Here is a 72,089-nt window from a genome sequence, read left to right as displayed (position 1 = left end):
AATGTTCAAAGTTACTAGTACTTGTTCTTGGTACTAGGGCTTGGCCTGTAAAATCAGGTAATTTTGAGCTATGAGTTCTGTATCTGTGTCTACTACCATCTATCTGCATGTTTAGCTCCACCCATCCATCTATATAACAACCAATTTTAACTTTAACCTTTAAAGCGCTGGAATCAGCAGCTCTGGATGAATGTCGATGTAATTTACAGGCTGTTTACTCATCTTCTCTGTCATTATCCTGCTTTCTCTTCTTTGGGCCTCATCTGAATTATTATTATGCACGTTCTTCAAAAACACACACTTAATTGGAAGCTAAAGGTCATCCACTTCCACATTTTGACAGCAGGGACCTTAGCGAAGTCAATGTTTATGCTCTTTGAGTTCATGGGAAGACCTGACTCACGATATAAAATTTCTGTCATGTTTGTGATTATGACCATGGTAGAAATGACATTTTTAATTCGAATATTTCAATGTTCACAGAGCTTCAGTCAATCAGTGACCCACTCAGGTAAGAACCTATAGCATAAACATAATTAAAAATAATAGAAACTGATTTTTTTTTTTTTTTGTATTATAGAGTCTGTTCCTGATGGTCTTGATTTCTTGAGTCCTGTCAGGGATGTTACAAAACAAAAGACACGATCCTGTCCCCAAAGACCCACGACACGCGTCGTGCCTGGCGATTCACTGCAGAAGGACGGGAGAGAGCAAAATAGGTTAATTAATATTCAATTGAATCGAGAGGAAGAAAAAGTATAATAAAAAAGTCTGGAAGCAATCGTTTTGCAGAGTAAATTTTTTATCATCCAAGATAAAAAATAGTCTTATTCATTTTATTTCAATGCTGTCTTTATAATTCATGATAATGCCATATGCCAGAAGATATGTGTTTCTACAACCACTGTGTGGCCAGTGCTAGACAGGATGTGATTTTTAAGGTTTAAAATAAATTTAAATTTAAAATGAATTATTTAACTTTCTGTTATCTCAGCCACTTCTCCTAAACTTCCTGATACTTTAGAAAATGAATGAAGTTCTAAAAAAATATAGTTGCTCAAAATACACTCTGTGTGTGGTCTGTGTGTATGTGTGTGTGTGTGTGTGTGTGTGTGTGTGTGTGTGGTTGTTGTTGTTTCCAGGTTCAGAGCTAGACTATATTAAACTGCATATATAGAGCATTGTATTCCCCCCAACTCAGGAATATTTACATGGCTTCTAACTCGAAAATATTATTTTATAATTAGCACTTCTTTAATATTTAGGCATTCCACTTGGACTTGTCTCTAGTTCTTTTTTCTTTTTAATTGATTAAATAATTAATTGATTAATGTACGGTGACATTTGTTAACGAAATCCAGTAAGTTTCAGCTGTACACTTGAACAGTAAGGCACATATATTTTTACACTGTGTATTCACCTCCCATAGTTAGGTTTCTTTCTGTCCCCACATATTTGACCCCCTTTACCCCGTCTACCTCCCCCTTCCCCCCACCACTAGTCTATAATCTATATTAATGAGTTTCTGTTTGTTTGTCCTGTTCATTTGTTGCCTTTAGGTTTATATCCCACATATAAGTGATATCATGTGATTTTCAGCTTTTTCTGTCTGGCTTACTTCGCTGAGCATGATTATTTCGAGGTCCATCCATGTTGTCGCAAATGGCAGTATTTCATCTCTTCTTATGGTTGAATAATATTCCGCTGTATATATGTTTGTCTCTATTTCTTAATTACAAACTTATAGCTGTTTATCAAATAAGCTCTTCAAACACAAGAGGAACCTTTTTAGTAAACAAACTCGCTCTGGTGCTGTACCCACGCTATGACACGGTTTCGAACGGAAGCGAGAGAGACACACAGGTGAGTGTGTTCACCTGTGTGTGAACCGTTTCTGTCTGTGCTGGTGTCTGATGCCCTCAGGGCCAGCAGGCCGTCATGCATTTTGGTTTTCGAGCCCCCTTGCAGAACGACAACTGATAGATGGCACTAAACTCATAATAGTCGAGCAGAGCCGGCATGAAGTGATAGAAATGAGCAGTCATTGGAGTCAGACAGACATACACACACGACTGATGAGGGTCAGGAAGAGCTTGATGGAGGAAGTGGCATTTTTACCTAATTTTGAATGTTTTGAAAGATAAAACAATAAGCCTTGGAACTACTGGATGGAAGGATTAAAGAAAAAAAAACTTTTAATGACTCCGGCTGAAACAAAGTCATCAGAGGCCCACAAGCCAGGAGAACTGGCTCGAAGCCATGAAGAAGGGCAATAATAGAAAGCGACCAGATTCTTCTCACCAAGAAGTGGTCAAAATTAACGCGGTAGCAAAGGTTTTCTATTTTTGCTTCAACATATGTTCCTTGAGCATCCACTAACATGCCAGCCACTGGAAACGGACTGGAGAAAGGGAGCATCCTGTTCTGCCCCGAGCCGTCGGGCGCTACGGGAGACAGCGGAGGGCAGGGCTGCGGCTGGATGTATTGGAGGTGTATTTTGGAGACAATTGGCAGTTCTTAGTACTGTACATGAGTGGGGAGGGGCGGTTCCAGGTGGAGGACCTGAGCAGCTGACGATGCCATTTGCTGAGGAAGAAAAGCCTGGAAAAGGAGCATTTGGGGGCAGGAGGAGAGAGAAATAACGATACTGGAAATAGCCAGCATATCGGTTAGGACCTGCCCGTCAGGACGGTTCTAAGCGCTCCACGAGCATTATCTTTCTACGACCTCACTGCCACCTCCACGCTACGGAAGAAAACACTGAGACATATTGACTACAGCCTGGAACCTCGCCGCCAGGGAGCGGAGGAGCCAGGCCGCCCGGGTGTGAGAGGCGATAATGCTGGGACCCGTGTGGGACATAGAACTGGAGAGGTCGACTCGATCGGTCGCTTAGATGGGATCAAATTCCACGTACAGTCTCCGCGGAGGCGTGCGGGTAAGTGTGCGCACGCACACGTGCACAGACACACACCCCTGTGCACGGGATCTCAGGAAATCCGCTCGCAGACTCCCTGGGGGCCCCTGTTCACACGAAGACATGTCAGGGTCACAATAGTAGGTGGCGTCATCGGAATAGCGTTTTGACGATTCCTATTCAGAACCAGAAGCTGGCTGCGTGGGCGTAGCACATTTGCAAATATACTTAGGACGAGAATATGTTTAAAGAAGCTCCATTTAAAAGCCCAGAATTACTCACCTTCCGAATTGCTGATGAAACACAAAAACTTGGCCAGCGTTGGAATTTAATGTATTTTAATGAAACGAGAGTTCAGCTATCAATTCAAATGCAACATATGATCAAATAACAAAATCCATGAGCTATCATGACCCACAAAGAAGTCTATTGCTTTCTATAAAGGTGGGCCTGGTTCGGTCATTCTGTCATGGAATGCTTGTCACAAATTCTTCAAGCACAAAATCTTTTCTAACTGCAGATTCAATGTCTATGATTCTTTTTCATTTCTTATCCTGTTCAAGCAAGGCGATAGAAATTAAATCGGTCGACATTCATTTGTTCTTTTGGCAACGTGGAAATAGCAGCCCAACTCCCTCTGGTCAGAGCCCAAAACTAAACAAAACACAAAGCGAAATAATCAGTCAAAACCAGGCAACTGCGGAACCAGAGCCAGCCTGGACTGGCCTGGGCCTGCACCCCACCATCAGAGCCTGGCCTCACTTCTGTACCCCTTAGCTCCGGGTCCTCAGCCCCCACATGTACACCCCTAGGAGCTCCAAGTTGATGACTCTGTGTCATTCTGTCTGCTTGCGATCTCAACGTGAGACTGGAGTCCGTTCCACAGAAATCGAGAAGGAATCTCGTTTCCTCCCATCGGGCTGTCGAGCTTCTCTCTTTCAGCAAAGGTAGCCGGGAGAAAGTGCTGCTCCACTGGCCGCCCGGAGTCCCATGTCTGCCCCGAGTCCCATGTCCCCCCTTCCTCCAGTCCCCATCCAGGTGTGGGAATAAATCTGGCCCCGCTCACACTGCATGGAAAGAGCTTGAAGATGCGTGGACAGCACCGACGGGCAGCTTCCCGCGGCCCTAGAGCTCGCCTGAGCTGCACTTCCCAGTGCGGATGCCTCGGGTGGACTTCCGCCAGCCCGGCCCTCTGTCCTGCGCAGGTGTCCAGTCTGCGACAGGCAACGGGAGGGAGCGAACCATCACAGGCGATGAGCGCTTGGGGGTGTGTCCACGAGCCCCTCTGGGGGGAGGGGCCGTCTGAGGGGACAGGGACAGAAGATGCCCCGCCCCTCGCTGCTCCGCTGCCCCGCTCTCCGCAGTTTTGACGACTAGGCTCTCTTTTCCGCCTCATGTGAGGGGACCCTGCGGGCTATTAAAGTTTTCAGTGTGTCGGGCATCTATTTACATATACTACACAAACATGTAGCATTTTATATTATCAAACAGGAGTGTTCAGATAAATTCAAACCGAAATTTCATTTTAAGGTGCGTTTAAGATACTCTGACAATTGTTTTTATTTTTTCTTTCTTTCATTTTTGAAGGGACAGTTTGGACCTAAAGGGCATTTCTGATAAGTGAAATAAGTCTGACAATTGTTTTTAAAAGCTACAAGGATTCACGACTGGTAAGACGCAAACACTAAGTTAGGTCTGTAGTCTGCCTCGATGATAAGTTTTCTTATAGTGAGGATTAATTGCTACATAGAGTGATATGCTCTCTCTCTCACACACACACACACACACTCACTCACACGTGCCTCTGAGTCAGTATTTTGGAGAATATATTCTAGGTGGCCTTAAGAGAAGAGAGTAGATGACGCCAGAAAGATTGGGCAAAGGCGGGTGTTTGCTGCCTCCTTGAAGTGAAGTCTCGGTGTTAGTGGCATGAAACTTGCTCTGCTATAAAGGTTTGACCCTATTTCTAATAAGCAGCCATTTGCATATGGCGATACTTTCATTCAGCAGAAGTACGGTGCCATTGTGTGAGCAATTTCTATTAGACTTGCACTGTCCTGTCTTTACCCCCACAGAAGAAGGAGAAAAAAAAATCAACTCTCAATAAACGTAATTATGGCAGAGTGGAGATCAGGGATGCTATTGGAAATACTGGGAATAAAATATCTAGTGTAACTTAGAGCTTGCAGACTTAGGTGAGCCAGATATGGAGTTTCCAGGGGGAATAATGGCGTCCCCGTGTGATAGGCTGGGGACGGAACCCCCACCGGCAGGGATCCGCAGCTGGCTCTCCGACCTCACGCTGCAGCGTCCGGCGAGATTGCGTTTCGGTCGCCACCATTTTCTCCTCCTGGAAGCGCAGTTCCAGTAGCCGGGCTGGAGCCCTGTGCGCTGGGCTTCTGGACAACAGAATCTGCATAGAAACCAGCCGAGGGGTGGCCCAGCGCCACCCACTCCCAGCACCCCTCTTCTCTGTCACTATTTCCGTGGCCGGAAGTCAAGACACCCATGATGACAAAGGAGCAGGGGAAGCCGGAGGGCGCCGCCTGACCGTCGCCGAAACAGCCGGGGCCAAACCGAGCGATGCGATGGACATTCCCGAGCCTGCCGCTGCTGGCTCGCCTACCCCGCCGTGCGCCGTGCAGCGTGCTTTGATCCTGCAGGTTCTGTCACACGTGACTGTGATGCTGCTCTGTGGAATCTAACGCAGTGAGGTCTTACGCTGTCATACGTCACTGTGGTCGTGGCCCATCGTCCCTAGCGAGCTGTCATATCACAACATGATATTACGGCTTATACCACACGCGAAGCGTCCATTATATCACGGTCTTATAATGAGATGTTACAGTAGGTGTTATAGTGCATCTTCGATACCTCTGCTTTATTTCTCTGGCATTTGATCCTAAAAATACTTGGAGACGTTCTTTTAAGTAACTTTTACCACCAAAACTATTCAAAGAAAGAAACCTAAAATACTGCTGGCAGGCTCATCAGCACCGTTTGTTCAATCACTCATTCATTCATTCATTCACTCACTCATTCATTCATTCATTCAACAAACAAGCCAAGTAAGCTAACGGGCCCAACTGCTGCCCCGAAGCAACGCATCTAACTGTGGGAGTGACAGCCACATACAGTTATCGTGATCGTGACGTTAAATGGCAGTGCACGTGATTTGGGGGCATGCAGAGAAGTAGCGATGTGGGTGCGGGGTGGGAGCAGGGAGAGCCAGCGAGGGCTTCTCGGAGGACACACTTCCTGAGCCGACAGTTGTACAGGACGAGCGAAGTTCACGGGGTGAATGCGGGGGTGTCGAGAAGAGGGATGCGAGTAGCCACATCGAGCAGACACAGTGTGAAGCGTGCAGGGAACCATCACATGTTCGGTGTCCTTGGACTGTGAAGTCCCCTCCAGGAAGAAGTGGCGTGGCGGGCGAGGTAACTCAGAGCCAGATCAGCGGGAGGGTGGGGCGGGTTAGGAGCTTAACTATTTTCACCTTATAAGGAAAATCAAGGTGCCGGAGGATTCACAGCAACAGTAAGACACTGCAGTTTTGACAGACGGCTCTGCCAGTGCTGAAGGCCAAGGCGAAGGGGACAAGCCAGGAGGCGAGGGCGCCTGCGTGAGGCTGACCGCCTAGGGCTGGGGCCCGGAGAGCGGGCTCATTTGAAAATCCGACAGAAAGGCAAAATCTGCAGGAAACGCAGCTCAAGGATGCGGAAAAGGCTGGGAGCCTCTCAGGGTTCTTGATACAAACTCCCTGTTTTCTGGTTCTAGAAGGAATACATACTTATCACGAAGGAGCTGGATAATAATAAAGGTATAAAGAAGAAAATGAACACACTCGACGGGAACCAGGGATGCTCTGGGTATCGCCACTAAGCACATTTGGTGGCGTTAGCTTCACATACACTTCAGCCCCAGGGACATTCCTTGGGGTGGTTTGCAATCCACATTGTAATCCTAAACCAGCACTCGCTGATCACAGCGCTGCAGCACACTGTCCACGAGCCTTAACCTCCCAGTGGTTGGCGGGTAAGAACGGACCTGGCCCTTCTAGGAAGACCTGCTCTTTGGCAAATGGTCTTTAATGATAAGCCGGGTCGAGAGCTATGCGACCATGTGCTCTGCTTTCTTGAGCGACCAGATTCAGAGTCCCCGGCTGTGTGACGTTACCAGCCTGAGAATGATGCTGACTGTTCGTTACTCCCTGTATTATATTTAAGCTACGAGAAATTGTGGAAGTGACTTATTGCTCATAATTAGAAGCGATGATTAAAACTGCTCTAACGTTACCTGGGGGCTCTCTGTTCAGCATGAAATGATTTCCATAAGAGCGTCCGTGAGTGGTTATGTCGGCCTCCTCCCTGGAAAGTACTTCCCGGTTTACGGAACTTCTCTGGTTTAATGTGAAGATTCCCTCAAGACCCAGCTCTGTTAATTAAATGAGATGAAACCGTCTCACGTGACGGCTGTTGGGCATTCGCTCACGGAACATTCAAAGGAGACAAGGAGAAGAATCAGTCAGTTCCTGATTTTAATTTTGGGACCCCAAATTAAAAGGATTTTTTTTTTTTTATATTTTGTAATTTCCTTAGTATAAATCTCAGGGATTTTTCTAAATTTTTATTTACATACAAAAATGAGCTTATGAGCTTAGAAATAATGGCGTCCTGTATGTTCCAAAAAAACTTGTATTTTTATTTTAAAAATAAACACAGACCCATGCTATAACCCTTTTGGTGCTTCAATTTTTTCCCGAGGATATAAGAAAAATGGCATCTCCCAAAGTAATGTTGGCTAATGGGTCACATGAAATAATAAAAAGAAATGAAGAGACCACCAGCTAAGAGAAAATTCCGGCTATTTAGAACTTATCGTTTAGTCCTATAATGGATATTTTCATTTGTCAGGATTGGAAAGTCAATAAGCCATCAAAAGAGGGCATCGTGGGCCCTTCCCCCCTGCACAAGTCTAGGTCATTGTTCTTTGCTACTCGCCACTATCAGTCACAATGAAAGACAGTGCGCACGGCGACAGAATTAACCGATTGCCTCTCCCAGTGGGATGAAGCATCAGCCTCATGGGAATGCTGGAGGGGGTGAGGTGCAGACGGATGGGACTGTCCTCAGAAGGAGAATGACCGAAACTGAGATCGTGATGGTTTTGCTCTTAAAGACCTTATTAGCCTTCTATTCAGATTCTTAGTCACTGAGAAACCACCTCTCCCCACAGCTGGTCAGTGGATCATTCAGTAATTAAAGGAAGGACTTGTGTCTCATCCAATATTCACATCCAGGGAAAAATAATTGTCCAAGAAGGAACAAGAAAAAAACAATTCGCCAAGATCGTTTTTAACCTGAAGAATCCACCACCAGGAGAAAAGGCCCCAGGCTAGCGACCTGCCACGGAGGCAGGAAACCTGTGACAGAAACCACACAACCCCCTCTGTCCCCTCTGCTGCTCAGCTCCAGCCAAGTGGACGGAATGAGCTTTATGCGCACGTCCCTTTAAGCTAAGAAAGCCACCAGAGTCACTGGTCTAACAGAAGAAGTGGACCCTTCAGAGTTAAAGACATCAATTTGAATATTGGTATCCATGGTGACCAATTCTGATAAAAAGCTTTAAGAGATTAAATACTGTAATTCTATAAGAGATAAATTAAAGCTCTGATGTCCAGATCTCCAAAGTGGGCTTTTATAAACCTTGTCTTACGAAGTAATTATGTGCAGAACTGGGTTTTTTGTGGTTATTAGACACAGAAAAGAATTGTGTTCTTCTAATATATATATATATATTTTTCCGAATTCAGCTTTTAAAATAAAGTCTCCAGAATGGCTTTACTGCTTAGAATTTGATTTCAACAAACCTGCCCCGGCCTGTCCAGACTTCCTCCCACCAAACTGAGGGGGTTAATTTTTCCAACACTGAGAACAGACTCTCAGCGTGGGTTAGAACTATGCTACAGTGGATGACCTAGTAAACGTAGTATTTTCCATAAGAATTACAATGATAATAAAGGCAGGACTATGAGGCCAGGTTGATATTCCACTTGTAGAAGTGCAAGCCGTTAGATTAAAAAAAAAAACGAATCTGCCATGTTATTGAGCACAGACTTGTTGATTCTATGAGAGGAACGGGGCTTTGCCAAGAGACCTCTGCCCGGCTCCTATTTTCATATCATGAGCAGCAAAGATGAAAGAATCTGGGTAGAACCAAGAACAAGGATAAGCCATCCTAACCCGCCTTCCAGGAAGGTTAGTTCTCAGCACGGTAGAAGGCTTTGTGAAACATATTGAAGTAACAAGCCTAGTTTCTCCCCGTATTTGGGGTAATAAAGCGGAGGAAATCGCACAGTTTATGGCAGAAGATGTAATGTGAACAGGTGACTAGAGAAGAGGTAGAACTATTTAGCAGTGGTTCAACTTTTCCTCCTCATCCATTGAGGAGCCCAACGAAAGAGAGGGAGTGAGGGTCAGAGCCTCGAAACCCGGGCACAGGAGAAAACAGGGTGAAGCACCTCATTTCTCTGCCATAGTGCGACATGCAGATAGGGACTCAAACGCTGCAATGCTTCAGAAATCGCAGGACATGTGAAGCGCTCCAGGGTATCAGAGATGAATAAATGTGGTCCCATTTTTTTAATGGAGAGAAAAACACAGATTCTTCCCAACTAGTAACCAGAAATTTAAAATTCCCCACAATAGATCCTAGAAGGTTTTACTAAGTCTATTCTATGTGGTTATCAGTGTGGCAGTTAATTGCTCACGACAGAGAAATTTCATGTTTTCCTTAAGGAGGTATTCTACTGACATGTGAAAGAAATATCATAGACATGACTTATCTGGATTTTTAAAAGCCTCGCACAATGTGGACAAAATCGAGAAATAAAGACAGGTTCAACACTCATGGGAGACTAGCTGAAATCAGTAAGAAAAAACTGTTGATTAACACGTGTGAATATAAAGACATGCATTTGGGCTCTATGCTTCTATGCTTTCCTCCCACGCTCCCAGTCCTGTGAGAAAAACAAAATTAAGCACAAAACTCACATGGAAACTCCCCGCATCTGCCTGTCTAAGACTGCACCATCACCACTAGCCACGTAAGGCGACTAGGCACTTGACGTGTCCAGACTGAGATGTCCCCTATGTGAAAGTCACACCAGCTTTCAAAGGCTTAGCATGAATAAAAGAACGTACACTGTCAATAACTTTTTATTTTCATTACATGTTGAAATGCTTTAGACATATCAGGTTAAGTAAAATACATCGTTAATATTAATTTTGCCTGCTTCTTTTTAATTTCTTAAAGTGGTGGGTGGTTGGGTTGAAGAGGTCTCAGACTTCAGGGGAAGAGAGATTGGCTGCCGCCCACAGCACAGTGGCCTCTTCCTTGTGTTCACAGCGTCAGATGGGTTACTGTTACTTTGTATTTTAATCTGATGATATGTTTTCATATCATACATATACATGACATACCTACAATACTATAATTTTAATTTTTAAGAAATAGATTTCCAGTACTTGGTAGGGTTTCCCTTACATCTTTCAATTCTATACCCACAAAAGTAACCACTATTGTGACTTCCACAAACATCAAGTTCTCCTGATGTTTCATTTGTTTTACATTGGTTTTGTTTGGTTTGTTTTTATTTCATATGAATGGAATCACCGTATGCATCTGGTCTTTTTCAATCAACCAATATATTTAAGAACTTTCCGTATTTTTGCATCTACTAACAGTTTATTTTTTATTGTTGCATAATATGCCACTGTGCATTAATTTGTATCTACTCACCTGTTCGTGAGAACCTGAGGTTTTTCTTCTTTTTGACTGTTATAAACTGCTGTGAACATTCCAGCAAGTGACTTTTACCTATTTACGTTAACTTATATATATTTAAGAGTAAGATTCCTGGGTCAATTAATTTTTAATATTATTTTTAACAGAAACTGCCACACAGGGTCTTCTGAACAGCTCATGCATTTCTTACTTCCAACAGCTCGAAGGAGAGCATGTGAGCTGCATTTTCTTGCCAACACTTGTCTTTGCAGTCACGGTCTTCTGGTGGTCGGGAGCTGTGACCCTGCATTTCTCTAGTGAGTATCGGTGCTAAATACCTTTTCATTGTTATGTAATGATTTATTCCATTGTTTATTTAGGTCTCCTTTAGTTCTTCCAGTAATATTCTTTAGTTTTCAGTAAAGATCTCTGGCATATTATTGTTAAATTAGTTCCTAAGATTTTGAATTTTTGATACTATCGAAAATGTTATTTGAAATTTTCAATTTTTATTAGTTTTTCAATTGCTTATTGCTGAACCTCAAAATACACGTTTTTGTATATCGACCTTGTATCTTACGGCCGTGCTAAATTTACTTATTAGTTCTAGTTTTGTTTTAGATTATTGTGCATTTTATGTGCACGGTCACATTATCTGAAAATAAAAGGAGTTTGACTTCTTTCTTTCTAATGTTTATACATTTTATTCATTTTTTAAATATTTCATTGTACTGGCTAAGCTCTCCCACATAATGTTGAAGAAACAACGATGGACAATTTGCTCTTTTCCACACCTGAAGGAGAAATTATCGAATATTTTATAACTAACTGTGAGGTTAGCTCTAGATTTGAGTGACTTCCTTCCTTATTCTCATTTTTTTTCCCCTGAGACGTTTTATTATGATGGGATATTCAATTCTGTTAACTTCATTTTCTGTGTATATTGAGATAAATATACGTCTCCTTTATCTGTCCGTGGGGTGAATTACACTGATTGACTTTCAAATTAGAAATCAGCATTCTTTTCATGGAACAAACCCTGTTGGACCTTGAAGTATTATCCTTTTAATTTCTCTCTGAATTTGATTTGCTGATATTTTATTAAGGATTATTGCACTTGTTCACAGGATATTAATCTGTTATCTTCTTTATGTGCAGTGTTCTTGTTATCATAATAGATTCTACAGACGTTAAAATGATAGAATAAGCACGTTTTGCTTATGAGTTTATCGGCTTAGATAAAATATACAAGGTATTTTCTTGGATGATAAACTGCAGTTTACTTAAGATGAAATAATCTGAATAGGCCCTAATCTTTTGAAGAAATTGAAGTTGTCTTTGATAACCTTCCCCAAAAGAAAATTCCATCCCAGATAGATAGCTTCACTGGCAAAGCCTAATCTTTTGAAGAAATTGAAGTTGTCTTTGATAACCTTCCCCAAAAGAAAATTCCATCCCAGATAGCTTCACTGGCGAAGTCTACCCAACATTTAGAAAATGTGAAAAATATTGTAGAATCTACAGATAAAAGTTACTAGAAATTTTTATATGAATTCAGCCAGGTAGCAGGATGGAAAAATGAATACACAAAAATCAATAATATTTTTATATACTAACTACCAAAATATAAATTAAAATAAGCTGTAACATGCCATTTACAGTAGTTTTTAGAAAATGTCTAGGGATATATTTGACTAAAATCACATAAGACTTGTGCAATGGAAACTACAAAATGTTGTTGAGAGGAGTTACAGAAATCCTAAATCAAAGAAGAGCTATGCCATACACACTGGCGAGCAACTGTGGGTGTCCGAGGGATGTGGGAGCTGATGAAGGAAAAAGATATGACCATGAGAGGGCAGTAATGAGCAATAAGCTTTACTGTGTGGTGCGGGTGGGGTCCGTAGGAGGGAAAGTAAGTCCCTCTCAGCATGGGACCGTCCCTGGGCTCTAGGCTCAAGATTACTGAGACCACCTCCAGGCACAGGGAGGGCAAGAAACTCCTAGGAGGGAGGGATCAGCAGGGTGGCCAACTTGTCTGGGGATGTCACCCAGCAGCATGAGATGTTTCTGTGTGCTTGGGGTCTTATAAACACAGGGCTTCAACAGATATGAGGTGAAGTTCCGTCAGATATGCAAAACAGGCAGGCTCTGAATGGCTCGTTTGCTATCTTGGGCTATTTTCAAATAATGGGCTCTGTAGAATTTGAGTTTGGTGCTAGAGGGTTTTTGAGCTAAGCAGTCTCAGCCTCAGTAGAGAAGAAATAAACAACATTAGGGGCCAATGCCCTAAGGTCATTTTTGGCTGTTTGTGTAATAAAGACTCAGTATGATGAAGATGTCTATTCTCACAGATTAATCTATAGATTTGGCAAAATCCCAATCGAAACTCCAACAGGCTCAACGTAGGTATGAAATTCTATGGAAATGCAAAGGACCTAGACAGTCATAATAAATGTGAAAAAGAACGAAGCGAGAGGACTTAAACCACCGACTTTAAGTCTTGTGATAAAACTAAGATAATCAGAACAATATGGTATTTGTGCAAATATTGAGAAATAGATCAATGGAACAGAATGCAATCTAGAAATACACCCATGCATATGCACGATTTATATGGAAAATATGTACAAAAGTATATTTTATGCATATTACATATATATACTTGATCTTTGAAAAATGTCCAAGCGTAATAGAAAAGAAAAAAAAAACTTTTTAACAAATGGGGGTGGGATAACTGGATATTTGTATGCAAAACAATTGATTTCAGTCCATTCCTCACCACACACACAAAAATGAACTCAAAATGGATTATAGACCTTCCCGAAATGTAAACACTTAAACTCTAAAAATTCTAGAAGAAAACATTGGAGAAAATCTCTGTGACCTTGTGTTTGGCAGAGATTTCTTATACTCAACACCAAAAGTATGATTATTCAAATAAAATAATGAGTGAACAATTTCTCTCTTTGAAAGACATTCTTAAGAGAAATAAAACTTAAGAATCAGAGAGGAAGAAAATATTTGCAGATCGCATATCTGAAAAAGGTTTATATCCACAATAGATAAAGAAGTCTCAAAATTCAATAGTAAAATAAATAATACAAATGGGCCAAAGTATGGAATAAACGCTTCGCCAAAGAAAACATACAGATGGAAAATAAGTATATGAAGAGATGCTCAACATCATTAGTCATTAATGAAATGCCAATTAGAATCACAACATACGTGTGTAAACCTATTAGTTGGAATGGCTAACGACTGACCACTCTAGCTAAAGAAACAGAGAAACTGGAACTCCCCTTAGGTTGCTTTTGTCATGTGAGATGGTCCAACCACTTTAGAAAAGACTGTCAGTTCTTTAAAAATGTTAAACACATACCCATCGCACGATGTAGAAATTCCACCCCTAGGTGTGTGTTCAAGGAAATCGAAGTACACGCCCACGAAAGACTTGTGCAAAAATGCTTGCAGCAGCTCTGTTTGTGACAGCCCCAAATCGCAAACCATCGGAATGTCCACCAACATGTGACTATATAAACAAACCGCGCTTCACCGTGTCATGGAATAACACTCATCAAATTGTGAACATGGACTGTGGATACTGTAATATATGAATGAATCGCACATTAATTATGCTGGAAAAAAGAAGTCAACAAAAAGTTACATAGTGTGTCATTTAACTCGTATAAAATTCTAGAGAATGCAGACCAATTGCTGTGGTCTGAATGTTTGCACCCAACATCCCTGCCTGCAAAAATAATTAATATGTTGAAAACCTAATGCCATGTGATAGTATTGGGAGGTGGGCTTTTGGGAGGTGATTAGGTCATGCGGGTGGAGCCCTCGTGAATGAAATTAGTTCTCTTATAAAAGAAGCCACAAAGCGCTCCTTCGCCCCTCCTGTCACGTGAGAAGTATGCAGCCCAGAAGAGGTCCCTTATCCAGCCGGCCGTGCTGGTTCCCTGATCTCAGACCTGCAGCCTCCAGCACTGGGAGGAATACATTTCTGTTTTACAAGCTATGCAGTCTGTGGCATTTTGTTATAGCAGCCCCCATGGACCGAGACACCAGGGTGTACTGCAGAAAATAGACTAGTCGTTGCCGGTGGACAGAGGCTGGAGAGGAAGGACATGGGAGAGGAATTACAAAAAGGTGTGACAAAGCCTGGGGCAAAGGATACGTTCATTATATTGACCGCAGTGATGATTTCATAGGTGTCAAGATTTATCAGAAGTACTCTTTAAAAGTGTATAGTTATTGTATGTCAATTATATCTGTCATGTATGTCAATTATGTATCTCAGTTACGTCAATAAAGTTGTTTTTAAAAATCCTATATCTTCATAGGTTTTTGTTTAGTTCTTTTACACACACACAAACACACGTACACACATATATAAATACATCTGTAAGTAATATGTTAAAATCTTTAACTATGACTGTTTACTTTACTATCCTTGTATTCTAAGACCAGTCACTTATATACTTTGGAGCTATGCATAAACTACATGCATGTATAGGGTTATTCTATCTTCCGGTTGATTATACTGCATTCTCATCATGACTTGCTTGAAACAGGGTTGACATGAACCTTCAATTTGTACAAAACACAATATCTGTGAAGTGCAATAAACAAAGTGCAATAAAATGAGGTATGCCCATGTCGTTATTAGTGTACCTTTAATAAATCTTTTCTTTATTAAAGACGTGTTTACCTTTCCAGTGTTCTTCATTCCTGCCTGAGATGCTGTGCTTCTGCCTCACGTGCCCCTTTCAGACTGTAGGCTCTCTTACTATTTCTTAGAGTGTTGACTGGCTGGTGACAGTCTCTCAGCTTTTTTGTCTTTTTTTTTTACATGCATATATTCATTAGTACACTTTCTAAAATTAATCATGATTATTTGCTATTGTCTGGCTTGCTTCTCCTCCTCAAAATACTGATTTTTTGGAGTTCAGCATAACTCCAAAGAAATAACTTTGGAATGGTTAAAGATAACAAAGACATATGTTTCCTTAAAGAAAACAGATGTCCTAACAAGCTGATTTATCGGGGAAGAAGGAAGTATTTTAATAGATGAGATTCATCCTATCGTGCAGCTCTTCTGTTCCTCCCATTAATCCTTCCCCTCTTTCTTTTCCTTCTTTTAACCTCTCTACATTCCTTCCCTAATCTTTTGTCTTCCCATGGACCCCAACTTCACACTTCATTTTATTTATGTATCTATTTTTCTGCCCCATACAGCTCAAGATTGGCCTTGCTCAGGGTATGGGTCGCCCCTTGGTCATGGGAAGACACAGGAACTAGCTGACTACCTAAGATTAGATAAGCATCTTAGGAAGATGGTAGCCAAAGGAAAACAAAGGTGCTGTGGACAGAGAGGTGATAGACATATCTGTTAGTTTTGATTTACCCGATAATGTCTTTATTGTGCCTTTGCATCTAAGGATATGTTATCACGGTGCAGAAGTGCAGAACCTTTTTCTTACTCCTTAAAGATGATTCTGGACTCCCCCACTTCTGTCAGAAATGCACCCATCGTTCAGATTTTTGTTTCCCTGGGAGTAATGTGGCTCTTACCCTGGCTTCTTTCAAGGTTCCTTCCAGTTTCATCTGTTTGTTTATGATGTGCCTCGGTGAGGTCTTCTTTGCATTCATCTTCATTAGGTGTTCTGGAGTCTTTGAATCCGTGGATTAATGTCTTTCAGCTGTTTTGCATAATTTCAGCTGTTTTGCATAATTCCAATCTTTATCTCTTCAAATCCTGCTTCTGTTCCATTCTTCCATTCTCTTTTTGTGAAATCCCAATATACACATAATTCATTAAAAAACATATAATTTTAAAGCTATTATACAAATGTCTTTAAGACATATTTATATGATTTTGTAAGACATGTTTTCTTGTACTCATGGTGGGGAAAATGATCAGCCACCGTTATTTGGTTATTCTACTCCATAACCAAAAAATGAAAATCCTTTTTATATAACTTAAATAGTATCTTATCTTCTTTAATGCCCTAAATGAGCAGACAAGATTGGATAATCCCTTTAAAATGCCAACTTTAGGGTCGCTTAATGGTACTTTGAGAAAATTCCTAATACCAAGTGCCTCGCCGTCGATTCTGGAATGTTCTAAAAGAAACAAGCAGTTAACTTCTTTAAATATATTTTTAACTTTAGCACTGTTCAGATCATTTTAAAATAGACTTCAAATTTCTAAGAAGGGAATGAAATATTGTTAATTATAAGTTTCGTGGCTACTAGGGTTGGCATGTTCGTAATATGCTATAATATACAGAGTTATTAAACAATAGCATATGTTTTTGATGCAAATTGAATACTATAAAATGAGAACAGCTTGCAAATATTTCAGATAAGTTCTGGTTATACTGTTTTGCGAGATGTCATTGCATCGCTATTTTCTTTGTAGCAAATAGTCCATTATGTCATTGTTATTGAACTTCTTAGATAAAATCTTGTTTGTGAACAGAACATTCAAGCAACTCTATCAAGGCAGAATATAACATATATTGTAAAGTCTCATCTTTAGGAGATAATACTGCTAAAACTTGTCCATTTCTCTTTGTATTTTAATGTGTGCGTGTTTTTTTCCCCCCTGTAATTATCCATTGCTTTTACAGGCAGAGAACAATAGCAGGGTTTTTTTTCCTAGTCAATTTAGTAACTGCTTTCCCCCACTAATCACATACGAAAATTAGAGTCCCATGATATAAAAGCTAAGAGTTTAAAAGTTCTCTTTACTTTAAGCTATTACTTTCAACTTATTGGTGTCATTAGGCTGATGTACATCTTTGCCACAATGAACGACTCATTAGGTGTGTTCAGAAAGGTGTTATTTGCAGGAATATAATGGTGATTTTAGTCATACGATTTTAGAAGTAAGTAGATATTGAGTACGAAATATAAGAACTTCTCCAAATGTGATAATTTTAAAGAATGGCATTTATGGTTTGTTTTTTTCCTTCTTATTGCCAAAAAATTCACTCTAATGCAAGAAAGTTAGAAAGCACAAAGAGACACAAAGGAAGTACAAATGACAGAAATCATATGTAATGCCACCATCCAAAGGTAATCTCTCTTAATATTATAATATATATCTTTACAGGGAAAACAATTATAGATACATATATATTTTTGGTTTCATTCTCTATATATCAACTTATAGCAGCTTTTTCTTCTCTTTGCAATTTATTGGAAGTATCTTCACATCTCAACAGGCCTTTTTCTTATAATATTTATAATGACTATTTTGAAATTCATCATATGTATATGTGCACATAGCACATTTTATTATGGAATTTTACATTTTTTGGTATTAAGGAATCAAACGTTTCTCCATTTAAGCAACAAAACTAAAATCGTTGATTAGAGAAAGTTAATAGTATATTTTTAACGATGAAACATAAAATAGCCTCCTTCGTCAAAATTTTCAATAAAAATCATAACAAAGACCCAAACAAAACAATAAAAAGTTAATTTTAAAATCTACACCAGTGATTCTCAATCAAGGACAATTCTGATTTTCAGGGGACATTCGGCAGTAACGAGACATTTTATATTGTCACAACTCGAGGGCCATCACAGCATCTAGGGGATGGAGGACAAGAATTCTGCTTAAACATTGACGACACGTAGGGCAGAACCCACAGCCTGGAAAGGCCTTCTGCATAATGTCCATAGCTGTGAAATTAAAATTTGTTCAATCCAGAGAGAGTTGTTCATGTCTGTGCAACGCCATGGAACTTATGACAGATGCTGGTCTCGAGCAGACAACACCGCTGGACAGTCTCCCACCTGTTCAGTCAACCCTGATCCATACCACTTGGGTGGAAGGTAGTTAACAGTAGCGGCGAAACAAGGTGGATTTTTAAAAAGAAGGTTAAGCCCCTAGAGGCAACTTATGGGATTGCAGCAGAGAGAGAATCACATCTTGAAGGACTCTTCCTCGAGTAGGTGCTGGGGGGCCATGTCCCCCACCTAGCACCACACTCAAAAGGAAAATGAGACGGGGAACTAAAGTCAATACTTTCCTCGAAGCTCTGATTTAGGCTCGACAAGACTTTACTACTGTGGCTTTTGAACATAGAGTATAATTTTTTCCATCTCTGTTATACATCACTGCATTTGCTTAAAGCAGTTTGGTTTCCTGAAGTAAAAGTATTCTAATACACACTTTTAAAGATTTAATTTTATGCAAATGTTACTACTTTCCCCCGCTGGCTCTCTTTCAAGCCCACAGTTCTCATTTTATTCTCAATGTCCAAACCTTTCCTCCATCTGCATGGAGTTTGCACCTGTAACCACACACTCCCAGCTCATACTATTCTCCCCTTGTCTTTAGAGCAGTGGTAACTTACTATTATTGCTTCCCTTTCAATTTAGTTCCCCCGCGCAAAACCAGAATAATCATTTTCAAATGCAAATAGGATGTTATCTTTCTGCTTAAAACTGGCGCACCGCTCATTGCGCCTGAGGAATATCAGTGGAAACCTCCACGTGGCCAGCAGGTCCTGGCGCTCTGCTCTCCCCAAGCCTCTGCCTCATCATATCCTATGACTTCCCCTCTGCACTTCCGCCTCACAGGTCCTCATTCAGCTTCTCAAAAATGGTGTGACTCCTTCCTGCCACCAGACGTTCACGCGCGTTATTGGTCCCGAGTCGCCTGGCTTGCCACTCACTTAACTCCTATGTTCCATTCTTCAGATAGCCATCTCTGACACGCTATCCTACCAGGCTATGATTCTGTTATATGCACTTATATAACAGACTTCATTTCTGTGGGGTAGAAATCGATATTTGTAATATACACTTATCAGAGTGACGAAAGCGTTTGTATAGCTTATAAAGCTAACGCCTCTGGCTGGTTACACCTGACCATAAAATTTCTAGATTAAATGGTCTCTCCATGCTGCAAAATCCTGAGTGTCTACCAAGAATTTTTCTGCATTCTCAGTATGCTAGAGTGGTTAATTTTGAACTGGCCTTTAGGAGCCCGTTTTACATACTTTTAACAAAAGTCTAACTAAGCAAATAGAAGTGAGTATCTAGGAGAACTGTGAAACACAACGCCTCGAACCCATAACAAGACTCTTAGGCTTTATTCCTGTATTGGTTTAGAGAATCAGAAAGTAACATACAATTTCATTAAAATACTACCTTAGTAAAAACACTTAACGAATTATATTTTACTACTATCTCTGTGACTTTTTGAGTTTGACATTAAAGGGCTTTTGAGTTAACTGTCCCAGTCTGCTATGAATAACTAAACCACATGGGGCCAATATAAGAGGTCATCTTTAGCTCATTTACTTAAAAAGTCTATACATATGTCTTTTCTCTTTTTTCTTTCCTTTTCTTCTCTAAAAGAAAATTATGTAATAATAATTATTATAATGTTCTATCAGGTTTATAATATCTACAGATGTCATATGTGTGTACGTATATATATATACATATACACACACACAAATATATATATAATAATAGCACACACAAAAAAGGAAGAAGATATATGTGTATGAATATATATCTTTCTGGAATTAACTTAGTACAAATCTCAAGTAGATTCTGATAAGCCCTAGATCAATCACCAAGAAAATAAATCCAAAAAAAAAATAGTAAAAAATACTTAATTGAATTAAATTATTGCCCTAAAACATTCACTTAATTCAAAAGAAAACAGCGAAAGAGAAACACAGGAACAAAAAAGACTTGACATATTGAACAAAAAAAGTAAATTGGCAAACATAAATCTGACAATGTCAATAAGAAAATTAAGTGTGAATGGCCGAAACAATCAAATCAAAAGGCAGGAATTATAATATTAGGCTAGATGCAAAAAATAAGGTCTACATGCCGTCTATAGGAGACACACTTTAATTCAAAGACACAAATAAGCTGAAAGTAAAAGGGGTGGAAAAAGATATACCGTGGAAACAAAAACCACATAACGAACCTGGAATATCAGACAAAATAAACATTAAAACAACAAAAAATGTTACTGGAGGTAAAGGACGTTTATAATGATAGAAGAATCAAATCCATCAGGAAGACATAACCAGGGTTAACATATCTGCACATAACAGCAAAGCTGTCAAAATACATGAAACAAAAACTGAAAAAATTTAAGTAAGAAATAGACAATTCAGAAATAATAGTTGGAAATGTCAATACGTCACCGATGGATAGGAAAAAATAGACAGAAGAGCAACAAGGAAATAGAAGAACAACACTATAAGCCAAATGCATCTAATAGTGTGTATGGAACATTCCACCCAAATACAGAAAAGTAAACAGTTTTCAAGGTATATTTAGACCGTAACTAGACCATTTTTAAGGCACAAAACAACCTAAATAAATTTCTAACAGTGAATTCATGCAAAGTATATTCTCTAGATGCAACTAAATGATATTAGAAATCAATAACAAAGATATTTGGAAAATTCATAATTCTGTGGAAATTTAAACAACACACAGTTAACCAATAGATCAAAGAAGAAATCATGAGATAAATTGGAAAAGACTTTAATATGAATAAAAATGAAGACACAACATACAAAAATGTATGCAGTGCTCCTAAAGCATTTCTTAGAAAGAAATTTATAGCTGGAAACATCTATATTTTAAAAAAGAAGGATCTCAGATCAATAACGTATATTCTACCTTAGGACACAAGAAAAATAGCAAGAAACTATGCCTAAAACAAACAATAGACAAGAAATATTAAAGATTAGAGTAGAAATTAGTGAAAAAGAGAACACAAAAAACAAAATTAATAAAAGAGAAAGTCAATTCTTTGGAAAAATATCAACAAATTGATAGGCATTTAGTAAGACTGACCAGGAGGAAAAAAACACGGAAGACTCAAATACTAAAATCAGGGATGAAAGAGAGGAAATCATTACCGACCTTACAGAAATAAAAGAATCTGGAAGGAAAAACTATGATCCACTGAATGCTAACGAATTAGATTAACTGAGGGAATGGGCAAACTACCGCAACTGACTTAAGCGAGATTTTTAAGTGTGACTAGACTGACAGAGATTGAATTAGCAGCTCCCTAGGGCGGCATTTCCCCAAGCTCAGGCACTTTATATCATGCCTCTTACTCACTTCTCTGTCCTGTTTTTTAAATCGACTCTTTTGCTTTAAAAGAGGTGCGTTTCGATGAAATTTGACGTCACCACCCGAAACAGAAAGCCAATATCATTCGCCATAGAAATACAGGAAAGGTAAGAGTAACTAAAACGGAAGTGAGGGAGTATGTTAAATGCTCTCAGACGCCCCTGACCGCTGAGACACGGTCGCGTTCTGCTTTCTGTCGCGGCAGATGACGTTGCTGGAGCTGGGCTGGCTGTGTCCCTACTGTCCATTCTGGCCAATTGCTGGGACCTGCGCATCAGGGTCTGTAAAGATAACGGGGCTTCTCCCTTTTCAACCACACGGCTTGAAGAGAGCATCTTGGACCAGAAGGGGCTCTACGCTGAGCAGTGAGGCCCGACGAGCTGGTAAATCTGATGATGCCCAGGGGAAAAGCTGATACTGTGCAGATAAAACGCTGGCCGATAGCTCTTCCTCCGGCAGCCGCTAGGTTCCCCCGTGAGGCCCTGGCTCCCACGAATGCTGAACCCAGACAGTGGGGGCGGGGGTGTCACCGTTTGGGCAGATTTAGAGACGGAGGCCGCCGTTGCTGGGCAGCCGAGAACAGAGCTGGTGGGTCAGTCGTGGCCGAGTCAAGGGCCAAAGGTCTTGTCTGTCTCCTAGTGATGAATTAGATAAGAATGACCAAGGGAGGAAGAACATCCCTGGGGGAAAAGAGGGTGTGCATGTGCCTTCTCCTCACGGACTCACACTTCGTGATAACGCAGAGGAGGGAGAGAGGGAGGACACGCCTCACAAGAATATCAGACCGATCCGATGAGACCTAGGACACGAAACGGGGAGGCCGACGGAGACAGATCTTCGGACGAAGCTTTACTTTCCACTCAGCTCATAGATTCTAGGTCACCTGTTGGTACCTGTTCAAGGTGAAAGTCTTTCAGATACATCCCCGACAGTTCTGCCTGGGAAAAAAAGCAGAGTTTCCTTCGTTGGCACTCAGTCAGCTGTTGAACTGTATCCCCGTAAAAAACATTTGAAGTGCTGATCTCTGCTACCTATGAAGAAGATCTCATTTGTAAATAGAATCTTTACAATCAAGTTAAGATGAGGCTGTCGGGGTGAATCCCAAACCAATAAGACTGGTCCTTATAAGAAGAGGGAAATTTAAACGCATAAACACAGAATTCTACGTGAAGACAAAGACACACGTGAAGATGGCCGCAGAGACTGCAGTGACACTGCCACCAGTCGAGGAACGGCTGGGCCACCAGAGCTGGAACCATCAAGGAAGAACCCCCACCTGGAGCCTTCGGAGGGAACCCGCCACTAGCAACACCTTGATATTGGATTTCTTGCCGCCAGAACTTAGAGAGAATAATTTTTTTTTAGTATCATTTTTTGTTATTGTTCTAAGCCACCCAGTTTGTGGCACTTTGCTATGGCAACAGGAAAACACTAATAGATTCAGGTGCCAGATTTCTCATTGTCTTATATTTGCTTGGGAGCCTGATGACTTCCAGGAGAGAGCTTTTTTTGAAAAAGTTGGAATGGGCTTAAAGATGAGGTTTTTGGCATTCAGGCTAGGTCATCAATAAGCTTCCTTCTGGATCCAATCAGCTAGATTTACACATATGTTATCTTCCTGTGTACCGGTTGCTACCTGCTGCTTTAGCAAATCTTTTCAAGGAGAAGAAAGGAAAAAGTCAGTGAAGAATGAACTGATTTGAAAGAAGATGAAAGTTCTGGAATCTAGAAATGTAGACTGTTAAAGGATCAGCTGTTTCTCGAGCCTAAATAATGTAAGTCTGAAAAGGGTTTCAAAAGACAGAGAGGCAAACAATAAGTTGTTTAACCTTATTCATACCACGTAATGTCAAAGGAGCAGGCATTGAGTTGCAGAGAGGTAGGAATTAAAGACATAATGTAGATTTTTTAAAATAATATGTTTTGGAAGGGGTTATGCATTTATTGCATGTGGCATAAACTAGAAATAAATAGATAAGAATTTTATCAAATTATTTAGAGATTATGATGCCAAAGAAACCACTAGCTTGGCTCAAAAGCGCCTGTGATTCTGTGACACCGTTAAGACCCCAAATTTGCGCCAGCAGGAAGCAGGCTGTGAAAGGCAGCATCTGCCAAGGAGGTCATGCTTCCCATGACCCCGGGAATGTAATATCAAAGAAAGTGCCACATCCCAACCTGCTGGAGAGAAACAGGCATAACCCAGAGTTCCTGCAGCTTGCTATGAATTCGGTGACTAAATGAAATTTGAGGTGTGCTCATTGGGGAAATAAGAGTTGATTCAAGAAACAGGCACAGAACGATGTTTGGTAGCCATCAGTGTAAACTCGGGTACCGAGTGCTAGCTGTTCATCGAAATCCACGTCGTCTGCATTTGACTACACAGCTAGCCCTCAGCTTCCCTTGCAGCTACGTGTGACCGTGAGATTGAGTTCTGGGCAACGGAACGTGAGACGTGCCGTGTGACCCATTCAGCCTAGACCATTGACACCTGTCACTCATGCTCCCCTGTCCTCCTTCCCTTCTGGGGGTATAAATGGAAATAAAAATGACAGCCTTAGAGGCCATGAGTTGACAATGGCAGAGTTTTTGAGCCTACTTTCCTGAATAACTTTTGGAAAGGCGGTCTCTGTGGCCGAGAAATAACACCTTTGGGTGACTGTATGATAAACTTCCCATGTGTTTAAGCCATCACACATTTCACTTCCTATTTGTTACGCAGCTGTTTGGGGCGCTGTGAACACGCAAAGATGTGTCGTTCTTGACCGCCTCACTGATTTGTCTCTATCGCCCTGTCTTTGAATATTCTCATCAGAAACTTGCTAACTACTTGAGATACCAAAGCTTCCATCTTCTCTGACCAAGCTTAATCATTTCTTTTGATGTGAACGACAGCTCTATCTCAGAGGTCAAAACATCCGAATCTAAAAAAGGTCAAAGCAAGTGCTCCCTAAGTTTTTCTGCCTTTGTCCCTTAGTTCTTTCACTTTCTAAAATTCCTTTCCTTTAAAAGACACAAAGAGAGGGGGCTCTGCCTCCCACGATGGAGCTTCTTATACCCCGAATTTCTAAAAACAATTGACGTTATTTAAAAAATCCGAAGAATGATGGAAAACAATAAAGGACCCACTGACTCAAAAAACTATGAGAAATCCTTCAGTGTGAAAACAGACACAAATTGTTTTGAAATAGAAAACACACGAAACAGTGGGAAAAGCAGCAAACACGTGCCGCGGCTGGAGGTGGTGAGTAGGAAGGCAGGAGGGACCCAGAAAACCAGAGGGCTGCCTGCTCCTTCTCACTCTGGAGGGACACCCCGGTTGTCCTGCCTCTGCTCAAAAGCCTGCCACACTCCCTGTCCAGGCAGCTATCAAGGGACCATCCGAATCCTGTGGGAATTTGGGTCCAAAAGCAGGAAAGTGTTCTGCATGCTCAGAAGGGCCTAGGGTGGAACGGCAGAAGGCAAGTTGGCCAGATGGCATAGCGAGCGGCCCATCAGAGAACCTCTCTGCTCTTACAGAAAACGCTGGACCACAGGACGCCCCGTCTTCCCCTAAAGAGCCTGCAAATGTATACATGAGGGTTTCTCAGATCCGAAGATGATGGCGAAATTCTAAATTACTGGGCAAAAATAAAAATAAAAGATAAATATATTACTGGGCGAATTGAGAACTAACAATCCCAACTGGAAGAACGATGTTTACCCCAAGAAATGCAGTGAACCGAACAATCGCATGGAAGCTCGCTGGAAGTTCAGTATGTTGAACCTCTAGGGAGACGAAAGAGGGTCTTGCAAGAAGAAAAAGGGCATGAAAATGACAGACTTGTTCGTGCAAATAAAAATGTCAGCAGATCAGCTGAATAATGAAGTGGACACAATTGAATGACCCATTAGCCAATCAGAATATTAGGATGAAGACTTCTTCCAGCAGGTAACCCAATAGAATGGAGACGATCGAAGTAAGAAAGAAAAATTTAGAAGCATAGTGAACGGAGATTCTGCTGTCAGCTCACTACGACTCTGAGTAGGAGAGAACACAGCGGATGACAGGGATTGAAAGAAACAGGAGGGAAGAATCTTTCAACACTGGAGATCAGACAATCTCCGAAGGACTCTGAGTTTGCCAAAAAGTACGTTTAAAAAAAATGAGCACCTAGATACTTATGAAATTTCAGACCAAGTATAGAATCAATTCCTTCCAACTTCTAGACAAAAAAGACAAAATACAATCATTCGAAAGTTATCACATCAGCCTTTGAATTCTTATAAGCAACTACAAATTTAAAAAGACAAAAATTATCGTGAAAGGGAGGAATAATTTGGATTAGAATTCTATGCCCAAATTGTAAGTTTAGCATTAAGGTGAAATATAGACATTTTCAGATATCTGAGACCTCAAAGTTCACAGACACTGATATGATACAAGCTATGTTTACTGCCCATAATAAATTCCAGAGAAACGATATTGCATATGCCATATTAACTGACCAAAGTACAATAAAACTAGAAATTAAAAGCAAAACACGCACACACATATATATCTTCCACCAATTTCCTGAGATAAAACTGCTAAATAAGTTTTGGATTAAAAACAGACATAAAAAAGAAAACCCAAAACTAGAATGAAACGAAAATAACATATTGAAACAGTGAGATGAGATCGAAGAGATGTTCAGAGGAAACTTCGTAGTTGTGAATATTTACAAAACGACTAATAAGTATAAGAATCTGAGAAATGTTTTCAGGCCAAGAAATGAAAACGAGCAATAAAATAACACTAAAAATGCTAACGGTTAGAATTAATGAGGACAAAAGCAGAAATTAATAAAAATGAAAGGCAATTAAAACAGTATATTTGATCAATAAAGGAAAGTTTTCATTTCAGACGAATAAAGCAGACTAAACTTTGTTGCATGTGATCAAGGGGAAAGAGAGAAGCGTAAAGGTCAAGGAGTCTTAAATGTAATGACATCGACAGTTTTGTTTTGTATTAGATCGATCTCGTCTTTTCAACACGTTGCAAGAGACCATGTGTTAGTGCCTGAAATTTGTGGCCATGTGACTTAAAAGTTCTGTCAGCTGGAAAGGGACCTGCCAGTATGGGTATGGAAAATAAAATACAGTAGAGAGAGGTAAAGAAAATGCTGGCAAAATAAGAATTTTTCTGTTTATGTTACACGGATTCTACTTCATGCAATGAACTGTTTTTGTGATTTATGAAACATTACACACCAGTGCAAATGGGATCCTGTCTCCGTGGTGGAACCCTGTCCATCTCCATCAGACCACCAGCCCCTCTGAACAGTAAACAGAGTTTTAGGTGGGACACGCCGCCCAGCACCCCCGTGGTGGCCGTGACCATGCGTTCCCCCAGCGGCATGTGAGCTCGGGCGTGTGTGTTGCTTCTAGGTCATTGCGTGAAGCTCAGGTCTCGCCTCTTCTACTCAATTTCTTTGCTTTCTTCTCAGGCCGATGAAGGCCTTGCCCCTCAGTGTGAGTTTGGCTAAAATACCAAGGACGGAGCAAATGGGGAAAACTCACGTTGACGGCTTGGCTTTCGCTGGCCCAGACCCTGGAAGGTCTGTGTGGGACAAAGCACGTCGGCCACCCAGAACGCCCACCTTCAGACGGTTCCATGAGACTGAAACAAAGTTGTTCCTTTTTAAGACACCAAGGGGGTCTATTTATTAATAAATACACGTCATAAAAAAAAAATCCATGTATTTATAGAAACAGAAAAAAGACTTGGTACAGGGATCACTCTCACCGAATATGCGAGATGATGTGTTTTTGATCGTTCGCTTTTGTGTGATTCATTCTTCTTTGTATTTTGGCCTTCGTTTTTTTCATAATATTGATAATTAAATGAGCTAACTTTAATCCGAAAATACGTTATATTTTAAAGCATCGTATGCATCATGTCTATAACATTAAGAATATTAACAGGAAAGGTTAAAAAATTAATGGCCAGTCTGAATGAAAAAAAAAGTATGAGAAATGACTCCCAAATGTTAGCACATAGCAGTAATAATATGCTAGATCTTAAATAAAGAAAGATGCTTCTCTAAAATGTTATCAATATGATTAATGACTAATATATGGATGTGGTTTTATAATTTCTGAGGGCTGTACATATATATAATACTACATATTATATTACATATTGTCAACGTATTTTATAGGTAATTTTGTAATTCATGTCATTATAATATATACAGTATTCCTCATGCTACTGAAAAATTTTTCAACTAGAAATTGAATTCAACTGGGTCCTAAATGATTAAAAATTCTGTATTTCTGAAATAAAAAAAATTATGAACTTTAGATATAATATTAGAATTTTCCGTTTAAAGGAATTAGAGATTACCAACCTTAGTGTTATATATTGCTGGAAAATACACCCTGTAGATGAAACACTGTGACATGCCAGAGGACACTTTCTGGAGGTAGGAGGCTGGTCTGAAGGGTCTGGGTCTAAGTCCTGACCCTGCCATGTCCTGGTGGGTGACCTCAAGCAAGGACTAGATCCAGCTACACCCCCGCCATCTCATCAGTAAAGTGAGAATAATAATACCTCTTTTCAGAAATGGATGAGGATTAACCATAAACAACAATTAAATTTGAAGTGTCTTACTCGTCATATGAGAGAATAATTATTGAAACATGATAGATTTTCAATTATTTTAATAACATGTTCTGCAAACAAAATTTCTCTCCTGATTCTCCTGCCTTGTTTTACACTATGACAGTGTCTTTTCTCCCTCATTTTGAATAAAAATTGGACAGTTTGACCCTGCACTAATTATAAATCTTAGAGACTTCCACGACTCCTCTGTGTATTTACCTGGCCAAGACTCTGAGGAAGTAGCTAGCATAGCCTTCAGATTTCTCCCCCAAGATGGGTTAGAGGTTTTAAATCCATACTTTACTTTTGTTGATTTTCCTTGTCTAGGAAACCAAGTCACCTGTGCTCACCTGCACATCACTCGATCCTGAGGCTGGCATTCACCAGGGAGGGTGTATATTGACAGCATTGCTTTCTCTGTTGGGTACCAGATGCAGTAAGTCACATTTTATTTTGTCTCTTGCTGTCCACTGCTTGGAGATCTGGATGAAGGGTGAACAACAGGTTTCTGTATGTTGGTAAACTTTAACAAGGACGCCCACCCACTCCAAAGAAAAGTGGCCTTTTATTGACTCCCAAATTTTTCAAAACAATAGACAGGGCTAGACAGGGTTTAGAAAATGTCTAAAGAGTGAAATTAAAACCCCAACTTTTAATGAATAGAAAACAAAAATTATCTTTATTGCTTTCTCTGGTATTCATGGTTTTGGAATTAATCCTATTCTATAGATACTTCTTTTTAACTTGAACTGAAGTGTCTGATTACCATCGATTTTGTGCATAACCAAAAAAATTCATTGAGGTAAAATTGTAAGGGGAAACCATGTAAAATGGAATCTTGGTGAAACCAAAATATAATAATTGAAAAAGTCTTAGAAAAAGAATGAACTGTTTCTATTTCTAACATTATATTGGTGTAATGATATCTACAGTATACTTACAATTCGTCGTTATCATATTTTCGAGATTTTTTTCTCCTCGTAATGTTTTTACTTGTATCTCAAGTGTTGAGAGATATCTATATTTAAGTATTCTTTTCTCTCGATTAGCCTATCTTTTTAACCTTGATAGTTCCTGTGAAGGATTGTAGTTCAGTACAGAATGAGTTAATTCTCAAAGAGGTGGACACCGAAGCTTGAAATCGATGCATCATTAGCAGTTTCACATCCCATCGAATTTTCCTTTCACTAGGACTCAGGTGACTGGTCAGCACGTTTTAATTGAGGAAGGTTTGCCGAAGGAGCCCGGGACCATCATGGAGTTTTCTGGAGGAGACAGGAAGGCAGCTTTATCTGGAGGATAAACAGTTACCTGGCAATAGCTCGGAGAGGAAATCAGCTTACAGCAATGCACCGCAAACACTGGGGGTGATGTGGTGAGCTGGTCAACTGGATGTCATCACGCGCCAGCTCTTCCCCGGAACATAAAGTAATCACAGATTAGTCATCGAGGTGCCATATGTTTTGTAGAGTCTGTGTGTAATTAATCAACGGGACAGATTTGGGTGGCGATGGTATAGAGAGCGTGAGTTTCGAGGCAGGAGCAGGAGCAAGCACCTCACACACAATCTCATTCATCGCCTGGGCCTCACCTCTCACGTTCTGATGAGGCTGCTCATTGCATGGGCCCGGGAAAGAGACCCGCAGACTCCCGATATAGTAGGCAAGTCGACTCCACTAATGAGAGCTTCGTGTTCCTTCCCCGTCTGACCCCGGAGAAGTGATGTCTGCGTGCCTGCATGTCAGGGACGATGGAGGACGCGAAATCCTACAGTCCACATCAAACCCTCAGGCCTTCCCGACATTCTCAGTGCATATTTATACCAGGGACGTCGTTTTTCTCCCGCAATTAGTTTGAGTGTTTTGTACTGGTCAAAAGATATTCTTCTTGATAATGATTATTTTTTAATTTCAAAGAAGGAACCAAGAGGAATGTCGGAGTTATATTTCCCGAAGTAGTTGAGCCAAAGTAGTTGAGGGGGAAAAGCCTACTTTTGGTTATGGACAATTTTATCAACTTGTTTTAATAAAAGAAATGTATAACCTTTTATGCATGAAGTTTAGGTTATACGGTCCTTGTATTTATCCAGAAGCATAGGTTCAGAGAGGGACAAAGGGAGGGCGAAAGGGTCACCTGGCCAGCCTGCTCTCTCAGGACATACCCACGTCTGCCTGACATAACAGGAATCAGTCCTAATTTTAAAGACAGGTGGAAAGGAGGAGATTCTACCATTTGCTGTTTTAATGTATTAATGTAGTATCTGGTCATTCTCGAAATAGGTTTTTACCCCCTAATCTTTATATATAGATTTATAGAAACATATATAATATAAATAAGTACATAAATATATATAATATGTGCCTATATTGTGTGTATAAAGTATATAGTATATATATTAGATAGATGATAGAGATATACGATATACTAATTGTATATTACTATCTCCTCAATCTCTTTTTCTTAAGGCTAAATTATTTTCTCTCTCAAAAATCTTTTTTTTCCCCTTAAATTTTTTTATATCTCACTACCGAAATCTTTCAAGCTGTGGAATCCCGATTCACAATATCTCTCAGCATCCGAGCTCAGAGATACGGTCCTGTTACTTGACGGGAGTAACGCGCGGATGGTGCCACCCACGGGGTCATTCTGTGTCATCACAAGGAATCTTGCTATTACACCACAATGTCCTGGTTTCCGTTTCCAAGGGCACTATTTGTAGCTAGCCGGATCCTGGTCTCTCTTTTTAAAAGTGCTGTCCTATCCCTGGGCATTTTTCTGCTTTCTTTGTGCAAAATTGTTTCTTAAATGAGTCGGTGCCTACAAAGTGCTTCAGAGAAGAACAGCCCATGGCGAGCGAACGTCATTTCTAACAGCGATCGCCACACCCGCGTGTGGAGTCATCTTTCCATGTTCTGATATGCGATTTTTATTCTTATTTTTTCTTTCGGTGACTTACTCTTTGATCAACTCCCCTTATCCCCCACGCACAATGAACTTCACAAAACAGGTAACTTAATTGTATTATTGATATTCTGTCTTCGAGAAGGATCCGAGTTAAAACCCTCTAGAATTTCAATTACGTTCCTTACACAGCTCTTCAATCAACTGTACATGTATCCGATTTGTTGTCGAGTGAGATTTGAGACCTTTCTGGGTTCTGAGAAGAGCATGAACTATCGATGACTCGTGTTAGATCACAGAACATATATTAGTCATAGAATATTTTTTTCTGGAACTTATAGACTCCTAAAATCAAAGAAAATTAATAATAAATAATTTAATCGATTTTCAAATACATTTGTGACATTTGATTTGACAATATTTCAATTTTTTGAGAAAACGTTAGAGCTATTAATGTAGGAGATGTATTTGCAAATGTCCCTTTTGGTTACTCAGTCACCTCTGCTTCAAAATGGACTATTATTAATATCATTTATATAAGAATCAGCACTTAAATACGTCTTAATCCACCAGTGAGTCCTTGAATGCATTATTTGGAAGATTTTTTTTTCTTTTAGAAAATCAATCGTCTTTTTATAAATACTCTATAATGCTCATAGAGTAGCAGACCTAATTTCTTAGAATATTTCTAACTAATGAATATCAGTTAAGAGTCATTACTACAATTTTTGTCACCTTTGAAGACATTCGTCACTTCGATTTACATTTGGCTCATGCACTAACGAGTTCAGTTATATTGGTGGAGGGAGTGTCTACCAACATTAATACCATTTTCCAAAACTTTGGATTCACGTTGCGTGGCATTGCCCGGATGATGAGGACATCGTGGTGTCACGTTGAGGAGATGAAGGGCGTTGCGGCAGCCGCAGGAAGGCGGAGGTAAGCCCTAGGCTTCACCTGGAACAGCTGGAAGGATCTCCTCCCTGGTCCCCGAAGTGCAGGTCCCACGTGTAGCCCGGGAGAGTCGGAGTACAGCGCGGCGTTTCTTGCACTTGGCTTCAGAATGGCGAGGGTCGTTCTTGTTAAAGAGGCTCAAACTCAGAATGTTTTTTTCTCTGCTCCATCCAGATCGGCAGTGCTAATCATAAAGTGACGGTTATGACTAGCTTGCAGTCAATACTATTAGTGCGAACTGCTTATTTTAAGTCTGGGGAGAGCTTAATTTTAGACTGGACAGCTGGCTAAGAATGTACTGCAGTTACTGGGTGAGCGCTGTCCCCTGGGAATGACCACCCTGGTGTGACACAGTGTGAAACCCGCTTTGGCGAGAAACTCAGATGGGGACATGGCAGGCGCAGGAATAAAAGGAGCACTGAGAAGCTGGGGACACAAGAAGCTCCGTGCCAGCAGAGCACCCCGGCAAAGGCACGGGAGCAGGGCCAAGGCAAACCAAAGGCCAGGCAGGGCCGTCAGATGGAAAGCAGCCATCAGAGTCCACGGTACAGATGGTGGCATCGCGGTGCCATGTACATGAGTCACAACTGGCGATCAGATAGAAAGGGGCCGATGGCCGTGAGTGGAACAGGGCCAGCCTCGCGGAAGCCGGAGCACCGGCGAGGACACCCATGCTGACCGTTCAGGAGACCTCGATTACAGCGGTCCACTGGGTAAAAGGCTGCTTCATGGCCCACGACGTGGGCTGCCCTCGGAAAAGCATGCCAGAAAAGTCTCTGCGGCTCCAGTGCTAGTCCCACATCAGCAAGAGCCAACGTGGTACTGAGCGGCCCCGCATCTCATCCCCGCAGTGCCTTTGTGACACAGGAAACGGTATCATCCAGGGCTAAGGCACAAGGCGCACAAGTAACTCCCCTGAATTCATATACACGGCTGAGTCGAGAGCCCACAGGGACTGAGAGCCATGAAGAACGCGGCTTCCCACAGTGGAGTGTGACTTATCCACCCGGAGACGGGTGATGAGCCAGATGCACCCAGTCCTGCCTGCACCAGGCTTCTGTTCTGATAAAACGACCAGGTAAATTCTAGAATGGCTCGTTTGCGATACTCGAATATTTGTGTTGCTGTCTAAGGATATGGCTATTTAATAACTGTTAGTTCGTTCTCTGTTGCCTCTGCGGTTGCTCAGATGTAATTCTTTATGTTGTTGTTACTGCGCATAATCGAGAGCATCTTAAGGAGTTCTTAAGAAGCTCCTGACCACATGAGCCCAAATAGCACGGTCGAGACTGAGGCGCGGAGACCTGGCAAGTCACAGGGCAAGTAGCAGTCAGTTCCTCACCAATGATGTACATGGTGGCATAGAAACCAGTTCCCTATAACAGGGGTCCCCAATCCCCAGGTCGCAGACCAGTATGGGTCTGTGGCCTGTTAGGAACCGGGCCTCACGGCAGGAGGTGAGCGGTGAGCAAGCAAGTGAAGCTTCATCTGAATGTGCAGCCGCTCCCCAGCGCCAGCATCACCGCCTCAGCTCCACCTCAGATCCTCAGGCATTACATTCTTGTAGGAGCAGCGGTCCCTGGTGCCACAGAGGTTGGGGACCACTGCCCTACAGCATGCGTCCCCATGTCGGTGATGCTTGCCCAAGGTGGCTGGGGCACCTCTGCTCACTCCTGCATCTGTGTTAGCAAAGGAGGCTGCATATGGTAATCCTGAAATCTATATGTGCTCAGGTGGTTAGATGGGAAAAAATGTTTTTAGACCCTGGATATGTATGATGCTAGTTAGACTGAGCTTTGTCAGCACCATACATTATGTGAAAGGGAGAGTGAGTGATTGATGAGCTGCTAGGAAGAGGGCAGCTAATCAAATAGAAAGGTGATCAGAATCTGAAAGTAGGGGTTTCTGACGATGTTGATATTCAGCTCCCAAAAAGCAGGGCATCTCCTAATGACCGTCATTATCAAAGGTAATCCCTGCACCAACTGTACGTGGCTTTGTTGCTGGATTTTGGTGTCCTGGTGCATAGGATGCTAACACCTTGCACAACAAACCCTCTCATTCAAAATGAGCGAGCATGCCTTCGTGATGCTGAACCCAGAGACTCACAGTCAATCTGCTTTGACGGAGCGTATTGGATTTGGACTGCGGTTACTAAGGGAAAAAGTCATTACTTGTTCAATTATGGCAAGTTGTTTTGTGATTTCATCATTATCATTAGTTATGAGTGATAATTTAGGAAAAACGTCCCAAACCCCCAAGAAAGCATCTATTACTCTCTTTCGGTGTGATGGCATTTCTCACCCCCATTATTACAACATCTTACTTTTTCGACTCCTCTGGCGGATTTTGTTATGTTCTTTGAATTCTGTGATTTTTAGAGTCCTCCCTAGCTTAAAGACCTTGATGGCTCCCTATTCCTGAGCCAAATTTCCCAGCCTGGCTTTCAAAGCGTTTATGAAAATCAGTTCTTTAGCCAGCCTCATATTCATGTCATATTCAGGGATCAGCTGCTCAGCCAGGACAGACTCCTTGCTAGCTCATAAATATTCTTTCTTCCTGTGTTTTGCCTTGATAATTCCTCTTTCCTAATTATCTGAAATATCCTTCCTTTCTCTCTGCTTTTCAAATTATATCAATATTTTGAGAAATAATTCTATTCTTCCTCTTCTTTAAGACAGTACATGAAATGCTTATGAGTCTAAGCTTTGAAAGTAGACAATGTAAGATGAAATCTAAGCCTTACATCCTACTGAAAATTACTGAATCTATTTCATGTTCAGTTTCCTCATCTATAAAATGGGGGTAATAATTCTATTTCAGATTACCGTTAAGGTTATTAGATGAAATATATATAAATTGTTTAGTGTAGCATCTGGTACATAAGTTACTAAACAAAGAACTGAGGTTGGTAAACATCCATCCAAGATAATTAATAAATTGTAGCACTTGGTACATAAGTTACTAAACAAAGAACTGAGATTGGCAAACATCCATCCAGGATAATTAATAAATATTTCACTAAATACTCCTGCCCTCCCTGCTCTTCTCGTCCATTGATCTCTTTTAGAACTCATAGTTTCTGTCTCGTAAGTTAATGGAATTGTGTATCATTGATACCATTGTGTATCCTACCAGTAGGGGATCCCAATTAGACTAAAAACACTTTGAAAGGAAAGAAAATATTTATACTTCTGCTGAATCTTCACAGTATCTGGCACGACAACAAGTGTACTGGAAGAAATTCATCTATTCATCATCCAGCAAGCCTCACGTACAGCCACTCTGCCAGTGCTGGGATCGAATGATGAGCAGATGCACTCACTACGCTAAGGCGCTCCCAGCTGAAAGAGGAGACAGGTACGCATGCACAGGTGTAAAAGAACGGGAGGCTGTAGTGATAGACTCACTTCTCTAGTATTTATCTAATTAATTTTAAGCATTATAACCATAGTTTATTCATACTAGTACCAAATGCATGATTTTTTTTTTTTTATGTCAATGATGTGCTGGTAAATGATTCACAATCTGCTCCCAAGGGTAACACAACAACCCTGGTTTGCGGTATTGGCCAATTTCCATGGTGTAAATACTCCCGCCATGGCTAATTTCAAGCAATCAATGAGATGTCACTGAACATGGAGTTCGACTGAACACGGAGCTGCACTCAACACACTGTTATGTAGCATTGCCACCATACCTGCATGTAATAGGTGTAAATAACCGTAGAGCGTAGATAATAAAAAATACGGTAAAATAAGTAATGAGTTTTGAATATTTATTCTTTTAATATATGTCGAATTGATTAAATTATATTATAACTTTATATAATTTAATTTTAATAATTGCTATCTTTAACAACTGACAAATTTAGTAATCAATTCTCACGAGCTTGTATGAGCCGACTCCAACCTGCCACTGTTTATAGCCTCCTTCCAACTCTTAAAGCTCGGTGGAAAGTGAGCATTTTATTATTGGCTATAAAGTTGAATATTTGTAAAGTAAGTCCGATTTTGACTACATGCCCAAACAACTTCAATTTTTAGTTACTTTTATAAATATGGAGTTGGATTTAAAGATAGAGGGTTCTATCTAACCGTTTTCAATTTCTGGTGTTCACTATTTTTTTTCACCATGAAAAATTCCAAACATATACATAGAATTGTGTAATAAACATCCCTCTTTCTGTCACCTACTTTCAACTGTTTCAACTCCCAGCCATTTTAGTTCCATTTATGCCCCGCTAATTTTACTCCCCCACCTCCACATTATACCATTTCTGAATCTATGTTCCCTTACAATATCTCTCACCCCCACATTGCTTGGAAGAAAATGTCTCATCTTATCTATAAATATGTCAAGGTGCATCTAAAAGATAAGGGCTTCTTTTCCTTAACATAATTACAATATCATTATCACATCTTAAAACTTATAATTTATTAATTTCATCACGTACCTCTAGTCAGCATTCAAAACTCTATCTCATATGTCACAAATGTTCTTTTTTATATTTTTTACAGTTAGTTTAAATTTGGATGCACGAACCATTCACACATTATAATAGACTGATAAACCTCCTACATCGCTTTTCATCAGTAGACTTTTCCCTCCATACCAATTTTTTCCTGATAATAAATCTGCAAAAGAAGTAAGATCAGTTTGCCCTGTAGAGTCCTCCACGTAACGGATGTTGATGCTGGTATCCACATGTTGCGATTTGCATGTTGCATCATCCTCTGTATTGTCTTTACATAGACAATTGAATCTAAGTGACCTTGTCATATTCAAGTTCAATTTTGATGGCTAGAGTGCTCGGAGGTGGTATTGAATTGAAGACCTCCAGGGTCTGGCTGTCTCTCTTTTGATACTCATTGACAGGACCCTCTGGTTAGCGGGTTTACAAAAAGATTATGTTCTACCATTCCTTCTTCATTTATTAGCTGGAATACTTCCACAAACAAAACCTCTTCATCCACCGTTTGGTTAGCCAGTGGTATCATTCATCTAGAAAAAAGTAAATAAATGTTTGCTGTTTCTCTTTTACTTACCTTTTTTCAAAATCTGCTGCTCACTAGCATCCTCCAACAGTCAATACATTCCTACTAAAAATAAAGACTACTTTCTATAATGTTCTATTGTGGCAAAATAATATAGCTAAGTATATTTTTATATACCTACCTCATGCAGAGATCAGCAATCCTTTCTGAATGATGTAAAATATTATGGGCATATTTTAGAAAATCTTCTCTGCTTTACTGGATAGATTTCCTCATGACATTTACTGTTTACAACAAGATGAATAGCATAGAATTCTTTCAGAGGTGGCCTTGGAAATTACCTCATCCATATACCTCAGTCATTATAAAGTTAAGGAAATGAGGCCAGTTGAAATGAAGCCACCTGCCCCAAATGACCTTAATAATTGGTAAAAGGCCTCATTCTGGAATTCTTGTTTTCTATTCTGGGAATCTTTCCCACACTCTAAAAGGATGGTCCTGTCAGGAATTCTAGTTAAGATCATTCAGAAATACAAGAAAGCAAATCTAAGTCTCACAGACGATCCTCAAATTAAAACAAGCCATTATTCAACAGATAATCTCAAGTCAGACATTTTGGAACTCAGAGAATTTTCCCAAAGTAACTCAGATTTACTGCTGGACTGCTAAACTGTACTTGGTTGTAATTCGACATAAATCCGGAGCCCTATATATGACAACTGCTACTTTAGAGAAACTGATAGATATAAGAAAACGTTCATCTAACACATTCTCCCTTGTCCTGAGAACTTTCAATGTTTCTTCATTTCATTTCGACCAGTCCAGAGAGATGCTGCCAGTCCCCATCACCAGGAAAAATCCGAAGGTCAGAAAGACGAACTCAGAAAGGCGCAGGAAAAGGGGAGGTTGGACTGGGAGCTGGATGCCGACGGAAAGGCATCTTCCTGTCACCTCGGCCCTTGGAGCTCCGCTGGAGCCACCTCCTTCGCTACCATCGCAGTCATGGGAAGCAGGGTCGCCCCTGCTGCCAGGTCACCGTGATTCCTATGAGCCACTCAGGGTCACGACAGGGACGGGTTCTGACAAAGGTTGGCACGGGCGGAGGAGGTCTTTTGACTCAAAAATGGGGCAGGAGATTCATCTGCAGAGACCCACATGAGATCGTGGCCCTGACAAGGAGTGCCGACTCTGCCGAGAACAGGGTCCCAAGCTATGGAATCGGTGATCAGCGAAGCAAAGGAGGGTCTGGTCCTCATTCCTCAAGGAAGCGGATGATTTATGTGACGGAGACGGTGGCGGGCAGCCTTTTCGATGCTCCCCGTGTCATCCCTTCCCTCTGAGCGTGAGCAGATCATGCGGTTCACTTCGAAGCAACGGAATATAACAGGAGTGACGGATCGTCACCTCCCACATCAGGGTATAAAGGCGTGTGGCCGCCATGTCCAGGGTGCTCTCAGATCGCCCATGCCAGATGAAGCCAGCGCCACATCGTGAGAGCAGCCTCAAGGGAAGCCATCACCTGGTGGCCTGCCGAGGCCCCCGTCCAGCCGCTCGGAGGAGCTGAAGTTTGCTTCCCCCGCATGAGTGTCTCAGAACAGAATCCTTCAGCCCAGCTGAGCCTCCAGATGGCTGGAGCCCTGCTACAGCTTGACCGTAACCTTGGAGAAACCTAAGGGCCAGGACGGCCCAGCCTGGGATGCTGCCTCTTGGATTCCCGATTCACAGAAACCGAGATCGTAAATGGTTATTGTTTACATCGCTAAGTTTTAGGGTAATTTGTTCAACAGCAGAAACAACTAAATCAGTGTTATTTCTAAATCAAGGCGTGTCTATTCTCTATTAATGTAATTTTATATATACATATATATGTAGTCATTTTATTTAGGAATGTTCTCTTTTTTACCTTAAATGATATAATAAGTCTATTTTTTTTATTTTCAGGTACAGTTTTATCTCCCTGAAAAAATACCAAAGTCAAAAAATGCATATATAAAATGTACATGCCAGTGGCTGCCAACTTTTGTCCTTCAGGGGGCACTTAGTGATGGCAATGTCTGCAGACATTTTTGTTGTCACAAAGGAGCTCGTTCCTGGAATCCAGTGAGCAGAGAGCAGAGATGATGCTAAATGCCCCCGATTCAGAAAATGATTATATTTACAAAATCGAGGCTATAACATACTGCATTGAAACTATAAGAGACAAATACACATTTTCTACAACTTTTAAATTTCCCTTTTTCCTGTTAACATGTTTTGTCAAACTGAAATAAAAATCTTCTAATTAAACAAGAGCAATTTTCTTTCCATTGACATAACTAGCACTAGTTTTAATGTGTGAAACAGTAGTTAGTAGAGTGGTGTATTCCAGTCGATTGTTCTCGCCATCATAAAAATATGTAGACCGATATTTTGGAATGGCGATTGTTTGGCATTCAATTTAGAATATCGTGGATCACAACACTCAAGCCCGACTGATAAAAATAACACTCAGTGCCCCAGCGCGTGAGCGACTCTAAGTAAATTGAGAACAGATATTTATAGAGAGCCTACGGATGAAACACATTTATTATAGGCAGGCGGCTGCCGTCACCCTTTTCTACATGATGGATTGCCCTCGAGGACTGAGGATGTGGTCAGGATGCAAAAAGGGTGGAGAAATCACAGATTTTTTTCACGACTCTTACAACGGTGAAACAGACCAATCACAGATGCAGAATGAATGAGGTTTCTGGAATGATCCATGTAAGATCCACAGCACAGGGTGTAACCCCATAGAAAGAGGCTTTCAAGACCTAAACAGGAACAGATAATCTTAGAAAAGTCAGTGAATATAGTAGAACTATACAAATAAACAGAGGCTTCTTAGATCTACAGGAAAAGTTGAAAACAGAGCAATTAAAAACAATATTGCAGTCTGAGGTATGATTACTTAGCAAGAATATTGATTTTTTATTTTTTTTGGTCTGAAACAATGGCAATATCACACATTATAAGAACTTTGATGATTAGCCGTAAAGAAAACGGTGGCATCGTGTAGCGGTTAAAGCCTTAAGTTGGCAAATCACAGGTCTGAGTCTGAGTCTTGATTTGGACACATCTAGCTGGCAGAATTAGGTTAAACATGAAGATTAAGTTAGATATAGCCTAAGAGGTTAGCGCTCGAACACAGAACGTTGAACCTGTTAGCTAGTATAGTTATGAACAAGAAATCTGATGTATAATGCCATTGTCATTCTCTATACTTCCTCTCCCACTGAAACAAACACGGCCCAGTCCCAGCCCACTACAGTTTGGTGGCTTCCGTGTCCCTGTATGCTCGCTCTGAGGTGCGTGGAGGTCGGGACAAAGGTGGGCCCCATGATGGAAGATTCCTGAAAGACACCTGCTTGCTGAGTGTGACGTGATCACGCCATCGCAGCCCCATGAGCCCCCACACGAAGCCATGTCTCCCATAACGTGACTTCTGCAAGGTGATGCTTTTCTAGTTTACGAAGTTGGGCCTGTGGCATCAGGCTCACATCTTCGGTATTTACGATTGCATTATTAAGGTGTGACCTTTTCTCTAACAGTTGAGCCCAGACCACTCGCGTCAAGTTCAGCTGGATTCATCACGCGTTTATTTCTTACTGTCATAGTTTTACGCTTACTGTTTATTAGCCAGATGGACACATCGATGAGCTTAGTTTATTTTGCCAAAAAATAACAAGAAGTGTCTTGAAAATCTGAAAATCAAATCTAACCCATCTTCACATCAGTGCTCTTGATTTTCTCCAGAAATAGAATGGATTTAGCAAAGAAAGAGGAACTCTTAGATTTAAATTCTGCCCTCAGATATTTTCACATGGGTTACTGGCTTTCATTTTTTAGAAGTATATTTCATTTTTAAAAATTTGCATAGAAATCAATATTCTTGTACAGGGCTATTTGGTATGTCATACAACGAATTCACATTCTAGGTACACTGAATAATGGACAACACGTTAGGGATGTTAACCTAGCCGTTATTTTCCTCTTTGAAGCCCTCTCAGATTACTAGGAGAAATGACTGAATAGTAACGTCTCAGGAAGTGGCCTGGGCACTCGCAAAGGAGATCTGCGCTTCTCAGGATCCGCCTTCTCTGTGCAAAGACAGGCGTGTGCTCATCGGGAAAGGCAGCCCTTTCAGCCTCTCGGAATTCATTTCCAGCCGGCTCTTTTCTCGTGCTCTGCCTAAGGTCTGGCTGCTGGCAGTAGGACCCACTCCGGTGGGTTTCAGTAAGAAGGGACTTGGTACAAGGAAGCACACGTCACAAAACCGTGAGGATAGCCGGGCCCTCTTCTGTAGTAAGTCAAGGAATAGGTAGCACTGCTGCTGACTGCACAAATGCCCCCCTCTGCCCAAATCTGGAACGTGTCCACCATCGCTGCTGAAGGATCTGGAAGTCCCTGGAGGCCACCTGTGGAATTCAGAAAATGCAGCTCTATTTTCAGGCTACGGATACATGCCACATTGTCACCTTCCAACACCAACAAATGAGGACTTTGCGACTTGCCTTCCCCCAGGAATTCAGCTCTGACTTAGAGTCTCCCATGATGGTGTCCAACTGGCAGACTGAGGGTCAAGGGGGCCAAGGAAAGGGAGCTCCTGGTTTAGTCCCCAGTCTCCGGACTCCGGAACTTTGTAGAAACACCATCCAGAGAGTCTACCGTAATCGTGAACCACATGTCACTAAGGACAAGAGGGCCTTTCCTGAGGAGTTAAAGGTATAAACTTGACCTCCGGCTGGTTGATGCTCATGAAGCACATCTGCTCAAAATGAAAATGTAAGATATATGCAAGGAAAGCACAAATTCTATAAGTGAAATTTAGCATCTACTTAAAAATGAATTCACAAAAGAAAATATTTAATTTATTGATTCTTCACTATATTTTTATGTGACTTATTTCACTTCCAGTTTTCCAGAGTGGAAAATGTGTTCTACACCTACTACTCTTAAATGCTTTAAAAAAAAAAAAATCCTATCTTCAGTTGCTTTTCAAAATAAATTATAAAATCTTCACCAGGCTAATTATTGAGATTCTATGTCTTTACATACAAAAGTTCTTGTTATTTTAATGTAAACATATTTTTCGAACTTCTATCTTCTGAAAGTTTTGCATTTAGTTTCAATCTGAGATTTGGTGGTGTTTCATTTTATCCCCTAAAAGGTCAATGCGCGGTGTTGGGGTTGGCTTTTCTTTAATGGGAGAAACGAGAGACAATTTGCTAAATGTGCGAAGCTTTTAAGAACCTTTGCAGGGTTCTCCCTGAGCCCAGCCTTGGACCCAGGCTGCCCCGGACTGAGTTACCTCTGACGGAGCAGAAGCATCTTCAGATTATTGTTCCGATGCGTCCGGCTGGCCTCATTATGAAGCATCATGTGGCCTCATCTTCAAAGCTGTTGTGCTTGGTTTCCTGGGGGCTTTATCACAACGCTTCCTCTAAAGACGTCTGGACTGAGAACAGAACGGTGGGGTGGATGCTGTCAGCCCTCGTTCAGAGAGTCTCGCCTTAGGTGGTGAACCAGATATCGCTGTGTGCAGCAAAAGATTGATTAAATTCAGGCAGCCCAGTGGGAATGGGCCTGACAAAGCGGAGCGTGGGATTCCATGACTCTCGCTGGCACTGATTATTTTGTAGAAGTCAGTATGAGTTCCCCTCAACTGACGGGAAAAGCTGGTCTAAACATAACAAATATAATACTTGAATAAAGCATTATAAACCAATAAATATTTTATTAACTATGTGGTATCTCTTGCCCCTCTTTCTCTTAACTATTCTTACTTTGCCATCATGATCTTGAGTTTTTTTGGTTTTGGTTTTTTGTTTGTTTGTTTGTTTGTTTGTGTTACTTTTAACCTCAGACACTTAGTTCATCGCCCACAGCCTGTAGGGGGCTTTATAGAAAAATCACCAGGTACTGAGTTGCATCAGCTTAAGATCATATTCCAGCTTCTGACTTAGCAAGCCCAAAAGAAAAGGGACTTCTCTCTCCCAATATTGATAAATCTACCATGGAAGCATTCTAGTTGACCCTGCTGGGGTCCTTTGCCCACTGCGGACAATCCACCCTTTCTCAAGGTGATAGGTTGAACGCCCTGGCCAGCCGGGGTCAGAGGCCTCCCTACCGCCCCAGGATCAGAGCATAATGAACCATTGTCCAGCTGGACGTCCATGGTTTGCACCATAGAGAAAGAATGACTGGGTTTATTTTGCGTAGCGTGTGACTTCCTGACTCTGTTTTTCTCTCACTAACTAAACGGTTTGTTAGTGATCCCAGTAGGAATCCTCCTCGGTCCTGTAGGCTCCTGGCAGCACGTTGCAGGCTCCGAACGCGGCTTGACTTAACATTCAGGTGTCACGCCGCCACCTCCTCACAGAAAGGTGAGCGGCCCAGTGCCCAAATCTTACACGCACCCAAGGCCCGGTCCAAACTCATCCTTGCGAAGACACTTTTAGAAGGTGTTTTCAGTGCCGAGACTTACCAAATCACCTCTTATTTGACAATCTGCACTGTCACAGTGGAACACCTGCTCCTCAAAGCGGACCGACGTGCAACAGCCCTACGCGCTCAGGTGTAAGGGACAAAAACGCGTCCTGGTGTCCTGGTGCCTGCACTGCCCTGTCAAGGGAGCAAAGAGTCTGCCCCTCAGGCCCCAAAACAATGCTCATAACAACTGGTATCTTCGGGAAGATCCCAATTATTTGGTCAAATTCATTTTGCTGCTTCTTTTTGCATTTTTGGCTTTTGACAGTTCGTTCCTTCATTTACTTTCTTCGCTGCTGAGTAAGCGTTCGCTGTATAAACAACACTAAGACAGGGATTCTGGTTATAAATCTGAGAGGCTGAACTCTCTACTTCAATTCTCAAAGTTTCAAATTAAGAAAAAGCTGATTTAAATGGCCTATTTTTTTTTTTAATTTAAAGGTCTACAGAAAAGCAAGTAGCTAGCTCCCTAGTACAAAATTATAGGTGGAAATAGGGAATGATGTAAAACAAAAAATAAATAAAGAAAGAAAAAGTAAAGAAAAAGCCTGCAAAATAACAATGGTTCAGTGGTTCGACCTCATGCAAATGGGCCCCCTTGCTCACTGAAGGTGAGTCATCACTGGCGAGAATTCAGGGCAGTACAGAAAGCCTGCCAATGGCCTTGAGACCACCCCTGCATGTGCAAAGCCCCTCAGTACGGACTCCTGTGGCAAGCCCCGGCTAGTTCCTCATAATGAGTTACCGCTTTGGAGGAGGGATAAGTTTTGAATTCACCAGCGTGACGTGACTGTTTTCGGAACACCTTATGTGGATGTGACATTCGTTTGTCCTGATGGTAAAATTCAGATGAGCTCCCTTGCCCACCAGAGCTCACAAACCAATCTGGGCAGATTACCATGTTTCCCCAAGAGAAAGAGCTGTGAGGTAGGCATTAGAATCACCCAGTCATCGATGGAGAAACTGAGGCTGTGAATGAGCTTCTCAAAGTCACGTGGTTCAGATGCCGAGGGCCACTCTGAGTCCTCTTTGGCACAGGTTCCCCAGCTCCTGGGCATCCTGCCAAGCAGACAGCCCCTCATCATCAGTCTCCCTTGGGGATTGCCTGGGCTGGACGGACGATGGCCTCCTTCAGTCACACCCCATGACTGGTAAACTCCCCACCTTGCGACGGCTCGGATGGCCATTCTGTCCTCGGAGTGCCCTGTCGGGGCTGCCGAGGACCTCGATAGGACCGCATCGCAGCTCAGCGTCTCTCCGTCTCTCCTCTTCCCTCTCCCTTCCACAGGTGTGAGTCCCAAGAAGAGTTCCTAACACGTGTCCTCGGAATTAATGTCCCTCTCAGAGTCCAGTTCCAAGAGAACCCGACCTGCGACGCGCAGCCAGGAAACCTTCCTGGCGTGAGTAGGGAAGTTGGGCTGCGCTCCAACACCCATGTCCTTTCTGCTTCGATCTAGTGCTCCCTGCCAGCGTACAGCCCGTACATTTATAGGGTAGGACCTTGATCTTCTACACGGACTGGGAGAAAGGCGTTGGTGACAGAGGCTGCGCTAGGCAAGCGATCTGCAAATCGAAGTTCCTCTAAAAAATAGATAACACATCTTCCAGCTCTCTTCCCTGCTGATGAATATTTGTTACTTGAAGCCTGGCTCTCCAGCTGGTATTAAAATTGTGCTGAATAGACAGTACATGCTGTCAGAAGAGAAACACTCATCTGTCCCCCTAACTACCCTATTTGCCTGCTGGTGGTGGAATGAGATAGGCTGCAACAGCTCAGTTACTGGTGGCAGCAAATGACCCCAAGAGTTATCCATCAGGAAAGAGTGGCTTCTTGGAGCTGACAACACATTTTTTCAGGAGCTAGAAAATGGCTCTGAAGCCATTTACATTTAAAGAAGTGTCACTTATAATTCTGGGCTTGTTCGTTGGCGTGACTTCAAAGCACGAAAGGATTGGCTTCGAAGATACAAAACCTTCACCCAGTGCTGATCAAACAGGATCGGTGATCAGTGAAGCTTTGTAACATTATTTCCCCGAAAAGCTGTGGCAGGTCTTTCTTTCACTCCACTGGAGATGATTAGTTCTCAAAGGACCAGGGGTTTTCCTATCAGTAAATAGAAAGTTTGGAGAGATCTGTGGCCCACCTGTGCTTCTGCGGGACAGAATTCTGGCAGCAATGAACTCTGTGGTCTCACCGCTTCCAGTGGGTCTGCAATAAAGAGCCGGTGAAGGAGACGGATGCTCGCTCAAAAGGGAATGGCTTAGGGGATGCAGCTCCGCCAAGAGGTTGAGCCAACCATCTCTCAAACAGACAGATCGTCGTTCAATCCTTTGCCTCCTGGATATGCATGATGATGTTCCACAGTATTGTCAACATAAAAACGTGGGGGAGAAAAGGCCTCGAGTACTGAATTTTCAAAAAATGATTTACTATGGACTAATTATGCAAATTCCAGAAGATTCGAAATTGTTCGATGTCTTAAATTTTCTCTTCTTCGTGCATAGATTGATAGTGGAGCTAACTGCATCCAGGTGCTCTGAACGCTGCAGCCATTGCTGGCTTGCAGGCAGGAAAAGAACGGACAGAAACAGATCAAAGTGTCAGGGTTGGTTGGGGTAAAATCGATTGAACATTTCCTATTGTTATTAGCTTCCTAGCTTCTGTCTTCAGTCCTGGTTGTTATTTAATGTTAAAAGATGAACAGTGTTTTCTTTTCTCAATATAATCTTAAGATGTCCAAAAATTAAGTAGTGATTTTTTTTTTTTTTTTTTTGTAGCTCTTGGTCAAGAATACATTTGAATCGGAAAAAATAAACTCAGCTAGAACTGGCACACAGTGTCACCAAAACTGGTGTTTTTATTCCATAGTTAATAGAATGATTTAATTTGAAGATTAATATTCCCTACTTTATCAAAGACCTGTTAACCAAATCTTTAGGGCACCTGCTGTGGGTTGAATTGTGTCCCTCAAAAAGATACGTTCAAGTCCGAAGCCCTGGCACCTGTGGATGTGACCTTTTTTGGGGGAACAGGTTCTTTGCAGATGTCATTGAGTTAAGATGCAGTCATTAGAGTGGCTCAGATTCAGTGCAGCCGGTGTCCTTGTGCGGTAGAAGCGAGGCGCAGACATGGGGGACAAGGCCAGGTGAAGAGGGAGGCAGAGAGGAGTGGGCTGCAGCTGGAAGGCAGGGGACACCGCGGCCGGCCGGCCGCAGCAGACGCTCAGAGAGCTGCTGGAGCAGAGCCTGCCCTGGAGCCTCAGAGAGCGCAAGGTTCTGCTGACACCTTGATTTTGTACTTGGCTCTTGCAGAGTTCCGAGAGATTAAATGCCCGTTGTTAAGGCCAGCCAGTGAGTGGTGCTTGGTTCGGGCAGCCATGGGAAATCAATACAACCCCCGTCCCTGATTTCATTGTCAAAACTACCTAGAGGGAAAATGGGGTGTTTGTTATGATTGAAATAACCGTCCTAATTTGATCATTTTGGGGGGCAATCCAGACAATAACGATGCCTCCCATGTATTGACCACGTCGTGCCAGGAACTGTGTGACGTTTCCTGCGTTGTGTCATGTAACCGACGTGCAACCACAGGAATTGTCAATGTTGCCTCTTGGGGGGCAGGAGGAGGAAGACACTGAAACCCAGAGACGCGACTGGTCCATGGCCATCCTGCTGTGAAATGGTGACATCCAGACCTATTCCGAAGTATTTTGCTTTGGGTAAAATGGGTCTAACTTTTAAATTCCATAAGATTATGAGATAATCATAAGATGGGGCTATGAATCAAACTTTCCTAAGGCCAGATTGAATGACTTACCGCATGTAAGGACACATGACGAGCTTGGATGCCAGGTGCCATGCAGTGACTGGCTATTGATGTCACTTGTGTTATTCCATTTTTATCATAGTTGTCTTCTTATTACTTTTCTGTGCTTCTGAAATTACAGTTAAGTGGGCACCCACAGGCTCTGCTTTGATCCTAAGCCCACCTCTCCGTATCGGTGCGAGGCTCTGTGGTTAGACTTTGACGAGCTAAGAGACAATTAAGGAAAGTAATAGATTTTCCTTTGTTGCACACCAGGACTGATTTCGATGGGATTTATTTGCCATTGAAATAAATCGCTGAAAAATAATGACCGATAAACCTAACTGAAAGGTTATTTCACTTGAAAATAAAACCAACAAAGCTTAATATACTTGCATTCCGCATGAAGTCATAATTGCTTTCGGCTGAGACTATGCCAGTTACTTAATACCCCGCACTGACACCTAACAAATAAATCTGAGGGTTTAAGTTTGGGATTAGGAAAAGGTTTTGCTCTGAGCAAGAAAACTGCACAAATGATCCACATGTCACCAACTGATTGAAACAGGGGGACAGTCTGCAGAAGCCCAGACCCGGGCTCTGGTCTGCCTGGACCCGGACACTTGCCATAGGCTCTGGGCTGGGGATCAACGCACTGATCCTCCATGGGGCCCAGGCTTTCTGATCCCTAAGCAAGGATGACCACTGCACCTCTTTTGCTGGGCTGGAGGCCAGATGGTGTGAGTGATACATGTACGGTACTTAGGATAGCGCCTGGCACGTGGTCACAGGTGATAAGATTGATGTTATTATCATTATTCAGATGTTTTGCAAATTATTAATTTTGTCTTTTTAAATGCCTATTTTTATAAACACATTTTTTCCCACAGAGTCCTTCCTAGAAGGAATCAAGGTGTCAGTCTCTGCAGGGAGCCAGGTTGCAGGCCCACTACATCCACACGTATCAGCGCCTCCATCCTTGCCCCTGCCTGGGGGACTGCAAAGGACAGGAGAGGCCTTGCTCACACCCATGTTCTCAGGAAGCCGGCTCCCCCAGGGCTGGGGCTACATGGCTCCTCTGAGCTCTGTGCTGAGAAATTAAATCAAGACCCCGAGGACAAAAATCCCAGATCCGGGCACCCAGAGATTAAAAAGGGGATCGGCTAGTGCATCCTTGTCAATCAACCATCTAATGCAAAGCCCAGCAGAAAATCTAGGTTTACGCATCCTGAGGACGACGGGGATTTTGCTAAGGAAATGGGTCTGGGGAAGGGGTTCATATTTATTGATTACTGCCATGTGCTGGGCATTTCACAGCCTTTTTATTTAAGTTCCACGTTGACCTAGTACAGTAGGTTTCATACCTATTTCAGGTTAAGGGCATGGATGCTCACAGTAGTCCAGTAATTTAACCCATATTACTCAGCCAAATCAGGGAGTCCCAGTGACAGTCCCGAGTGCCCGTTGCCCCCTATCTCAAGCTCTCTTGTCTTCCAAGAAGCCCAGTCCCCACGGCCCGTAGCCCCTACCAGCTGGGGCTCATCCTCGGGGCCAGCGGGCCTCCTGCACGATTTTCTTCTGTGCCAGTTATATTACTTCTCTCTAAATTGCATCGGATTAGCAGCCTTTGAGTCTCTCCAGGGCCTCCCGGATTCCAACTCGATCCCTTCCTTCAGCCACTCTGCTGAGTTTGGGGCAAGGCCAACACCCTGGGAGCCGTTTCAACATCTTCCTCCTACCGGGCAATCAAAATTCTCTGCACACCTTATGAGCATGTTAGTCTTCTTGCTCACAGACGCCTCTGGAGATGGGGACAAATGGAAAAAAAACATATCTGAGTTTAGATTTTTTTTTTTTTGTCTAAAACAGTAGGGGGATTGACTCGTCCACTCCAATGTACCCCTCATTTTGATCCTGCTTTGCCTTTTTACATTTTCGACAATAAGCAGCTAGCACTGGGCGCTTTATTTTTGGACTCTTCTTAGAAGTGCTCCCTCCCCCAGCCAAGGAGTCAGCTTTCCTGTCCCCTGCAGCCCCCCCTTCTAAAGCCAGCTTTTGTTTCTGCACGGAAGCTGAAACCTGCCCAGCTGTATCGTGTTTGAAAGCTTCATTATTCCTTTTTGGCATAATGAGGGCCTCAGACTGAAAGAGAATATCTAATTACATTGGAAGGGGACATATCGACATTCATTTATAAAATATCTTCCCGGTAGCTTCACATACACACATCTGTTTAATGAACTAGAGAGCTCCCAGATTCACTGCCATCATCGCAGACATTGTGGAGATAAGATATTAGGGCCAGCAGAGTTAGGAGGCCGCGGTCACGTGGTGTTTCCTAACACGCTCAGGTTCCGTTGGAACGAACATGCAACGGCCAGTTGCGTGGCCTGCTGGAAGGTTCGTTAGAGAGACAGCAGAGGCCAGAGCAAGACCTCCCAGAGTAACCTCGAGGCACTAAGGATGTTTCACAATTTCTTTTTTTTCTTTTTTTCCCTCCCCCAGTTTTAGAATAGAAGCGGAAGAAGGGCCAAAGCAGAGCCACAGTGGAGAGGGTGGGAGGTTCCGCATGATCGCGGGGCAGAGTAAGGGCAGAGCAGGGACGTGGGCGTGGCCCCGATTCCCCCGACTTGTGCTCACGATAAGTCAGGAGCTGCTGGCTTCTCCTCTGGTTTAATCTGCAGCCCGGCCCGTGGAGGACAGTCCGTTCAACATTATGTAACAGTTACTCTCAAAGAAAACTCTGCCAGTTGCCCAATGACCTGAGATCCTTGAAGGCTCGGAGGGAATCTGGGGCTATGTTGCTGCTTCTAAGGGGGAAGAATTAGAGCATTACTTAGGGGAATACTATTATTATTCTCCTTCATGAGATTAAAGAAGGGAGTGTTAAGGGTCGTGGAATGGAACAATATGTGTAAACGAATACAAAAATTGCATTATTCGAGGCAAGCTTACTCTGCAGTTTTATTGATGACTGCGGAAAATGTTGTTCCACATATTTTGGAACCTATATTGTAAGATTGAAGACAAGAATTTAAAAAATTCTTACCTAGAGTGTACCGCTAGACAATCCAATCCAAAACGTGAGTCTGTTGATATATTCAGAGCTTCCGGCGTGGCCTCAGGTGAGAGAGAGAGGGTCTTCACGGGATCTATTTAAGACAGTAGTGGGAAAAAGAAATCTTTCCACGGGCGGTTAGCTTTGCAAAGCCATCCGAGGCTGGGCTTTGTTAAATGGGCAGGGTGCATCCGCGTGTGCCCCACGGTGTGTGTAAAGCTGACCAAAGAGTCAGGGCCAGCCTTGACCAAGGGCACCCATTTCTTTTCACTCAATGAAAGACCGACCCAGAATGGCACCTCTCGAGGAAATCAATGAATAAAGAGTTTTTTTCTTGTATGGTTAAAACATTTGTTGAAATCCTTGTGCATTCATAGCATCTGTAAGTAGTAACACAGAGAGAGCCTGTGCCCCCTTCACCCAGTTTCCTCCAACAGTGGCATCTCAGGGAACCCTAGTTCAATGTCACCATCAGGATGCAGACATCAATACAAACCCCCAGTCGTACTGAGATTTCCCCAGGTTTGTTGTGCTCATGTGTGTGTATGTTTAGTTCTGTACGATTTTATCACATATATAGCTTTCTGTATCCACCCCTACAATCTAGATACACAACAGTCTGTACCCCTCAACTTTCTCTTTGAAAACCACACCCACCTTTTGCCAACCCCATCCCACCCCTCCCTCTCTCCACCCCTCCCTCCTCCCAGACCCTAAGCCCTGGCAATCACTAATATACCCTGCATCTCTAAATTTTGGTTATTTAAAAAATGTTCTATAAATGGAGTCACACTATACGTAATCTTTCGGGGACTGGCTTTTTCCACTCAATATAATTCCCTGGAGATTCATCCAGTTGTCGAGTGTGGCAATGGTCTCTCTCATTCATTCGCTTGCTAAGTGGCGGTCCATGGCATGGATGTGCTCAAGTTTGTTTAACATTTACCTATCGAAGGCGAACACCTGGGCTGTTTCTAGTTTGGAGCTGATATAAATAAAGCTGTGATGAACATCTGCAGATGGTTTCGGTGTGAATGCACGTTTTCATTTCTCTGGGATCAGTGCCCATGGGGGCAGTCGCTGGTTTGCATTGTGCTGTGTCCCCGGGTTTCGTATTATAAGAAGCTGCTAGGCTGCTTTCCGGAAGGCTTGGCTCATTTTACAGTCTCACCAGCCCGGAGTGAGTGATCCAGCTTCCGTCCATCCTGGCAGCATTTAAGTTTTCATTTTTGCCGTTCTGACAGGTGTGGAGTCCCAGCTTGCAGTGGGTTTGATTTGTCTTTCTGTGGTGGCTAATGACGTTGAGTGTGCTTCCAGGTTCTCGTTTGTCATCCACCTAGCCCCTGGTAGAACGTCTTACCATCTTCTACTTGGATTGTTTGTGTTTTTTACTGCTGAGTTTGAGAGTTTTTTCTATATTCCAGATATTAGTTCTTTTTGGGGGATATGTGGTTTGCAAATGTTTTCTACATCGCTTCTCGGCCTTTTGGCTAAGATCAAGAGCAAATATTTTCTCCAAGCTTGTCTCTTCGTCATCTTCATGTGGTCTTTCTCGAAGAATAAATTTTTAATTTTGATAAGCTCTAATTTAGCTATCTTTTTATTGTGTTTTGGCAGCAAGCATACAAACTCTTTGCTCAGATCCCCCAATATTTCTCCTATGGTTTATTTCTAAAAGGTTTATAGTTTCAGGGTCCACATTTTAGCCCATGATTCATTATAAGTTAATTCGTGTGTAAGGCGTAAGGTTTAGTTGAGGTTCCTTTTTTTTTTTGGCCATGGACGTCCAGCTTTTCCAGCACCACTTGTTGGAAATGCCTGATCCTCCCTCCATGGCTCGCTCTTACACCTTTTTCAAAAGTCAGTTGAGCTTGTTAGGGTGTGGCTGTTTCTGGTTTCTGTATTTTGTTCCATTGATTTATGAAAGGAGAATTTTTTGAAACTTAATGGTCCACTCAGTTTTGTTGTTTGTTTGGGGCTGTTGAATAAGCATGCTCTGCATATTTAGTTTTTCATATATACTAATTGCTACATGAGTTTGAAAAATAAAGACATGCATATGTGCCTCTCTCTGTGCGTACGCATATACACATAAACACACATATTCAGATATTTGGTATAGACATAGACGTGCTGTATATATACATATATTCCAGAAAGGATATAAAACTGGAGTGTAAGTTACTTGAATATAGTAAAAACACATCATATCACAAGTTATTAATTAAAGATTTATTATTCGTCACCATAGCAGAAATAAATTTCCCTACATTATTCTTAGAATGACAAAATCTGCGTCAGATGTAATTTACTCTGCTGCACACAAGGTCAATGCTGTAAATTTGCTCTGTTATTAGTTCCTTATTTTTTACTGTCTTAATGGTAACGGTTAGCATTTGGAGTATAACAGTTTTCTTAACTATATAATTACACATATATGAAATTTGAGCTGAGCATCCGTTAATCACGTATTATGCCATAGGAATGAAATTTTCCTTTCTTTTTACAAAATTGAGTTGAAATTTACAACCTGATAGCAAGTTGACTATAAGCAGTGGGAAATAAGGTCCATATTTTGTGCCAGAAATTATAAGAATATTTATGATCTTAAGATCTTGGGGCCTAACTACACACACACACACACACACACACACACGGGTACTACATTTCTTCAAGGAAAAAAATAATTGTAATCTTTATTGATATCAGCATTTTTAGAGTCTGCAAAGAACTTAAGGAATAATATTGTCTCCACGAACTGAATCAAATTAAAATTTACAGTTACGATTTTTGAGATATCTCTACAATTCCTTAAATAGGCTCTCTGTCAAGTCCAGAAATGCTGGAGTTCTAAAGTAAGAAATTTTTGTTGTTTGGTGGTCAATCAAGCAAACAACAGCTCCAAAAATTTTGTGAAGACCAAATAAATATCAAATATTACTTAGGTTCTAAGGCAAAGTTATCAGTATATTATTCAAAGGGCAATTGAGAAACTTTTGAGAGAGGTTAATGTATTCCTCTGTAAATTTCAATGGAGCTTGCAAACATCTAATTGTTATTATTGTGTGACATGATGATATTATTGTGTGTGTGTGTGTTAAGTATGTGTGTTGTGTGTGTGTGTGTGAGAGAGAGAGAGAGAGAGGAATAAATTAATGTATCAAATACATTTGGTTGGACGACACTGGACACTAATGTCACCCAAACGGCATTCCATTTTCTGATGTTCTAATATCACGCTCATGAAGTACCTTCCAATTCTGTCGGTGTCCCCTATAGCATCCATCAGGAGAAAATGCACCAACCAGTTAACATAAAAGTAGTAGTTTATTGTCCATTCCACTTTCCGCTTTGGTTAATGACCTGGCCTTCTGGTCTACACATTGGTCCCTTCCGAATGCTGCACAGTTGGTGTGAACTGATGTCTCCAGTACAAGCACAAAAATCGATTTCTGTACCAGTGAGGCTGCAGATCAGACACCCTGGGTGCTGACCACCCCCAAGGTGGCCGCCCTGGAAGACTCGCCCTGATTTCAGCTCATTTCTGTTCCCTGGTTAGCATCTCATCTCATGCCTCTCGGTGACGGCCACAGGCTGCGTATTAAGTAAGAGTGGAGAAGACAAGGAAAGACTGCAGAGCGTCAGGGCCCGAACCCTTTCGTGGCCATCAAAGCCCACGTAGAGTACACACTTGCTCCCCTGACCTCTACCTCCTGTTAACCGGTCAGCATCATCTTGTCTATTTATCTGCTCTCTGGCGGAATGACTTGTCACAAGAAAAGTTGGCTGACTCTCCTAGACTTCTGGACCGATTTATTTCATTGGCGCTGCTAACATTGTTCAGAGTGCATTGAATTTGCTGCCTAGAACTTTCTGCATCAATTACTGCCCAGTAACTGTCATTGACAGATTCTCCACTATCTCACCTTCATCTCCAAGTGCTTCTTTACTAAAGCTTTACTTTTATCTCGTAGAGTTTTTTAAAGTTTTCCTTTTTCCCACGTGTGAGAAAAAATAACATTTCCTTTTCTCGTGCAATTCTTCTGTTACGGCGAAGCCCCTGACTCTGCTGTTCAAAGTGTGGATCGCAGATTGTTGGCAACGTGAGACAGGTGTTGCTACCAGCCACGAGCTGAGCAGCAAGGGTGAGAGTAAGCGTTTGGGAAGTTTGACAGCGATTTAACGTTGCTGTGACGTCATGAGCATGGTTTTGTTATAAAGGCATCAGCCTATGATCGATAGGAAATAAAAATTCTGGTCTTTTCCCACAGATAGTTAAGAAGCATGGTTCTATGATATTATTTTTATATTAATTACTATAGGATTTTCTCAGATAAATTTATGTTTTTGTGTGTGTGCGTGAATGTCTGAAAATACAAATTAAATATTATTTTAATTTTGCGATTTGTTTGAATCTAGTTAAATTCCCCTCAGTATGTAAATGCTTGGATTAAAACAGTGATTAAAATACCAGCGGCTTAAAATGCAAAGTCCTCTTTGGCTAAATGTTTCTATTCCATGTGTTTGTGTCTTTTCACGAGTGCTGCTGCGTAACGATATTTGAGTAAGATTTTTGCGTCACCTCTGGACGTTGATTCTCCCCACTGAGTCGAAGCAATGTAAGAGAGAGGCGTGTATCCAGTATGTAACACTTGGTACTTTCCTAGAAACTGTCCTTTTTATAAATCATCTTTATTATTTTGCTTGCTTTCAATTAGTGCCAAAAATTCAGAAGAAAGATATGCTTGCAGGAGTAGTAAAAGATTAATAAAAATGTCACTCGCTGGCCTATCTTTTTTCATTGTGTGAGGAAAATCCATTCCATGAGGATGCTATGACCTCGCAGTATACCAAAGATTTATCCGAGCTGCTACGAGAGATTCCAAAGAAAGAGATGAGAAGACTCTCTCCTGGAGAGACAAATACCCATGCAAATAAGCCAAACGAGGAGGCTAAATCAACAATGGCGTGAGCAAGGTGTGTCGTGTGTGAATCGAAGGGTTCAGCACGGGGGAAGGCGACCCTGAAACCAGGTTAGTTTAAGATATCTGCTTATATGGTCAGAAGGTTCGACGTGGCTCTAAGACCACCTGCGGGGTTTGAACTGGCAGAGAGAGAACAGTCGATGACCGTCCTAAATGGATTTTGGAAGTCGGAGGCGAGCTGAGGCTGGGGTTTGGGAATTTGAATGATGCCTAATGGAAGAAGAGACCCGTTGGATCAGAACTAAATGTGGCACAAGAGAAGTCATAAAGGAGAGACTGGATAGTTGTCAGATGTGTTGCACGATAACCCGGATGTCAGGACTGGAGATTTTTAATGTCGATTCAAAAAGGAAATGCGAAACCCTTTTAGAAGGAAAGCAGCATAATAATGACGATAAGTAACACATGTGGAGCCTGGGCCTCTCGCTCAGGTCTTCAGATGTAGACAGTGGTTATTGTAGATTCAAATTCTAAAACTCAAGAGTCACTGTCAAAGATTCCCTTCTAAATTAAATGACCCTGGGGCAGAAGATGAGAATGGCCATTATCAGAACTCTTCGGTCGGGGTGGCAGTGGTGGGGTTGGTGGGATGGGGGGGATTATCATTATTCTCTGAGAAATGCAGTCAACTATGCAATTATTATTGCCTCATTTTGGAATTTAGAGTTAAGGGGACGTATAGTTGACATTATTATTGAAAATCGGAGGAAAGGGGATAGGAAAGGAAAAAGAAAATCGTTTGAAAGTGACAAGACAGTGCCAAACATGTCTAATAGAGATCTCGCCCCCAGCAGTGAAGCTGAGAGGCCAAGGTAACATAGGGAGGCAAGGGAATTAAAATGTGAATCCAGCCACCATCAGAGGCTGCACTGTGCTGATCAGCCCTGTGCCAGGCCTGGAGGACGCCTGCAGAGCAAAGGAAGATTCCTACTGGGATGCTCACAGCCCGTTCCCCACAGCTGTGCACGGGAACCAGGAACCAAGAGTCATTCCCTGGGGCTAAAACCATGGGGAACTTGTGGCTTAAAGGCTGGGAAGCGCCAGCCGTGGGCTTTTAGCATACAGATGCTTCCCCACCCCCTTCCTCACCGTATGTCCACATCGAAGAAAATGGGTTCACGAAGTCTTTTAAACTGTGGCTCACAGGTTCTAAAGAATGATATAGAAGCGGAATTCCGTGACCGCTCGGAGTTCCTGCCACGGCTTTCACTCTGTCCCTGTCGCTGCCCCCACTCGCTGCCTTTCCACTTCTCTCCTCGTCCCTCTCGCTCTGCCTCTGGGAGGGGACCACGCTCTGTCCATGGAGTGTCACCCCTTTTCTAATCGACTTTCCTTTTGACTCCAACATGGGCGCGTGTGTTGAATTCTTTCTACGCCCTCCACCAGAAGACTCTCTTCTCTCGGTGTGGGGCTTGATTTCCCCCACCCAACTCCGAGAAATGTGCCCCGTCCTGCATCAAAAGAATGTGAGCCAGGCCTGCTGGAAACTACTCAGAATTCCACTGCTCAAATAACAAATCGTCCAGCCGATGTATTGTGTCATCTTTTTTTTAAAAAAAATAGGAAATGACGGAATAACACCCTTGCATTACTCTAGGAAAGATATCTCAACAGTCTCTGTAATACTTCTTTGCGTACGTTGGTATCATTAATTTTATGTAAGAAATTTTCCATCATGTTGTCTTTTCCTTCTGTATAAATTTCATCATGACTATAAGACAGGAATTAATTCAACCTCATAGAAAGTAGGAAGTAAGTAAGTCAACATGACAAATATGGGCAACTTTTAAAACAAACTTCTTTAGACTCAGACATAAGTATTAAGGCGTTTAGCCTTCGCTTCTTGCAATATACTAAAATGTTGTCAGTGTACAAATCATTCTCCAAAATTCTAACCAATATCCCAATATGCACAGGGCAATGTCAACTGTAGATACGACTGCCTTTCATTGTAGATGTAGAAGTCCTTTTCAAGAGTAAGAAGTTATCCGTGTCATCGACACTGAAGCCAACACGGTTCTCAGGACTGACAGTCTTTGCATAGTTCTGAATCGAAAGGTCAGACTTGAGTACCTGGGGAAGAGCGGGAAATGGGGATGGAATTACTAGCTGCTGAATGACACAGTGAGACCAAACTCCATCCGCCATGCCAGCCACCAGTGCGTAGAGGGTGGAGTGGTCACCCTCATAGTTGAAGAATTAAGAACCCTAGTTCGAATTGTTAATTGATTACAATGTTGTATTAAAGAAATATTTGAGCCACTTCAAATTATTGCTTCATAAACTGTTTTCATCAGGATGAGCATGTGACTACTTTTCTTGCATCCTAGAATGTACTCACCTTTAGAGTCAGAATTTCATGTCCCTTGTGCAAAGCTTGGGACTTTGCAGTGCTACGGGTCTGGCCAGAGTCACTTACACTAAGACACGGCTCCATAAAGTCAACCTTTCTGCAGAAACACTGTTTCCCATGCAACTGAACATGGTTTTTAAAGTCTCAAAGCATCTGTTGGGTGTTTTCTAAAAGAGCAAATTTTCACACCTCCTCCTCAAATTCCTCCTCAAATCACACAATTTGTCTGTAAAATGCTACATAATCCTTGCTATTGCCTTATACCTGCTTTAAGCCGAGGCAATTTTTAACACACTGCCTTTGTGCTTGTAGGTCATGTTAACTAAGAAGTTTTGGAGGAATTTATAATTTAAAAATGGCGAAGGTTAAATATATTTATTTCTCTTTTACTGTTTTCCATGTTGGCCAAGATGCTGCATATTTCAGTTAATGAAAATATTGTAAATAACATAAAAATCACTGAAGACTGACAAAAAGGATAATCTTGCAGAAAGTCTTGCCACTTCCCTCTCATGCTGTCAATAAAATTTTTACTGTATCAAGACATATTTTCTCACTTTGATGGAGGATCAGATAAATTGTCAATTGATTAATTAAGCCACTGGTGGGCCCCTTCTGCTCACCTGTCACATGGTAATTGCCATATATACAAGACACAGGGAGAAAGCCATTCTAATTTCCTAGCAATGAGCAATGCACGCAAAAGACCCAAAGGATCACACCCTGGCATATGTGTGATGGGCACTCTGTCTCTCTACTCTCTTCCTAAGCTCTTCTGACCTTGGCAGCTGTGGAAATTTCAGCATTGGCATTTTCTAAGGAACTTGAAGATCTTTCACACAAAAATCAAGAGAAAATAGTTATGTGGATCTTTTATCTCAATAGGGGTAGGTAGTTTTTTGAGTTTTATTTTGTAATGCAAACATGTCATGCTTATTTTATTTGTAAATGTTGAAAAGGCATTGTAGTAAGAAATCAAAGCTAAGCCTCAGATCAATAGAGTTTCTGAAAGGGTTTTCAGGAAAAGCTTCTAAGAGGAAAAACAAAAAGTATAAAAAAAAAGCACGATTTGATAGATGTGACACATTAGTTATTGGGAAATAAAATGAACATGAAAAACTTCAGCCTATCATTTCAAAGTCAAGAATAAAGTCAATGTTTAATAAATCGCTCAAATCTATAAACGTCTTCTTTTTGGTAACAAAAGAGTTCCACTAAAAATGAAGGTATTAAAAAAATATCACATTTATTGTGTAGTGACTCACACGTTTTCCGTTCCTGCCTTCTTATTTCTTCCTGGCAATGAATAATCCAACTAAATTCTTTCTATAGACTTAGTAGTTCAGCTTGAGGGGAAAAATGTATTTAATTACTTTACAACACATAGCTTCTGTGGTCGGGCTTTATCTTATCAAATTATTATGCACCCTAGGCCTAAAAGAATGCAAGTTTAAACAACTTTAATAAATTTTCTGTTTTCAACTACGCTCGGTAAAATAAGGCAGCAGTATTGGAGACGTGACCTAAGTCGGAATAGAGAAAGGAAGCCGAGCATGTGTTTTCAAAGGTCTAAGAAAGATGGGGGAATCGGAAGTAACCCTTAAGAGGAAAATAATAATGCAGGTGATGCTAGGACATACCCGTGGAGAAGTGGGCGTACGCATGGAACCCAAGAACCTGAAGCCAACTGTCACGGGCAGAAAAATGGCTTCCCAGATGTCCATATCCTAATGTCCAACACTGTGGATATGTCACCTTCCATGGCAAAAGGGACTTTGCAGATACAATTAAGTTAAGGTTACTGAAATGGGAACTTTACACTGAATTATCCAGGCGGGCCCAATGGAATGAAGTCTTTATACTAGGAAGGCAGGATCATTAAAGCGAGAGGGATCAATGTCAAGGTGCTATGCTACTGTAGATACGACTGCCTTTCATTGTAGATGTAGAAGTCCTTTTCAAGAGGACTGTGAAGATGTCAGAAGGGCTTATGGATCGAGGAATGCAGGGTGGCTTCTAGAAGCTGGACTCGACAAGGGAGTGGATTCTCCCCTAGGGCCTCCAGAAGGAATGCAGCTGTTGACACCTTCGTTTTAGCCCAGTGAGACCCGTGTCAGCCTTCTCACCCCTAGACCTGTGACGTACACATCTGCTGTTGTTTTAAGCTGCTGAGTGTGTGGAGATTTGTTACAGCAGCCACAAGAAACTAATGCACCCATCAAAATCAAAACACGCTAAGTCTGAAAAACAGGTTACCGCTCCATTATCTTTGTTGAAGAAATATGCTTTTCACTGAATAGCTAAAGAAAGAAATTTTCGAGAAATTCTTATATCGAATTGTCTCCTGAGTGCAAGTCCCAGGCTTTATTTTAGACAGAGAAGAGAATGAGGTAACACCATGTAACAAGGCAGCGGAGTCACCGTGGTGCCTCGGATGAGGCCGTCACAGGGCCACAGTGGACGTCAGCATCGGCCTGGCGGTGTCCACGTGAACGAGTCAGAGTGAACTTCGAGCCTCAGGAACGCAGACTCGCATTGACTTTATGTGCTCAGGAGTCTTCTGTTGACATCCTGGTTTTTCTTGAGACCAATTCAGGCACCTCTTACCATCCTTGTGACCCAAACCTGATACCGACCATGGTCACTATGCTTGGTGTAGGGTGTGGTGTGGGACCCAAGCCCATAGACCATCCAAGCCAATGAGACTTAATGGTCACACTTTTCTTTGTGCCATCAAAAAGGGACGTTTTTCTCTTACAGCTAACAAGATAGTGCGATGGACTGAATGTTTGTGTCTCGTCAAAATTTAGATGTTGAAACGCTAAACGCAATGTGATGGTATTTGGAGGTCGGCTCCCCTGGGAGGTGACCAGGTCGTGAGGAATGAGATTAGTGCCCTTGTAAGAGAGCTTCAGAGAGCTCCCTGGCCCCCTCTGCCACGTGAGGACACAAGGAGAAGCCCGTGACCCGAAAGGAGCCTTTGCACTGCCATGCTGGCACCCCATTCTCCGCGTTCCAGCCTCCGGAACTGTGAGGACTAAACCTCCCTGATTTACAAGCCACGCGGTGCGTGGTGCGGTGTCACGGCAGCCCAAAGTGAATAGGACAGATTGCAATTCTGGAGCCGGGAGCAGCCATCGCGAAACCGGGAGGGAGGAGCCGGAGTCCTCCCGAAAATGAAGCCAGTGCCACAGAAAGCAGCACTGAAGGGGGAGCGGTGAGACTAAGACAGTCCCAAGGACACCCCTCAGCCCGGGGGCCCCCAGGCCGACTCTGAGACCCTGCAGCCTGTGGTCCCAGACGTGTCCTCTTCAGGTTTTACTTGCCCCTAAGAATCCTCTATGGGAAGGAAACAGAATATATTTCCTCTTCTCCAGTTACACACACGCAAACACATGGCATTCCTGCCAGAATGGGCGTTCACGCCCACAGATGGGACGCTCGAAAGAACGTGGTAAAACTGAAGCTCCTGAGACAGCGAAGGTCAGCAGTGGCTCCCCGAGCAGACTCATGGTGAGGAGGCTCTGGGACTGAGGAGGATGAAAGCAAGCCAAGCGATGAGTCCAGAACAACGCAGACCCGCCACTGACCTCAAAGAAAGGCTGACACATAGTGCCAAATAGCCATGGCAACCACGACTTTAGGTGTACATAACTCTTACGGCTTCAAAACCTGTTTTCTATTTATTTTCCAATTTGCCGGAAAATTCTCCTGGGTTATAGATGAGACAGGCTTTCACTAACTTCACTTTACAGACGAGGAAGCCGGTATTTGGAGCTGTCACGTGTCCAGATCATTGATCTGGGGTGTCCAAGCGTTATTCTTCACACAGACTCCTGCGTTCCTAACCCCCCGCCCCGCGCCCCACACTCTTTCCAAGATCTAAACTTGTGCTCTGAACTGTGGCTGTTCTCTGCACTGGAAAGCATGCCATCTGACTTACCGCGTTTTCTCCTGTAGTGTAGGTGTGCACTGGGTCCCTCTGGGACATTCGGACACTAAAATTACTTCGCGTAGGAAATCACTTTGCAACCACCCTCAAGAACAATGCCATTCAGAATCAGATAAAAAGTCTTCTGTGCAGTGTTTGTTTTAACTCAATAAGTGCCGAACTACAAATCAGTAGAGAGGTGGCTTGTTTGGAACTAGGAAGACAGACTGTCCTGTTTGCTTCAAAACCTCTTACCTCGCCGTGGAGTAGACGAGAAGCAGGACCCATCGAAGCCACTCGCTGCTGCCACTCATCTTGGCTCTTAAGTGGATTCCAGCCAGATCTCCCACCTGCTTCCTGGCCAGGATCACTGTGTTCGATGGAGAATTTAAATGCAGAGATGCATCACCGCCTCACAAAACGAAGAGTGAGGACTGTAAGCTTTGCAAGAAGTAAGGGAAGCTCAATTTAGAAAGGCTTCGGGGAAGCAGGCGAATTTTAGTTTTGTTCAAGACATACATAAAGCATGACTCAAATTCATTAATGTAACAGTGAACGAGATGAAATGTCATGAACTTCAATTAATTTCCCTGTAGAATGGGAGCGGTGACACCTTTCCTAGTATCTTCCCAGATGCTTGCTTTGTGCACAATGATTCATAAACTGAAAAAAATTATGTAAAGTTAGTGCATCGGCGGCATTGATATTTACATGAGATGATATACATCAACAGCAGAGTGAGCCAAGTGAGTTTGCACAGCCTTTTTTAATCGACCGTTTTTGAGCAGAGGTGCCACCTGTCCTCTGCCTCGGGGACATGGTCCTACTGCTGCGGACACTGAACAAGGACCGCCCCTTCCAGACAGAGCTTGTCGGTTAAGTGTAGATCTAAAGAAAACTTTTTAACACCAAGAATAAAATACTCAGAAGTCGATTACAGTCTTGGTTCTCCTCCTGGCTTTCGAAGTTAGAATAATGTATGCATTTCCCATCTAAAGTTTCCTGTCTGATTACTCTGAGAACAGTCATTAAAGGCAATTACCATGTTAATAGACGAGAGATTGAAAACTGAAAATGCTGAGGGGGGGTGGGGCGAGCCCATCTTCCCGTCACGGTGGTGTTGCTGCTGTCTCTACGCTTCCAAACGAGCATGAATTGGTAATCAACACGTTTCATATTCATAATGCAATCAAAATGCATATTTGATCGAAAGCCTCATTTAATAAACCAAGAAAATATTCATGATGGTTGTGGTGATAATCAGGGTATGCATTTTTGATATTTTTATTGAGGTCTAATTACATAGAGTAAAATGTGCCGATCTTGAGTTCACTCCGTCATTTTAAAAATGTATGTACCCATGGAACAGATATCCAATCAAAACATAGAGCATTGCCTTCACCCTAGAAAGTTCCTTCGTGGCTCCTAACAGCATATTTCCCCAGCATACACATCCAGAGAAATTACCATGCTGAGTTATAGTCTAGCAAATTAGTTCTCAAATATCATAAAAATGGGACTATGCGGTACATATTCATGTCTAACTGCCTTTACTCAACATGATATTTTTAATATTTACCCATGTGTGTACATCAATAGTTTCTTTCTACTTCTGAGTTATATTCCGTTGTATAAATACACCTCGATTTGTTTATTCCTTCTCCTGTTGGTAGACATTTTGATTGTTTAAAATTCTTGGTATTCTGAATAAAACCACAATAAACCCTACCGTGCAAATATTTGTGTATATATGTTTTTATTTCTGCTGGAAAAAATAACTTAGAGGGGAATTGCTGGATCATAAGGTAGGCATACCTTTAAATTTTATAAGAAAGTACCAAATAGTTTTCCATACTGGTTGTACCATTTTACATTCCTACCAGTAAGCTTGAGATATCCCGTCTCTGCTTTGTCTCTAGTATTTGTAGTTTGAAGTCATTTAAATTTAAAGCACTCCAGCAGTGTCTCATTCTGGCTTTAATTTGCATTTCCCTGATATCTAACAGTATTAAACATCTTTTTATGTTATTGGCCATTCTTATGTCCTCATCTGTGAACTATCTTAAGTCTTTTGATAATTTTAATTGAATTACTGGTCCTTTAATTTTGATATGTAGAAATTCTTTATATAATTTGCATTCAGGTCTTCGTCATGTATGTAGGTTGTGAAAATTTCTCCTACACTGTGATTTGCCTTTTCTTATGTTTTAACAAAGTCTTTTAAAGAGCAGAAATTTTAACTTTGATGAAATCCAATATATCAATTTTTTTTTTTGGCTGTTAGGGTTAGTGCTTTTGTGATCTCTCTAAGAAATATTTGACTACACGGGCCACAAAGGTATTCCACTTTTTAAATTGAAGCTGTATAGTTTTAGCTTTTAAGTTCGGTCTAGAATCTATCAGCATCTGTCAATTTTCATGTTAGGTATTGATCCATGTTCAGTTTTTTGCATATAGATATGTAGTTGATCCAGCGTCATTTGTTAAAAAGACTTTCTCTGTTGAATTTCATTGGCACATTTTTCAAAATGGATTTTGCTGCCTATATGCAGGTCTATTTATGGACTTTATTCAGTTTCAGAGATCTGTCTATCCTTGCGCGTGAATCACACTGTCTGGATTATAGAATAGCTTTATAGTAAGCCTTAAAATGAAGAGTATATGTCTCTAAATTTATTCTTCTTTTTCAAGATTGCCTTGGTTATTCTAAGTTTATTACTTTTCTGTATCAATTTTGGTATTTATTATCTCTAAAAAAAAAAAAAACCTGCTGGGATTGTTAAACTATGTATGTTAAAATTTCCTACTTCTTTATATCATTTCAAACAACTACACTAAAACAATAAGACAGTAGTTCTCCATGTGTGATATTGGGGAAAAGCAGAGCCCCAAATCCTCCTGGGAGATCTGCAAGGTCAAAACTTTAAAAAATAATTTGAAAAAATCATACGGTGATATCATCAAGATGGCAATACAGGTCATTTCTAAATTCGGCTCCCTCAGGAGAAGACCAGCTGGCATCTATCTAAAAACAAGACACCATTGAAAAAAAAATCCCAGAACCCAGAGGGCGAGGCTGAAGCACCCGTGGGCCACAGACATGGACAAGGACCGCATGAGAAGGGAGAGAGGAACGGGGACATCTGAAAAGGTCACTCCTCTCCCAGGCTGGCATGGCAAGACACCGAGAAGCCCCCCTCAGCCTCCCCCAGACCGACCGTTTCTCTAGAAAGACAAATACTGTACGATCTCACTTATACCTGGAATCAAAAACAAATGAACTCATAGAAACAGAGAGCAGACTGATTGATGACTGTCGGGGACAGGGTGGTGGGGGCGTGGGAGGGATGGAATGGGGAAGGGGCCAAAAGGAGCTTCCGGTTGTGAATAAGGTCTGGGGATGTCACACGCTACTTGGTGACGACTATATTTTATATTTTGAAAGTTGATAAGACAGTAGATCTTAAATGTTCTCACCCTCAAAACACTTGTAACTATGCGAGGTGATAGATATGTTAACTTACCTTACTGAGTTAATTATTTGGCAATATATGCATTTATCATATCATTGTATTGTACACCTTAAACTTACACAATGTTATATGTTAATTATATCTCAATAAAGTTGAGAAAAAATTTGAAATCATTATTTGCCTGCTCAGTCTCATTCTCCCATGAGTGAGATGAGCACTGGGAGTTCATTGTCAAAGTTTCACGCCACATTGCAGTTAACCATGAAGAAGCTACTACCTTCTGAGTTTGGATTACGTGACGTAGAAGACTGTGCACAATTATCTACCTTCTGAGTTTGGATTACGTGACATAGAAGACTGTGCACAATCATCCTAGAAGGCTAATAAAATATTCCTCCCTTTTCCAGCTGTATGTCTATATTAGGCCAGATTTTCTTTATATATTTCAACCAAAATGACATATGGGAACAGATTGAATGTAGAAGCAGATGAGAATCCAGTTGCCTTCATTAAACCAGACATCGAATAGATTTGCAAAACAGCAAGACAATACCACTCATCTCACTAATTATTATTTCTTTTTGGTTTAGGAAAATATACTTTTCATAAAATATGTTATTTATGTTCATATGCAATGTACTTATTATTAAGTTTAAATAAATAAATACATGTTTGAAAATCTTTTCAGTTTTGATTTTTTATGTGGTAAAAATTGAGAGATGCAAACCACATCAACCAATGCTCGTGGTTTTAAACATATTTTGACAATTCTTTAGCGCCTTCAAGATTTAACTTGCCCAGAAACCAATTTCCATGTCTATTTTGAGGGCAACTCTTTCCTCCTTAGATGCTCAGAAGAGTCAATTATCTATCTACTTATTCAACCTACAGTTCATGTTCATATAATCTGTCTTCTAGAATAAATGTCTTATTTAATAAAAAGGGGATATTACTGAATAATTTTTAATTCAATTCAAAATAATTTTAGCATAACTCTGAGTAGCTAAAACCAGATAGGTCTGAGTATTTCTCCTCTTTAAAATGTTTGAATGCAAAAGAAAAGTTTTATTTTTCCTTCTTTCATTCTCTTCTCTGACAATCCTTTCTGAGAAGGAAAGATTAATAATATTTAAATTAATTCATTGATTCCAAGTTTTACTATTCTAAGGAAACTTTGTGGATTGATGCCAATTATTCATTCATTTTTTCCATTCTCTAAAAATTTAAAAACATAGACAATGACATTCTTATCATGAATTCATTTATTCAACAAACATTTACCAAATGATTATCATGGAATCTGCCTAAAGAGTATATCTGTATTTAATGAAATAATGTATATTTTTCTAAAAACAAAAACAAAAATAAAACAACCTATTTGTTTTTCCAGTGTATAGGAAACTTGAAAAACATAAACTAGGTAGCATACGCATGGGTTTCTGTGAGGTGAATTCCACTCCCACATAAAATGACAACTCTACTTTTTCATTTGAAATCATCACCCTGTACAAAATTATATTCTTTTTTCCCAGATGCACGTTCAAAGTCATATTCTTCAAACATCAGAAAAGCTTTGAAAATACTCTCAACATTTTGTGCAATCCAACTACAACTTTATTCTAAAAAGAAAAATCTAAGAGACGATAACTATTCCCACACGATTGGAATGGCCACTCTGGGATACGTAAGTATATTGTGAGCTCATGGTTCCCTCCACGTGCCTTGCAGGGCTGATACTTTTCAAAGTCCACAGCCATTTTCTTCCTACGACTGGGATGGACAGGCACCTTCTCACATAATGAAGACTAGAGAAAGCCTCAACGTTTGGACCCAAGACGTATGTAAAATGCAATGACATCTGCTACATCAAAGACAGGGCTGACAATGAAGAGAGAGGACCTCACACAGGCTCTCCCTGTAAATCTACACATGCATCAGGATGAGGACAATGGAATCACCGAGCACTGTGAGGAGCAAAGGGACTTCAGAATCCCGTCTCTGTGGAAACCCCTGACGTGGTCTTACAGGTGGGACTGCTCAGCTGGCCCTCAGGCAGACACCTTGGGTGATGGAGAGCCACCACTCTGAGCCAGCCTGTTCCCTAGGTTACAGCTTCCACTGGCTAACTCGGCTTCCTTCAATGAACTTTAAATCTGCCTTCATCCAACGACCTCCAGCGTTCTTTTCTATAAAAAGGAAGCAAAGCGAGTAGCATGTTCTAGGGTTCTTTCCTTGGAGCTGGCCCAGGAGCAAAGCTGGATGTTGCATATGAGCGATCATTCCTGAGCCAGCCACAGTCAAAACAGGAAATAAACCATTAACCTATTTTCAATGGTAATGGACTCAGAACAGTACTCTTGTTTTTTGGAAGAGTAGCGATTTAATGTGTTCTTTCGAATTAGTGTCTGGTTCTCACAAATGCTAATAGTCCACGCCATCCTCACTCGGGTCCCTCTTTGGTTAGTTGAGGGAGATTTTGGAATAAAACAAACAATTAAATCATGCCTCATTCAGGCACATTGGACTTCTAGTGCAGCTGCCAATGGTTTGGCCTCAAAAAATCATTTCTCTGAAAAAGGATGAGGAAATGCTTGGGTGTCGCTGGATTTCATTAGTGAGTGAAGATAGTCCCATTATGCCTTAGGTTCCTCTCACTTATGTAATGTTTGGAGATTGCCAGACACTTCAATAAATATATACCGGCCTAGACTGGCTTTCAGTGTGGTTGAAACAGTACGAGTGAGAGATTTTCTGGCAGATAAACACCCTAAAAACCCCTCTGAGACTTCCTAACAAAGACGTGCTGAATCCTCATAAGCCTTTTTCCACACCTATAAGTATAGTAAGGTGGTTTATGTCACAGAGTCCTTGCTGTTCACTCAACAAATAATTGTTGAAAGCTTGGGTGTGCCAGACATTATATGAGTCACTGGGGATATAGTAGTGAACAAAAATATATAATTATGAATAAATATAATACTGTATAACACTCAAACAGTATTTCAAGGGCACCAGGCAATCTTCCAAGCACTTAAAAATATTAACTCATTTGATCCTCACAATTACTCCATAAAAGCGTATTGTGGCAGAGACAGTCAAGGACCATGCCCAAAATTACACATCCAGTAAAAGATGGAGTCTACAATTTAGTACGGTGGCTTTCAAATTTATTTGGTCTTCGACACAGAACCAGAAATACCTTTTACATCATAGCTCAACCCACAAACACACACACATACACACACAGACCCGTAGACACACAGACACACTTACATACATAGAACTGGGGTTAAAGTTTTATAAAACACAACTTATTTTTACAAAGTATAATGTGCTCTTATACTTTCAGTTCTCTTCCATTGTATTCTAAGTTTATTAAAAGTGTCTCTCACCATTCACTAAACTCATTTCGTGAGTCCCTTCCTAATAGATCATAAGCCTACGGTTTACAAATGACTGGTTTTGCGGCAGGGGTGTGGGACTATATTAAAAGAAGACTTGCAAAATATCTGCAAGGTTTCTAGTCTGATAAGAAAGACCTAAGGATGAGGGTGGGAGGGGGCTAAGGGAGGCCCGTCGGTGGTAAGGAATACAAGGCAGAAGGTATAAGCCTGCAAGAGCTTTCTTAGAAGTGGGAATAGCCTGTGCACAGGCTCGCAGACAGGAAGGAGCTTGGCGTGCGCCAAGTGACAGGAGGTTTTGAGGCTATGGCACAGATCGCGGAGGATACTGGTGAATGTCTTGCCTTCAGTGAGGACAGCACTATAGTTTGTAGGGCAAGAACTGGTTCTGGCTTGGACCGTGTGGGGACGTGGGAAGGCGAAGCCTTGGTGGCTGGTTGGCTGAGGAGTTATGGAAGGATGTGTCTTCGCAGACACTGCAGGGTTGTGACCTATGTCAGATAAAAGGACTTTTGTTGAAGGTCTGGAATGCTGGAGGACCAGTAGATTTGGAGGAAATATCAAGAGGCAAATGTAGACATTTAAGTTTGGGATACAAGGAGTGAAAATAAAACTTCAGCTCTGAGGATTAGGGGCTGGAGCCTAGGAGAGTAGCTTGAGCTTGATGTCATTGTCTGACACCCACTGGCATAGAGACGTTTACGGCCATGAACATACTGAAATTTTCTAGGGAAACGTGTCTCGATCGGAAAGGAAAGGAGCTCTGGATTGCAGAGCTGGTTGTGGGACAAACATGGCAAAGCCATAAACGACACACATCTTTGGAGCTCAGGGCGCTTCAGTTTGACCGTGACTTTACTTTCGCCTGGGTCCTCTCCTTGTCTGTCCGTCCTGCCTTCAGAGAATACCACTGCGGGGGAAAGAACAGGTGGCCGTCATTGTCAGCCAGCACGGCAGGAACAGGGGCTTCAGATAACCATAGTAACAATGCACGCAGCGCCGAGCCTCTTATATGGAAGTGCCCTTGGATTTTTATTATTCGAATCAATACACACAGGCAGCAAATTGTTTTTTCCTAAAGTGGCTGCACCAATGTATAGCCCATCCTATGTGCTCTTCTTAAAATGTGCTGGAGACATGTCTCCATCGGCAGTAGCACTCTGAAGGGTCTTTCCCTTTGAAGCCAGGTGGCACTTTGCAACTGTCTCAACCAATAGAATGTGGCCAAAGTAGCACTGGACAGTTCTCAAGTTTAGGTCATAAAAGATGATACAGCTTTCACCTGTACCCTTTCTCCTCTCTCTCTCTCTCTCTCTCTCTCTCTCTCTCTCTCTCTCTCTCTCTCTCTCTCTCTCAACTTTTGTCCTTTGTCCTTGGAACCTAGTCATCATGTCATGATGAGAGACCCAATCTACATGAAAAAACCATATTCGGTGTCTGGCCAGCAGCCCTGGCTGGGCCTCCAGACAACAGCCGGCATCAATTTCCTGACGTGAATGAGTAAATGAGCTCTCAGGTGATTCCAGAACCTTCTTTTGAGGTTTCTGGCCAAGGAGCCTCTTGTCACGGACCAGAGAGAAGCCATCTTGTTGTCCGCTATCTAAACTCCTGAGCCACGGACCACATGAGAGATGATAAACGACATGGTTGTTTTAGAGCACTAAATATTCAGGTAATTTGTTATTCAGAATAACATTTTCTCAGGGAGTGAACATGAGAACTGGGATTAGTTTGTTAAATTATCAGATTGATGCCTTAGCTTCCAAAAGAATTGAGTCTGTGGCCATGGATGCATCAAAGGGGGGACCAAGGCCGAAAGCAACCTTGAGGGCCGAGTGACAGAAGCAAGTCGCCAGGAAGAGTGTAGGAAGGAGGAAGAGGCACCGAACCGGCCTAACCGGCCTTGCGTTTCGTCTTTCACTGGCCGTGCTCAGAGACTCCGACGGCCACTAATGCCGCGTGTGCTGGTGAGTTTGGCAGCCAAGGACTCACAGCTCCCTCTCGTCTGATGTGTCGCCCTGAGACCACATGGCCCCCTGCCCCCGCATGGAAGGCTGGCCTCCTCGCCTGGAACGGGTGAACTCTGTGGTGTCACCGACGGACCCTGGTGAATTCGCTCCTGGGTCTGGGTCGCTTCCTCCTTGCCTGTTCTTTCTCTCACCACCTCACCTGGAGCTCCCTCTCATCAAATCGCTCTCCCAAGAGCCCCCACCTCAGACTCTGCTTCAAGGACACCTGGCTTCAAATGTGCATAATACACACGCAAGGCCGATAAGGCCCGACAGGATACTGGCCTGATGGTTGGACAAAGGCCATTTGGAATTTCATTACTATACGCTTTCTTTACCTGAATTTTACATTGTGGCCAGCATTGACTTTTGGATTGTCACAGACTAGGAAATTGTTATTAGTGTTCCACAGATACCAGAAACAACCTCTCTGTGCCCATATGCCTCCTTAAGAAACTCATCGCCTCCCCCACCCCCGCACACCTCAGAATCAGCAATTCTCTGCATCACAGGGCCTTCCCCCAACCCCAGCATCTAGGGTCTCCATCCTGATTTTGTCACGAACTGTTACATGATATAATTTCAGGGCTGGTGGCTCCGTCTGAGCCAGGTCCGAGCGGATCCGAGAAAACCAAATGCTCTGCAGAAAGGGTGATGGCCCCTAAGATGCAGAGAGAGAGAGAGAGCCGAGGAGGAGAAGGATGCAGAGGCTTCTGGCTCCCGACACATCGCCCAGGGCTGCCTGTCCAAACATCCCTGGGGCTTTAAAGGTGCATCGAATCTGCTTGTGCTTTAACCGTTGGATGGATAACAGCCTCCTTTATTTCTCCTTTCCTTTTTCCTTTTTGCAACCAATTCTTAAGAGAGACACAGCGTAGAATCAAAATCATCATAGCACTTTGTTAATAAATGCGTTGTAAAAGTATACGCTCAAATATTAAATTTGTTAAATACGTCATCAGCTCCTGTAGAAATATTTACCTGGACATCAATACCGGTTCCTGTATCCACACTGGAAAACTCATGGAGTCAACATAATAAAAAATATATCAGTTAAATCTCCAAACATTATCTTTGGAGTAAAGAATTATGAAAGAGTAATCTTATGTCTCTCTCTAACAACGAACTCAGAGTATACTGAACAGTCAACATATTTGATTCTTGGATCAACAAGAAATGAATTAGATCAAGCAATTTTATTAGTTATGCTAATCTAACAACAAACAACGTACTTACAACTATT

At 41.9% G+C, this 72,089-nt stretch overlaps 1 long non-coding RNA gene across 1 annotated transcript; it reads right to left on the bottom strand.

Moving 5' to 3' along the window:
• Window positions 1-39,336: 39,336 nt before the first annotated feature.
• LOC120586136 (uncharacterized) lies at window positions 39,337-49,312 on the bottom strand. Its single transcript, XR_005648601.1, has 3 exons — window positions 49,166-49,312; window positions 47,649-47,863; window positions 39,337-40,116 (listed from the first exon to the last, which is right to left on the bottom strand). It is a non-coding gene; the product is annotated as an uncharacterized LOC120586136 (long non-coding RNA).
• Window positions 49,313-72,089: the final 22,777 nt, after the last annotated feature.

This window comes from Pteropus medius, unplaced genomic scaffold (genome assembly GCF_902729225.1).
Source record: "Pteropus medius unplaced genomic scaffold, Ma_sr-lr_union100, whole genome shotgun sequence".
Taxonomy (NCBI): Eukaryota; Metazoa; Chordata; class Mammalia; order Chiroptera; family Pteropodidae; genus Pteropus; species Pteropus medius.
Note: the sequence above shows the minus strand (reverse complement) of the source record. Positions and strands in the feature narration are given on the sequence as shown.